Source organism: Rutidosis leptorrhynchoides, chromosome 4, assembly GCF_046630445.1.
Source record: "Rutidosis leptorrhynchoides isolate AG116_Rl617_1_P2 chromosome 4, CSIRO_AGI_Rlap_v1, whole genome shotgun sequence".
In the NCBI taxonomy this organism is placed as follows: Eukaryota; Viridiplantae; Streptophyta; class Magnoliopsida; order Asterales; family Asteraceae; genus Rutidosis; species Rutidosis leptorrhynchoides.
The window spans coordinates 101,051,420-101,123,508 of NC_092336.1; the positions used below are offsets into that span (position 1 = coordinate 101,051,420).

Here is a 72,089-nt window from a genome sequence, read left to right on the forward strand (position 1 = left end):
ATCCCGTAACAATCTAAAAACCTCATTTCTTACCCCAATTACCGACTCCGTCACTTGTGGGAACGTTTTTTTTAATAGTTATAGCCCGATGTTCTTGTTCTCACTTTGGTGAGAAGCGAACATTACTAATCTGTAAGCATAACATGCTTCTTTATGTTGCATGTTAGCCGCTTTTTCTAAATCACGAAGTCCAATATTCGGATATATTGAGTCAAAATAATTTCTTAACCCATTGCGTAAAATAGCATTTGGGTTCCCCGCAATATATGCGTCAAAGTAAACACATCATAACTTATGGATTTCCCAATGTGATATCCCCCATCTTTTGAACGAAAGCCTTTTATAAACCAAGGCATTCTTGGAACGTTCTTCGAATGTCTTACAAACTGATCTCGTCTTAAATAGTTGTGCCGAAGAATTCTGACCGACTCTAGACAAGATTTCATCAATCATGTCTCCGGGTAGGTCTCTTAAAATATTGGGTTGTCTATCCATTTTGTGTTTTTATACTGTAAAATAGACAAGAGTTAGATTCATAAAAAAAATACTTATTAATACAAGCAATTTTTACATATATCATAAAGCATAAGCACACTATATTACATATATTACACCACACGAATACAACTATCTTATTCCGACTCGCTTGTTTCTTCTTCTTCGGTTTTGGTTCGTTTTGCCAAGTTTCTAGGGATATATGATGTTCCCCTAATACGAGCCGTTGTTTTCCACATTGGTTTAGAAAAACCTGGTGGTTTAGAGGTTCCCGGGTCATTGTTACAACTTAAGGACTTCGGGGGTTGACGATACATATAAAGTTCATCGGGGTTGGAATTAGATTTCTCTATTTTTATGCCATTTCCCTTATTATTTTCTTTTGCCTTTTTAAATTCAGTTGGGGTAATTTCTATAACATCATCGGAATTCTCGTCGGAATCCGATTCATCGGAGAATTGGTAATCCTCCCAATATTTTGCTTCCTTGGCGGAAACACCATTGACCATAATTAACCTTGGTCGGTTGGTTGAGGATTTTCTTTTACTTAACCGTTTTATTATTTCCCCCACCGGTTCTATTTCTTCATCCGGTTTCGATTCTTCTTTCGGTTCCGATTCTTCTTCCGGTTCCGACTCTTCTTCCGGTTCCTCTTCGGGAACTTGTGAATCAGTCCATGAATCATTCCAATTTACATTTGACTCTTCATTATTATTAGGTGAGTCAATGGAACTTGTTCTAGAGGTAGACATCTATCACATAATATCAAACGCGTTAAGAGATTAATATATCACATAATATTCACATGTTAAAAATATATAGTTTCCAACAAAATTTGTTAAGCAATCATTTTTCAAGTAAACACGGTCGAAGTCCAGACTCACTAATGCATCCTAACAAACTCGATAAGACACACTAATGCAAATTTTCTGGTTCTCTAAGACCAACGCTCGGATACCAACTGAAATGTCCCGTTCTTATTGATTAAAAACGTTCCATATTAATTGATTTCGTTGCGAGGTTTTGACCTCTATATGAGACGTTTTTCAAAGACTGCATTCATTTTAAAATAAACCATAACCTTTATTTCATCAATAAAGGTTTAAAAAGCTTTACGTAGATTATCAAATAATGATAATCTAAAATATCTTGTTTACACACGACCATTAAATAATGGTTTACAATACAAATATGTTACAACAAAATAAGTTTCTTGAATGCAGTTTTTACACAATATCATACAAGTATGGACTCCAAATCTCGTCCTTATTTAAGTATGCGACAGCGGAAGCTCTTAATAATCACCTGAGAATAAACATGCTTAAAACGTCAACAAAAATGTTGGTGAGTTATAGGTTTAACCTATATATATCAAATCATAATAATAGACCACAAGATTTCATATTTCAATACACATCCCATACATAGAGATAAAAATCATTCATATGGTGAACACCTAGTAACCGACATTAACAAGATGCATATATAAGAATATCCCCATCATTCCGGGACACCCTTCGGATATGATATAAATTTCGAAGTACTAAAGCATCCGGTACTTTGGATGGGGTTTGTTAGGCCCAATAGATCTATCTTTAGGATTCGCGTCAATTAGGTTGTCTGTTCCCTAATTCTTAGATTACCAGACTTAATAAAAAGGGGCATATTCGATTTCGAAAATTCAACCATAGAATGTAGTTTCACGTACTTGTGTCTATTTTGTAAATCATTTATAAAACCTGCATGTATTCTCATCCCAAAAATATTAGATTTTAAAAGTGGGACTATAACTCACATTCACAGATTTTTACTTCATCGGGAAGTAAGACTTGGCCACTGGTTGATTCACGAACCTATAACAATATATACATATATATCAAAGTATGTTCAAAATATATTTACAACACTTTTAATATATTTTGATGTTTTAAGCTTATTAAGTCAGCTGTCCTCGTTAGTAACCTACAACTAGTTGTCCACAGTTAGATGTACAGAAATAAATCGATAAATATTATCTTGAATCAATCCACGACCCAGTGTATATGTATCTCAGTATTGATCACAACTCAAACTATATATATTTTGGAATCAACCTCAACCCTGTATAGCTAACTCCAACATTCACATATAGAGTGTCTATGGTTGTTCCGAAATATATATAGATGTGTCGACATGATAGGTCGAAACATTGTATATGTGTCTATGGTATCTCAAGATTACATAATATACAATACAAGTTGATTAAGTTATGGTTGGAATAGATTTGTTACCAATTTTCACGTAGCTAAAATGAGAAAAATTATCCAATCTTGTTTTACCTATAACTTCTTCATTTTAAATCCGTTTTGAGTGAATCAAATTGCTATGGTTTCATATTGAACTCTATTTTTTGAATCTAAACAGAAAAAGTATAGGTTTATAGTCGGAAAAATAAGTTACAAGTCGTTTTTGTAAAGGTAGTCATTTCAGTCGAAAGAACGACGTCTAGATGACCATTTTAGAAAACATACTTCCACTTTGAGTTTAACCATAATTTTTGGATATAGTCTCATGTTCATAATAAAAATCATTTTCTCAGAATAACAACTTTTAAATCAAATTTTATCATAGTTTTTAATTAACTAACCCAAAACAGCCCGCGGTGTTACTACGACGGCGTAAATCCGGTTTTACGGTGTTTTTCGTGTTTCCAGGTTTTAAATCATTAAGTTAGCATATCATATAGATATAGAACATGTGTTTAGTTGATTTTAAAAGTCAAGTTAGAAGGATTAACTTTTGTTTGCGAACAAGTTTAGAATTAACTAAACTATGTTCTGGTGATTACAAGTTTAAACCTTCGAATAAGATAGCTTTATATGTATGAATTGAATGATGTTATGAACATCATTACTACCTTAAGTTCCTTGGATAAACCTACTGGAAAAGAGAAAAATGGATCTAGCTTCAACGGATCCTTGGATGGCTCGAAGTTCTTGAAGCAGAATCATGACACGAAAACAAGTTCAAGTAAGATCATCACTTGAAATAAGATTGTTATAGTTATAGAAATTGAACCAAAGTTTGAATATGATTATTACCTTGTATTAGAATGATAGCCTACTGTAAGAAACAAAGATTTCTTGAGGTTGGATGATCACCTTACAAGATTGGAAGTGAGCTAGCAGACTTGAAAGTATTTTTGATTTTATGTAACTAGAACTTGTAGAATATATGAAGAACACTTAGAACCTGAAGATAGAACTTGAGAGAGATCAATTAGATGAAGAAAATTGAAGAATGAAAGTGTTTGTAGGTGTTTTTGGTCGTTGGTGTATGGATTAGATATAAAGGATATGTAATTTTGTTTTCATGTAAATAAGTCATGAATGATTACTCATATTTTTGTAATTTTATGAGATATTTCATGCTAGTTGCCAAATGATGGTTCCCACATGTGTTAGGTGACTCAAATGGGCTGCTAAGAGCTGATCATTGGAGTGTATATACCAATAGTACATACATCTAAAAGCTGTGTATTGTACGAGTACGAATACGGGTGCATACGAGTAGAATTGTTGATGAAACTGAACGAGGATGTAATTGTAAGCATTTTTGTTAAGTAGAAGTATTTTGATAAGTGTATTGAAGTCTTTCAAAAGTGTATAAATACATATTAAAACACTACATGTATATACATTTTAACTGAGTCGTTAAGTCATCGTTAGTCGTTACATGTAAGTGTTGTTTTGAAACCTTTAGGTTAACGATCTTGTTAAATGTTGTTAACCCAATGTTTATAATATCAAATGAGATTTTAAATTATTATATTATCATGATATTATCATGTATGAATATCTCTTAATATGATATATATACATTAAATGTCTTTACAACGATAATCGTTACATATATGTCTCGTTTAAAAATCATTAAGTTAGTAGTCTTGTTTTTACATATGTAGTTCATTGTTAATATACTTAATGATATGTTTACTTATCATAGTATCATGTTAACTATATATATATCCATATATATGTCATCATATAGTTTTTACAAGTTTTAACGTTCGTGAATCACCGGTCAACTTGGGTGGTCAATTGTCTATATGAAACATATTTCAATTAATCAAGTCTTAACAAGTTTGATTGCTTAACATGTTACACTTTTGCACGGGCACGTCGTTTTGTTGTTAGTGGTGGCATGGCTTTCCTTGCTCATGTTGTTGATACTCGTAATGAGCCACCACCTATTCGTGAAATTCCGGTTGTTAGTGAATTCGAAGACGTTTTTCCGGACGAATTACCGGGTGTTCCGGCGAAAAGACAAGTTGAGTTTCGTATTGAGTTGGTTCCGGGAGCTACTCCCATTGCTAAAACTCCTTATCGTTTAGCACCAACGGAAATGCAAGAGTTGTTAAATCAAACCCAAGAGTTGCTCGAGAAGGGTTTTATTCGACCGAGTGCTTCTCCATGGGGCGCTCTGGTGTTATTTATGAAGAAGAAAGATGGTAGTATGCGTATGTGCATTGATTACCGTGAGTTAAATAAAGTGACGATCAAGAATCGTTATCCATTACCTAGGATTGACGATTTATTTGATCAACTTCAAGGTGCAACGTATTTCTATAAGATCGACCTACGGTCCGGCTATCACCAAATGCGGGTCCGTGAGGAAGACATAGAGAAAACGGCTTTTCGAACGCGTTACGGGCATTATGAGTTTGTAGTTATGCCCTTTGGTCTTACGAATGCACCGGCGGCATTCATGGATCTTATGAACCGAGTGTGCCAACCTATGTTGGACAAGTCGGTAATAGTGTTCATCGACGACATACTAGTCTACTCGAAAAGTATGAACGAACATGAACGTCATTTGCGTGAAGTTTTGAAGACGTTAAGAAAGGAGAAGTTGTATGTAAAGTTCTCCAAATGTGAGTTTTGGCTAAGGGAAGTTCAATTCCTTGGTCATATTGTGAATGAAAGCGGTATCCAAGTAGATCCGGGGAAGATCGAGACGGTGAAGGATTGGAAGCAACCGACTACGCCTAAGGAAATCCAAAGTTTTCTCGGATTGGCCGGTTATTATCGTCGGTTTATCCAAGACTTTTCCAAGATTGCTTCTCCATTAACGAAGTTGACGAGAAAGAATGCTAAGTTTAATTGGGAGAACGAACAAGAAATTGCTTTTCAATTGTTAAAAGAGAAGTTGTGTCAAGCTTCGGTGTTAGTATTACCGGAAGGTGTCGAAGATATGACGGTTTGTTATGATGCTTCGCTAAATGGGCTCGGGTGTGTTCTAATGCAAAGAGGTAAAGTCATTGCTTATGCCTCTCGACAATTAAAGGAACACGAAACAAGATATCCGACTCATGATCTTGAGTTGGCGGCGGTAGTGCATGCGTTGAAAATTTGGCGCCATTACTTGTATGGTGTCAAGTGTACGATTTATTCGGATCATAAGAGTTTGAAACATCTCTTTAATCAACGAAATTTGAATTATCGCCAACGTAGGTGGATGGATGTGGTGGAAGACTATGATTGTGAAATACTTTATCATCCGGGTAAGGCGAATGTGGTCGCAGATGCGTTGAGTCGAAAGAGTCAACATCCGGCGATAAAAGTGGGGTCGTTACGTTTGATTATTTCCAACGATTTTCTTGAGAAGCTTGGCGAGATTCAAATAGAGGCTTACGTTCACAATAAGCATGTGGAACGAATCGTGGGCCAATCGGAGTTCATTACTATAGGCCCGCGTGGTTTGTTGTCTTTTCAAGGAAGGGTGTGGGTGCCTAAGATGGGTGATTACCGACGGGTGCTACTTGATGAAGCACATAAGTCAAAATATTCCATTCATCCGGGCGCGACAAAAATGTATCATAACTTGAAGAAAGATTATTGGTGGCCGGGCATGAAACGTGATGTTGTGAAGTATGTTGAGCAATGTGTAACGTGTTTACAAGTAAAAGCCGAACACCAAAAGCCGTATGGTAAGTTGCAACCGTTAGAAATCCCGAAATGGAAATGGGAGCACATTACCATGGATTTCATTACAAAGTTACCTAAAACGGCGAGAACCCAATTCGATTCGATTTGGGTTATAGTTGACCGATTGACAAAAAGCGCTTTGTTTCTTCCCATTAAAGAAGCGATATCGTCGGAGACCTTGGCTAAGTTGTTTATCAAGGAAGTGGTCTCGCGACATGGGGTTCCTATATCTATTATTTCGGATCGAGATACCCGTTTTACATCTCGGTTTTGGGAAAAGTTTCATGAAGATATGGGTACGCAATTGAAATTGAGCACGGCGTATCATCCTCAAACGGACGGTCAAACCGAACGTACGAATCAAACTTTGGAAGATATGTTACGGGCGTGCATTATTGATTTCGGTGGTAGTTGGGATGAGCATTTGCCTTTGGTGGAATTCTCGTACAATAATAGTTATCACACTAGTATCGGGATGCCACCTTATGAGATGCTATATGGGCGGAGGTGTCGAACTCCCATTTGTTGGGGAGAAGTGGGTCAAAGAGAAATCGGGAGTACCGATTTGGTTTTAGAGACGAATAACAAGATTGATATTATTCAGGAACATTTGAGAAAGGCTCAAGATAGACAAAAGTCGTATGCCGACAAACGTAGATGAACGATCGAATTTCAAGAAGGCGATATGGTGATGCTTAAGGTTTCGCCATGGAAGGGTATTATTCGATTTCGAAAATGGGGAAAGTTAGCTCCTCGGTTTATTGGTCCCTTTAAAGTTTTAGCTCGTGTTGGTGAAGTCGTGTATCTTTTGGAATTACCCGAAGAACTTGCGGGGATCCATAATACCTTTCATGTTTCCCATCTCCGTAAGTGTCTTGCGGATGATTCATCTTGGGTGTCGTTAGACGAGATTGAGCTAAATAACAAGTTGGAGTATGTTGAGGAGCCAGTTGCTATACTCGATGAAAAGGTTAAGAAATTGAGAAATAAAGAGGTGAGGACTTTTAAAGTCCAATGGCGTCGAAGTATAGGTTCCGAGTTTACTTGGGAGCCCGAAGAGTTCGTGTTGGTATATCTTCCCTCTTGTCATGCGGCTTGGATTGCGAGGACGCAATCTGAATAAGTGGGGGAGAGTTGTAAGACCCTAATCAGTTTGTACAGCAGTGTAAATATGTTACATAGAGTGTGGGTGATGTTGTGCAGTTAAACAGAAGTCACTGAGTGAGCTGGGCCTAGTGCGCGCCGCGCACACTAAAGGGAGCGCGCCGCGCACCCTTACTGTAGTCGGGTTCCAGCTTTTTAAATCAGATATTTTGATGGGCATTTTTGTAAATTCACTTATGGACGGGTTAAAGACAGATAGGTCAGTTTGTGGAGCACCATTACTCCATTATCAACAACCTTATCACTTTAACTTTAATTCTAGAGAGAGATTGTGATTTTTGAGAGAGAAAGCTTAAATCCAAGAGGAAGGAGCTTGTTTTGGGTTAAAGTTCAAGCATTAAAGTCGTTCATCTTATCTCTAGCTTCGTTGTGGTAGTTGTGGTATGTTCTAATTTTATTTTCCTTACTTTAATTTAGTGTAAGGGTTAGGGTTTGAGTAAATGATGAACACAAAACCCATTATTGGTGATTTTGGGTGTTCTTGGGTAAAATTGAGTCTTGAATACTAATTGGTGACTAGTCTAGGGTTTCAAAGTATTAAATGATGTTTATGAACCCTAATTGGTGAGTTAATTGCTAACACACCTAGTTATTTAGTAAATGGGTGTTGGTTAGTTAGTGGATGACCCGAAATGGGTGTGTTGTCTTAAAATGGTTATTTGGGTAATAAATTGACCTAGTTTGGAAAGATGGGTATGAATTACCCTAATTATGTATTAGTTGGTGTTGTTGAAACTTAATCACTAGCTTTTAAGTGATTAGTGGTGGTCTTGACTTTAATTGGGCGGTTTTGGTATAAATGGGATATTTAATACATTAAGTCATTAAATGCTCATGTGTAAGTGTTAGTATTGAGTCCACTTAGCTTGTGTGTTGATCAAGTACTTATATTATATTAGATACTTTGCTTTGAAGCTTGTGGAGGTTGAAATCGTCATCTAATTGTTAAGGTGAGTGGAATAATTATATGCGTATGTATATAATGTATCTGTTTGTTGTAGCATGAAATGTGTAGTGTCGAGGTGCTAAGGCACCATGTTTCACGTGAAGAGTGTAGCATCGAGGTGTTAAGATGCCACTCGGGTGTAGCATCGAGGTGTTAAGATGCCACCTAGGAGTGTAGTGTCGAGGTGTTAAGACACCACTCCGTAAAATAATGAGTGTTGCATCGAGGTGTTAAGATGCCACTCGGGGTGATGTGCCGAGGTGTTAAGGTGCCACCCTAGGGGTTAGTGGTGCGAGGTGTTAAGTGCCCTAACGGATGTTGTGAACACCGATGGCGTTTTCGCGAGCGCCGTTCCCTTGTACTATTGGTTAACCATGGTTACTTGTGTTGTAAGTATATTATATCATTTCGAGTTATATTATTATGCGGTTGTTGCTAGCTTGTGGTATTGGAGATTATAGCTTGTTAATGTGACGATAAGCTAATTGTGTTGCTAGCATGTTTGCGGTTTGTGTAAGTGTATGCAAGTAGGTATAATTATATATGTATTCGTATAATTATTGCATTCACTAAGCTTTGTTTACCCTCTCATTGTTTACCATTTTATAGGTTCAGTTTTGGACAAGGGTAAGGGCATCGTAGTGGACTAGAGATCCCGCTTGATGCTAGGGGACGCTTTTGGCTTTAGTAGCTCTTGGAGTTTGACCGGTAGTTGGGTAGTTTAATCCTAAACGCCATGCTCATTGTGTAGTTTGGAACTTAAACTTTTTGGTGGTCGAAACTCTAAACTTGTATTAAACTTGTATTTTGGGTCGTGTGGGCCCCGCTTGTAAAACATCATTTTTATGTTTGATTCGTGTTAGTTTTACATATATAAGTTTGTTGTGAAAAGCGTTCGGTCTAAAAATGTCAGGAAGTGGTCCATCTTTTTGTGTGTTAAAAACAGTTCGGACAGAAGCTGGAGTGCTCTGTGCGCGCCGCGCACTACAGGGGATGCGCGCCGCGCACTCCCCTGTCCAGCAGTTTTTAATTTTTTTTTTTGGGACTGTTTATGGCCGGTTATCGGGTTGGGTTGTTACATGCACATGAGCAATTGGATGTTCAACAACAATCCCTGTAGATATATAATGATCATTAAATGTTTGAGATGTTAACTCACCGGCATTATCAAGTCTCATCCTTTTAATGGTGTAATCAGAATAATGTGTTCTCAATTTAATAATTTGTGCAAGAAACTTTGCAAATGCCATATTACGGCTTGATAACACACAAATATCAGACCATCCGCTAGATGCGTCTATTAGAACCATGAAATATCAAAATGGTCCACATGATGGATGAATTGGTCCATATATATGTGATTTTTCATTAATCACCATATGTGCTTTTCATTAATCACCATATGTACTTTTCATCATATATCCTTTACACCATATGCGCTTTTAATCATATGCGCTGCGCTTTTCATCATATGCGCTTTTTATCATATGCGCTTTTAATCATATGCGCTGCGCTTTTCATTATATGCGATTTTCATCATGTGCGCTTTTAATCATATGCGCTGCGCTTTTCATTGTATGCGCTTTTCATCATGTGCCCTTTTAATCATATGCGCTGCGCTTTTCATCATATGCACTTTTTATCATATGTGTTTTTCATTATCATCATATGTGATTTTCATTAATCATCATATGTGCTTTCCATCATATGTGCATTTCATCATATGTGCTTTTCATTAATCATGTAATGTAAATCAGGACTAAGTCTTGGTAGTTTTTTTTTTTTTTTTTTTTTTCAATAACATGATTCCTTGTCGGTGATGCTTAGATATTTTTCATTTTCTGTAATCATATCCATTATGATATATATAAGAGAAACTTAATAAATTTCTCTTTGATTTTGGGAGAAAAACAAGACATAATTTATCAGAAAATTCGTACCATTTGGTAACATGAATTTTGCCTTTCTCATTCCTTTTATCAAGTTTGCAGGACCTGATATAGTATTTATAGTTCCTTTATTTGATTTCAAATCAATGAAATATTTATTAGATTTGAGTATAGTTTGTGTGGTACCACTATTTGCAATATACAGGTCTCCATCGGAAAAAAAAAAATTTAACAAATGATACAAGGAAACCCATAATGTTCAAAAACTAATTAAGGGGCATTGTTACCTGCATAGCCACATGAAACTTTATAGGGTCAAATGACCTAATTCAAATATTACCAATTTTTCAATTTATCTTTAAACTTTGAGTGTAAATATTTATAAAAACACAATTGACCCATTCTTTTCTTTAAAAGATTTACGTAGTATTTATATTTATATTTTTATGAAAATGAGAGACAAATTACTTCAAAAAATTGAAGTCCATTAACCTGTCCATTAACCTGTAATTTAATTTGTTAAATATTATTATTAAGACTAGTTTGTTTTGAAAAATATGTTATCCACAAAGTCAAAAAGTAGATAACAAATTATTACATATCACTATTTCACTTTATTAATACTCCAAAACTAGTTCACATACATATAGAGACAAAGTTTAGTGCATCTGCACTTTCACCACTCAACAATTATTTATGTTAAATAAGTTAGGTTGATGTCTGGTTGCTATATTAAAATCAAGAAAGCAAATCACAACGGATTATTATCATCACATCTATTTCGCTAGTCCCTCTCGGTTTATCATCAAAATAGAAAACCATTAGCAACTGCATCTTAAACTTGTTGTTTCTAATCATATGTAGAAGTCAAATTTTTCTTTGGTCCCTCAAATAAAAATGTTCCCCACTCAGTGGCGGAACTTGAAATTTATGACTAGGAGGGCGAATACTAATTTTTTTTTTTTTTTGAGTAGTTCTTAGCATAAATAAGCATCGTCATAGTCATATAAATTCGATAATATTATATATTAAAAAAATGATGATAAAAAAAATCTATAAACAAAAGACTATAAGAGGCAAAATATATGCAGGCAACGATACAAATTGATTTACATGAAGGTTCATATGCCTATATACAATATTTTTAGGGTTATTCATTTATTTATATTGGGTTTCCTTTCACTTAATAGCAACTAGGCGAGTGTTCTTCCACTTGACAATAGTAGGCGGCAATACTTGTTTTACTTTTTGGAAACCACTTTTTTTTGCTTTTGTGTTTTGAAGTAGAGAAAGAATTAAAGAAAGGGAAATTTATAAAGTGGTAGAAAGAAAGGACGGTTTAGACCTCACTAATATAAAAAAAAATGTCAGCCAAAAAATTGTATTACCTTCCCACTTGCATAACCTCTTATAATGCTTTTGTATTATATTCCTATATAACCATGTTTTCAAACTCTAACCAGTGTATATATTACTACTCATTTCATCGACTTCCTTATTTATTATCATCATCACCAGACGTCCCACCATGTGAAGAAATAAAAAGTGTAAGATGTTTAAAGCTACAAAGAATACCCAGCGAGAGGTACAAGCAACAGAGCATGGCATACAAGCAACAGAGCATGGCATACAAGTCTACAAAGCATGAGCATAGTGTCGGCAGACCAAGTTGAAGTGCCAAATTAACTTTCTGATGAGTATGATTTTTTTTATATGTTACAAAGTTTGTCAATGCTACAAGTTAATAAAAGTTAGATTACATAAATATAATTCAGGCGGTATAACCGATCATATATAACTTAAATAACATAAATATAAATGTTAGTGAAGTTAATAAAAGTTAGATTACATAAATATAATTCAGGCGGTATAACCGACCATATATAACTTAAATAACATAAATATAAATGTTAGTGAAGTTAATAAAAGTTAGATTACATAAATATAATTCAGGCGGTATAACCGACCATATATAACTTAAATAACATAAATATAAATGTTAGTGAAGTTAATAAAAGTTAGTAAACATAAATGATAGTTAGGCAACAGTGTCGACCATATATAATTTAGGTGGCAGAGCCAACCATATAATAAGAACAATATAAATGCACTAAGAACTTAATAAAAATTAGTAGTTAAAAATGTTAGTAGTCCAAAATTTGATATATTCGAGTCTGAAAATTATTAATAATTTCATACCTTGATTAGTGACTCGTGATCGTTTGAGATATCCTTTGATTACACTAAGCTCTTCGTGCTGATAACGTGTTATAATTCAGTAGGCTTATAACTACCTTTAGTGGCCTGTTTTCACAAATAATAATTTGTAGAAGAGAGAATATGAGAAGTATATTTATTATCAAATATGTGTGTATTAAGATGTATATGTGTGTTTTTGTAACTTACATTATGCACATATATATAGTACAAATTTTACTATCCATATTTGACTAATTACCATCCATATTTGACTACTAAATTTACAATAATTGTATTATTTTGTAATAATAATCATTATTATTCTATTAATAACAATATTTATATTTACTAAAAATAATATTATGATAATAATTCTTATTAATAATAATAATGAAATTTTATATTAACAATGATATTTCTATTAAAAATAGTAATTTTTGTAAAAATGATAGTTTTAATAACAAAAATTATGAAAACGATATTTTTATCTAAATCAATAACTTTCAATATTTTAATTTCATCATGTTATTCATACTCATTATTTCCTAATCGATTCGTTTAATAGTTTTTAATCGTCTGTTATATCGCGTTCATATTAATGATAATAATAGTAATCAAAAATTTAGATGTTACTAATATTAGTTTTTAATTATAATAGTACTAATGATAATAAATATTATGATAATATTAATGATAATACTAATTATAACTTTAACGATGATAACGATAGTAATAATAATAAAAATAACAATTTTTAATAATAAGACTTTTTGTAGATAATGATGATAATAATAATAATAATAATAATAATAATAATAATAATAATAATAATAATAATAATAATAATAATAATAATAATAATTAAATAAAAACTAGAACGATGATATTAACGACGATAATAATAATCATTTTTAATAATAATACAAAAATTCAATTGACTATAACTTCTAATCCGTTCATCGAAACCATTCGATATCTAAATGAAAAGTTCTTAATTTTTCGCTAGCTTTCCAACGACATGCATATCTTATACCTTATTTCGACTGCATATGTAACTAGCTCAGGATTCAACATAATCTATCTAATGGCAATATCAAAAATACAAGCATGCATAATCCTATATACTCGAGCACTAGTCAGGGATACACTTTTAATATGTAAAAATTAATTTACAAGTACTCACGTATCAATATTGAGATTCAATATTGTAGGAAAGGTACGTAGACACAACGGAGATGATAAACACTAAATTGACCTCCCGAGCATACCCATGAACCATACCTATCACCTCCATAGCTATAACCCATAATTTCCTTAGCCCTATCCTACTCATAAAACCCATGTTGCAATAGCTCGCGCGTACCCCTTGTCGTAATATTTTATGTATAATACTAATAATAATAATAATACTAATACTCCTAATAATATAATTAATAATAATAATAATAATAACAATAACAATAATAATAATAATAATAATATAAATTAAATATTACGGAGTACCTATGTTGAGATAGAGAGTTAAGAATGAATAACAAACAGCTCGAACTCGATTTATACACGATTGTTGCCCACCTACCCCCCTCCATGCGATCGCATGAGGGTGTAGAGAGTATATCATGCGTTCGCATGATTGAACTATGCATGTCACATTTGAACTTCCATAATTTTGCCGACACTTCACTTAAGTAATATTATATATAAATATATTATTTAATATTTATAATTAATTATATATTATATTATATTTACGGTCATGGTAAAAATATAATTTTTACAAAAATGACTCGTACGTTGTCACTCGACTCATGTACCACTTTCGGTTTTTCGAGCGCACTTTCGTACGTTTAGAAAACTAGCCTTTTACATTACGCGACGTGTACCTTTAATAATAATTTGATTTATTCATCAATAAATTACCTTATAAAAATGTATCTTATAAAATTTGAGCGTTGTGGTCATTTGCTTTTATAAATTAGTGACTCGTTGTTTACCAAGCTATATTATTCTAAATTGGGACGTTTTATGACTAAGTTAAAATATATATATATATTTTATTTAAAATTGTAAATTTGTACCTAATAAATATTTTTGAAATATTTTAACTAATGATATAATATTTGGCTTTTCAAAACCAAATAGATTTCAAAGTTCGTTTTAACTCGTTTTTAAATAATAGTAGTTATTTTAACAAATAATGTTTTTAATTTGAAAACTAAAGAGTTGCTTTATCGAGGGACACGAGTTAATCAAGTAAAGTATAGTTTTGAAATTTAAACGGAAATGATTTCTAACTTTTGACTAACTCTTGTAAATGACACTTTTATAAATCACTTTTACCAACAATTCCGGATACCGTTAAAAAGGAAAGGTTTTCTAAATCAAAGTGGATCTCTCAATAGGGACTCGTAATCATAATTCAATGTATCTGATAAATCAATCATTTGATATTATCTTCTAATTCCATAACTAATCATATTGAAACAAATACGTTCATATAAAGTATTATACGTTTAATATTTTGTTAACATTCTCAAACTGTTATATATACATATACCTATACATATTCATATCTAATTAAATAATAGTTCGTGAATCGTCGTAATTTGGTCGAGGTTAAATGAATGTATGAACACCGTTTAAAATTCTTGAGATTCAACTTACAAACTTTGCTTATCGTGTTGGGAATATATAAAGATTAAAGTTTAAATTTGGTCAGAAATTTCTGAGTTGTCACAGTACCTACCCGTTAAAGAAATTTTGTCTCGAAATTTGATTGGGATGGTCATGGCTGACAATAAGTATGTTTTCATAATGCATATAATCTGAAGATTAGGGTTTTATCATCAATGAGTAATATGGATAAAACCATTTGATTTTGTGAAGAGTACGAGTGAAGCTATTACCAAAAGAGTGAAATGAGTAGGTATAGATTCGTCATATCTTTTGACGTAGATTGGATTGATTTCCAAGTTCAAGAGATTTGGAGAAAATCTTCGTAATAGGATTTGATTAAGGAAATTAGGATCCGCTTTAAATGCGATCATCCATTTTGATTGCTCTGTCGGATATTTTACTATAAATCCACTCCCTTCGTTTCCTTACAACTCACACCTTCTCTTCTTTCTCCCTTAACTCATACTTTAAAGTATTTGTCAATATGCTCCATCCAATTCTGATTCTTGATACACTCCTTATCTTCATATCTGTCATTCTTCTTTTTCATCTGCCGCAGGAAGAATCTAGTTACTTCTACTATACACTTGGTTTTATAGTGTTTTTAGTTCTCCCGTGTCTTTATATTGCCATACGCATCGATATATATGGTTTATAATTTCTGGTTTGTCGTTGAGCTTTATATCTTCCCTTATATTTCAAAGTTTATGCTTCTGTCTTCTATAATCATTGTCATCCACAGTTAATGCTCTCTTTTATTTGCTGCGATTTATACCCCAATTTTTATTTCGGAGTTTTGTCCTTTCGTTTCTTCTTCTTACAATTAAGCACCGCTTGTAATGGTCCAGAATTCGCAGATATAAATTTCGGAATGAACATTGTTAATGTTCTATGAAGGAAATGGTAATGGCAAGATCTTGATTTGTTAAATTACCAGAATACCCTGGAAAAGACTGGAAAAGACCGAATCATCAAGAAATATTTTCTTGATATTTTAGAGATTAAATAGAAGACAAAATTACACGGGGGGTCCCTGTGGTATGTTCAAAATTACAACCGGGGTCCAAAAATTTTTTTTTGACTTGGGAGGTCACTGTGGTATGCATTTGTTTCATGGGGAGTCCATTTGCCTAACACTGCTATCTTTTTCTATTAACTATCAACATGTGCATAGCATGAGAGGGTATAAACGTCATTGTTCTTTCCCTTGTATCCTTTCACCGTATGATAAAGTTGGAAGATATATGCAACCAATGAAGCTCGCTAACAAGACAACTCAACACAGAAAAAGAACATGAAATTGTGTTCAGATCTATTTGGAGAAGTAAATCTCTATTCTCATCTAGCATATAATCAGAGCAACGTAATCCCAAGAGAATATCCAAAAAAAGAAATTTCAAAAGCTTTTAACTTTTTAGAATCTGAATAAAATACCAGATTTACATACTATGAGTTTGCTAATCGACAAAAGATTAATAAATTAAGGGTTAATTACCCATTTACAGTACCTTCTTTTTTCAATTTGTAGCATCCTTGTGTGTATATCTAATAATAGCCTAGAGGTAAAGATGTCAACTTTCTTCGTTCTAAAATTGCAAGATTACAAAACAAAGGAGAAGAGCGATAAGCATGAGGATTTATGCATCCTCAGACAACTCCAAACACATGTATTCAGCATCAAAAGCTTACTTAAATTGTTCAAAAATTGATGAAGTGGAAAGGAGAAAAATGATAAGCATGAAGATCTGATTTAAGATCCACAGCGTTTCAGTTTATGATTGGTAAACAAAAAATTCTTGAAATCGTATAACAAATACACGTTCAACATTAATTACATCTGAAACTCACATAATCAATCCAATTAAAATATTGACCAAGATGAACGTAACGTTGACCATCAGATATGCGATTATGTGAAGTTCTTCGATATGTTTTTAAGACTCAGGTTGCACAAACGAATTACCAGGAACTCGAATCCATGATCAATTTGATTTGAAAGGCTCTAGCTTAATCCGGTGACCTCAACCGAATGGTATTTTGGTACTGTAGCTCCAATCCCAGATCTGAGATGATTATGAATTTTCTGATTGAATTTAATGATCGAATATTGTTGGAATGATGTTAAGGATCACAAATTTGTATTGAAATGTGTTAAGGAACATCATATGATTATACAAAATTTATAGTTCAGATAGGAGAAATGGAAAGTTTGGTCATAGGAAAAGAAAAGAGAAAAGAAGATAAAAAGGAATGAAGGATAAAGGGGTAGAAGGAGGTATAAAGACCAAAGTACCCTCAGATGCTATGCACATGGTAAAAGTTAACAGAAAAAGATAGCAGTGTTAGGCAAATGGACTCCCCATGAAACAAATGCATACCACAGTGATCCCCCAAGTAAAAAAAAACTTTTTGGACCCCGATTGTAATTTTGAACATACCACAGGGACCCCTCGTGTAATTTTGTCTAAATAGAATATAAGAGTCGTGTAACATGGCACATGATGACGTTATGATTTGTGAATCATCACGCTCCATTTAGAAACTCAGCATGAATTACTGTAATATAATCACGTTGATCAAGTGTCATTATATTATACTAACTCATGCTTCAGTTCCCAACATTATTTCAAAAATATTCCTATTTTAAACTTGAAAGTTTCAGAATTTAGAAACTAAAATAGTTTCTTTTATGATGTAATATAGATAGCGCGATGAGATTAAAGATTTTAGATAAGAATAGTTATGGAAATATCTTCAGAAATATGGAGGATATTTATAATGAAAGATACGATGATATCTTGGAATTTCTAATATCAGAGGATGATGAAGGGTATTATTTGCAGGGGTTTAGAGTCAGGAGCAAGGTATTCGTTAATGACTTCAGCAGATACTGAATCATTTAGATTCTTTGAAGGCAGGTTCAGTCTTTGTGATTTGTCCACAGCCTCCTTCATGGTTTGCTCAATCCGTTTTTCAGTACCAAATCTTCTCTTTTTCTGAGGATTGCCAACACACTACTCTTTATCATCAAACTTTTTACTGTTAAGGTAGTTTATAGCTTTTTCTGCTTCATCAACATTTCGAGAACTAGTTCGCAGTTCAGGGTGTTTTTCAGAAACTTCACATTCAAAGTATGTAAGTCCAGAAGATAGACGTTATATGTACACATATAACTGTTGGCGTAGATATGCTGCGAGATTTTAAAATACTGATTGCTGATTCCCAGTAATTGGCATGAAAATTCTTGTTACAAGATGCGAATGAATAAATGATGGGGTTTCCATTGAATAGGTACAGTGATTTTTCAGAGAGGCTTAAAGATCAATGAAGTTGTTGGTAAGTTTACTGCTAATGTGGTAAAACATAAACGGTTCTCCGGTAATGATGGTGAAAGGGCAACGTGTATATCGAGGTTATAATAAGATTGTTTCAACTGAAAAGTCAAGGTTGACTTGCTGGAGCTGTGACAAAACTGACTACTTTGGAAAGAAATTGAAAAGTCATTTTTGCTAATAAATGCCAAAGGGTTTGACGCGGATACGTGTTAAACTATGACTTTGGTTTCGAGAGCTTTTTAGGTATATAACTGTGGGTAATACATGGTTGGATCATTATCTCAATTGTTCATTATTTGAAGTGTCTTCAGAAATTTTGGAGGGTTTGAACACAGATTGTAATAGTTAATATACATATGATGTTCTAACACAGTTTTGAAGTCAAAGTATAGCTTTGAAAGATATGGGAATCTAAGAGTGATGATACTGCTTATATTTCGAATTGAATTCTGCTATTTCAAGATCAGCATATGTAATTGAATTTGAATGAGTATGGTTGTTTTGATTTTTATAAAAGAATGTTTATTATTGAGAAAATAGTGAGTATAGTTAATGATTGCTGAATCAGATTCGAAGAATGTAACATATTAATTGTGAACTTATATATCTCTCGGGTATTACCTACCCGTTAAAAAAAATTCACAATTAATATTTTGTACAAAAGAATTTTATTACAGTCTTTATGAAAATATATATATGTATATTTTCTTCAGATGTAACGTAGATTTAATGAGCTAATATTAAATTAAACTCATCTGATTTATGGTTGAAACTAGAATTGAGTAATCCCTAAAACTTTAGAAATTACATAAGTATTTCTTCAATGATATTGAAATTATGAATCAATACTTTGTTATTTGTTAAAGCATGATGTTGGTTTTTGTGAAATTCTTGTGAACTTCGCAAGGTACGAATGGTTTTATTTAAAAAGTTTCGAGTACATCGATGATGAAAGTGTAAAATCAAATATATATTTGAATAATACACTTAATTTATTATGAATTAGAATTTATTGAATTGAGACAGAGATTGTAGTTAACGATGGTTAAGTTGCGGACAAAGGACGTACATTATTGTATATTTGTAATATGAATTAACCGAGTAGTTAAGATCCATACATAATAGCTTAGTACGGATAGATTTATTTTGATCTCAAAATTTATATATATATATATATATATATATATATATATATATATATATATATATATATATATATATATATATAAAATATACATATAATTTCTTCAGAGGAAATGAGTTAATACTTCATAACTCGTTGATACAATATACGCATTATTGGTGATGTCCACAGTGATTCTTGAACTGGCGGAGCTTGTGATGTTATAGGCGCTGCTGATTCTGATGATGCCGACGGCACTGACTATGCTGGTGATGCTAACGGTATTGTTGATGATGTTGGTAAAACAAGTCTAGCTTGTAAATCATGCACCATTCTTGTCAAGATTTCTATTCTTCCTCCTATCATTTTGGTTCATTCATCTGATTTATGGTTAGGGCTAGAATAGATAATCTCTAAGACTTTAGAGATTACATAATTGCCGCAGAACATTTCTCCAATGAAGTTATGAATCAATACTTCATCGTTTGTGGTTGTTGGTATTCCTTGGTATCTACAGGGCATATGAAGTCGATGCTCGTGGAACAGATTGTGAAGTTGAGGTTTGCGATGCGGTTGTTGTTAGTGGTGGTAATGGTACTGTTGGTGTTATTGATGGTGGTACTGGTTATGCTGCTGGTGCTGCTGTTGGTGTTTGTAACCTTTGCACCATATTCTCCAAAGCCACTACCCGAACGCGAAGCTCGTTGACTTCTTCTATTACACTAGGATGATTGTCGGTTCGGACGAACGGATAAATAAAATCTAGAATTTGATATAGTATATAATCGTGACGAGATACTCTGGAAATGAGAGAGAAAATGGTGTTTCGGATTGGTTTACCGGTAAGTGCTTCAGGTTCTTCACCAAGAGGACAATGTAGTGAATGGAAGGGATCACCTTCTTCTTGTCTCCAATGATTGAGAAGGCTACGAACTCATCCCCAATTCATCCAGAATAGATAATGGCTAATTGGTTGATCCATTCCGGTCACACTGCTTTCGGAGCTAGAGTGGGATTCCATATCGGAATTCGAGGGACTTGAACTAATGACGAATTCCATTTCGTATGATTGAATAAAGGATTTTTGATATGAAATGATTTTCCGGCAGTCGTGTGACAACCCAGAAATTTCCAACCAAATTTAAACTTTAATCTTTATATGTTTCCGACACGATAAACAATATTTGTTAAGTTAAATTTCAAGAATTTTAAACTATGTTCATACATTCATTCAACCTCGACCAAGTTCCAACGATTCACGAACCATTAAACGAATATGATTATATATGTATATGTGTATATATATTATAACTTGAAACGTAAACAAAATATTAGATTAAATACTTTATATGATTGTATATGTTTCAAAATGTTTATCAATGGAATTAGAAGATAAGATCAAATGATTGAATTATCAGATATATTAAATTATGATTACAAGTCTCTATTGAAATGCCCACGTTGATTTGAGAAATCTTTCCATTTTAACAATATTCGAAAAATGGTAAAGTGATTTATAAATAAGAACAAATTGTCAATCATTGGGAACTAGATAAAGGATAGTGGAAGATTGAATCTCATAAAGATTCGATTGATCTATTTAGTTTTAAACGTACAAAAACGTTTTCAGTTTAAAAAGAACTTTATTATTAAAACGTATATAACTTTTATAAATATCTACAACCACTTTTGACAACTCATTACTTAACTAGTATGATAAAGATAACTATATTTATATTTTATTTTATTAAATATATATAACAATTTAAATTAATATTATATATATTTATACGCGTATTATACGTACATAGTTTTATACTTTTACTATACTTAAACTTTACCTTTACTTTATTTTTACTTTACTTTAACTTTAATAATTTACTTTAATAATTCATACTTTAATAATTAACTTTAATAATTCATACTTTAATAATTCACTTTAATAATTCATACTTTAATAATTCACTTTAATAATTCATACTTTAATAATTCACTTTAATAATTTATACTTTAATAATTCACTTTAATAATTCAAAAATCTATTATAAATAGAATTCAATAGGTTTCATTATTTCATAGAAACTTGAAAATATTTTTCTCTAAACTCTCTCAATCGATTTACATATATATATTTACTCCGTATTATTTCAAGATATTATTAGTATACAGAAAATATTACGACGGAGTGCTGTCCGAGTGATTTCGAAATTGTTTTTCGAGTGGGATAGGATTAAGGAAATTAGGGGTTATAGCTATGGAGCTGATTGAGTATGGTTCATGGGTATGCTCATGAGATCAATATAGTGTTTATCATTTCTGTTGCGTCTACGTACCTTTCCTGCAATATTGAATCTCAATATTGATACGTGAGTACTCATAATTTAACTTTTACATACTAATAGTGTATCCCTGACTAGTGCTCGAGTATTTAGGATTATGCATGCTTGTACTTTTGATATTGCCCTTAGACAGGTTAAGTTGAATCTTGAATTAGTTACGCTTGCGGTTGAGATAAGGTATAAGATATGCATGTCCTTGGAAAGCTAGCGAAACATTAAGAACTTTTCCTTTAGATATCGAATAGTTTCGATGAACGGATTAGAAGTTATAATCAATTGAATTTTCGATATTTTTATTAAAAATGATTATTATTATCGTCGTTTTTATCATCGTTCTAGTTTTATCTTATTATTATCATTATTATTATCTTTATCAATAAAAGTGATTTATCATTAAAAATTGTTATTTTTTTTATTATTACTATCGTTATTATCGTTAAAGTTATAATTAGTATTATTATTATTATTATCCAATTATTATTATTATTATTATTATTATAATTATTATTATTAGTATTAGTATTATTATTATTATTATTATCATTATTAATATATATATCATTATTTAAAAATGGTTATTGTTATTGTTATTATTATTATTACTATATTATCATTAAGATAATTATTAGTATTATCGTTAATAATGTTATAGTAACTATCATTATTAATATTAGTGTAATTAAAACAAATATTTGTAACACCTAATTATTTTGATTACTATTATTATCATTATTATGAACACGATATAAAAGACGATTAAAAGCTATTAAACGAAACGATTAGGAAATAATGAGTAAGAGTATCATGATAAAATTAAAATATTATAAGATATTGATTTAGATAAAATTATCGTTCTTATTATTTTTATCATTACTATTATTATTAAAAGTATCGTTAGTATTAAAACTATCATTTTAACAAAAATTATCATTTTAATAGAAATGTCATTGCTACTATAAAATATCATTATTATTATTATTTTAAATAGAATTATTATTTTAAAGATAATATTAAAAATTATCGTAAATATTAAAGTTATCATAATTAGAATTATCGTTTTATCATAATGTCATCTTAGTAATTATAAATATTGATATTTTAATAATAATTATTATTATTACAAAATAATACAACTTTTACTTACTATCATTATAGATATTATTTTATCAAATAAATATGTGATACAAACATATTTTACTACGTGTAATAACTTACTTTAATAATACCTATCATATTATCTTTATGATATTAAATGAACCCTATAAATTTTATTACTTAATATATATAAAAGTATATTTTATTATATAAATTTAATATAAAATTTTATTTATTAATAAATAAATTATATTATTTACTCTAATAAATCTTTTAAAAATATTTAAAAATATAAAACGACGATATTTAAACTATATATTAATCATGTATAGATTTTTGGAAATTACTTTGAGTCAAATTTACTTTTGTTGACTTTTGCATATTAGTCTCGAGCATTAGGATTGTGGTACATTATGACTTGACCTAATTTGTTAGACAAATATTGACCAACACATAAATATATAATTAATTTAGGTTCGTGAATCCGAGGCCAACCTTGCACTTGTTCAATGACGTTATATGTATTTTTACTACGAAATACAGTATGGTGAGTTTCATTTGTCTTTTTACCCTTTATATTTTTGGGACTGAGAATACATGCGCTTTTATAAATGTTTGACTAAATAGACACAAGTAATTGAAACTACATTCTATGGTTGAATTATCGAAATCGAATATGCCCCTTTTTATTAAAGTCTGGTAATCTAAGAATTAGGGAACAGACACCCTAATTGACGCGAATCCTAAAGATAGATCTATTGGGCCTAACAAACCCCATCCAAAGTACCGGATGCTTTAGTACTTCGAAATTTATATCATGTCCGAAGGAGGATCCCGGAATGATAGGGGATATTCTTATATGTATCTAGTTAATCTCGGTTACCAGGTGTTCACCATATGAATGATTATTTTTGTCTCTATGCATGGGACGTATATTTATGAGAACTGGAAATGAAATTCTTGTGGTCTATTAAAATGATGGAAATAAATAATTATGATAAACTAATGAACTCACCAACCTTTTGGTTGACACTTTAAAGCATGTTTATTCTCAGGTGTTAAAGAAATCTTCCGCTGTGCATTTGCTCATTTTAAAGATATTACTTGGAGTCTTTCATAGTATATTTCGAAGAACGTTGCATTCGAGTCATTGAGTTCATCAAAGATTATTATTAAATCAATTTATAGTTGGATAGTGGATATTATGAAATGGTATGCATGCCTGTCAATTTTCGATGTAAAGAAAGTTTGTCTTTTAAAAATGAATGCAATGTTTGTAAAATGTATCATATAGAGGTCAAATACCTCGCAATGTAATCAACTATTGTGAATCGTTTATAATGTATATGAACGGGTCCTTTCAGTTGGTATCAGAGCGGTGGTCTTAGCGAACCAGGTCTACATTAGTGTGTCTAACTGATAAGTCGATAGGATGCATTAGTGAGTCTGGACTTCGACCGTGTCTGCATGTCAAAAGTTTTGCTTATCATTTTGTGTCAAAAATTAACTACTTATCATCCTCAGAAAATTACCTGCTTATCATTTTTAGTCTAAGACACGTCTTACTGCGTTGATTGCATGAATAGTGTATAGACAAAAATTCATATCTTAGCATATCTGCTAAATCATATCTTATCGTATCTGTTACTTTAAACTTTGCCTGACATATCCCGCAAAGTCCTCCGTAATCTACGAAATCTTTTGATCTATATCTATATATATATATATATATTCTATGTAATTAGAATACCATCCGTTAGCCAAAATAATTTCATATCGGAAAAAAAAAATCCTTTATCCAATCGTACGAAATGGAATTCGTCATCAGTTCAAGTCACTCAGATTCCGAAATGGAATCCCATTCAAGCTCCGAAAGTAGTGTGACCGGAATAGATCAACCAATCAGTCATCACCTATTCTGGATGAATTGGGGATGGGTTCGTAGCCTCCTTAATCATTGGAGACAAGAAGAAGGTGATCTCTTCCATTCACCACATTGCCCTCTTGACGAAGAACCTGAAGCACTTACCGGCGAACCTGTCCGAAACACCATGTTCTCGCTCATTTCCAGAGTATCTCATCACGATTATATATTACATCTAATTTTAGATTTTATTTATCCGCTCGTCCGAACCGACAATAACCCTGGTGTAATAGAAGAAGTCAACGAGCTTCGCGCTCGGGTAGTGGCTTTGGAGAATATGGTGCAGAGATTACAAACACCAGCAGCAGCATCAGCAGCATAACCAGTACCACCATCATCAACGCCAACAGTACCATTACCACCTCCAACCACAACCGCGTCGTAAACCTCAACTTCACAATCTGTCCCACGATCATCAACGTCATACGCACCATAGATACCAAGGAGTACCAACAACAATAACTGACGAAGTATTAATTCATAACTTCATTGGAGAAACATTCCGCGGTTATTATGTAATCTCTAAAGTCTTAGAGATTATCTAATCTAGCCCTAACCATAAATCAGTTAAGCGAACCAAAATGATAGAAGGAAGAGTAGAAACCCTGACAAAAATGGTGTGTGATTAACAAGCTAAACTTGCTTTACCAACAGCATCAACAGTACCGTCAGCGTTACCAGCATCGTCAGTACAGTCAACATCCGAATCAACCACACCGATAACATCATAAACTCCGTCAGTTCAAGAATCACTGTGGACATCATTACGAATCAATAACGTGTATATTGTATCAACGAGTTATGAAGAATTAACTCATTCCCTCTGAAGAAATTATATGTATATTATATATATATATTTTGAAATAAATCTTTCCGTGCTAAGCTATTGTGTGTGAATCTTAATTACTCGGTTAATTCATATTACAAATATGCAATAATGTACGTCATTCGGCCGCAACTTAACCAGCGTTAACTACAATCTCTGTCGCAATTCAACAAATTCCAATTCATAATAAATCAAGTATATATTTGATTTTACACTTTCATCATCGATGTACCCGAAACTTTTCAGATAACATCATTCGTACTTTGCGAAATTCACAAGAATTCCACGAACCGAACATCATACATCAACAAATAACGAAGTATTGATTCATAATTTCAATGTCATTAAAGAAATACTGCGTAAAAGTTATGTACTTTTTAAAGCCTTTAGGGATTATTCAATTCTAGTTTCAATCGTAAATCAAATGAGTTTAATTTAACATTAACTCATTAAATCTATGTTACATCTGAAGAAAATATACATATATATATTTTCATAAATACTATAATAAAATTCTTGTGTACAAAATATTAATTGTGAAATTTTTTTTTAACGGGTAGGTAATACCCGAGAGATATATAAATTCACAATTAATATGTTACATTCTTCGAATTTGATTCAGCGAATCTTCCATTATACTCCTTACTTTCACAACAATATACATTCTTTTATATAAATCAAAACAACCATATTCATTCAAAATTTAATTACATATTCTGATTTTAAAATCTCAAAATTCAACTTGAGATATGACCAAAATCATCACTCTTAGATCCTTACATCTTTCACAAGCTATATTTTGACTTCAAAACGGTGTTAGAACATCAAATGTATGTTAACGATTACAATTTTTGTTCAAACCCTTCGAAAATTTCTGAAGACACTTCGAATGATGAGCAATCGAGATGATGATCCAACCACATGTTACCCACAGTTATGTACCCGAAAAACTCTTGAAACCAAAGTAAAAGTTTAAACAACGTATTCGCGTCAGATTCTTTGGCATTTATTAGCAAAAATAACTTTGCGACTCCTATTCAAAGTAGCCAGTTTTGTCACAGCTCCAGCAAGTCAACTTCGACTTTTCAGTCAGACTAACCTTATTATAACCTTGAAATATACACCATCGTTACCAGGGAACCTTTTACATTCCACCACATTATTAGCAGATGTACCAACAACTTCATTACCCTTTGACTTTAGCCTCTCCAAAAAGTCATTATAATTATTCATTGAAACCCCATCATTTACTCATTCGCATCTTGTAATGAGAATTGCCATACGAATCATTGGGAATTAGCAATCAGTATTTTGAAATCTCGCAGCATGTCTACGCCAACAGTTATATATGTATACATAACGTCTATCTTCTGGACTTAATTTGAATGTGAAGTTTCTGAAAAACACTCCGAACTACGAATTGGTTCTCCGAAAATGGAAAAAATGCTGATGAAGTAGCAAAAACTATAAACGACTTTAAACGGTAAAAGCTGGATGATAATGATGAAGTGTGCTGGCAAAGCACAGAAAAAGAGAAGTTTTGGAACTGGAAAACGGATTGAGCAAAGTAGGAAGGAGGCTGTGGACAAATTACAAAGACTGGACCTGACTTCAATGGATCCAAATGATTCAGTACCTGCTGAAGTCATTAACGAATACCTTTCTCCTGACTCTAAACCCCTGCGGACAATATTCTTCATCATCATCTAATATTAGAAATTCTAAAATATCATCATATCTTTCATTATAAATATCCTCCATATTTCTGAAGATATTTTCTTAATTTTTCTTATTTGAAATCATTTACCTCTTCGGGCTATCTGTATTACATCATAAAAGAAACTATTTTAGTTTCTAAATTCTGAAACATTCAAGTTTAAAATAGGAATATTTTGAAGTAGTGTTGGGAACTGAAGCATGAATTAGTATAATATAATGACACTTGATCAATGTGATTATATTACAGTAAGTCATGCTGAGTTTCTAAATGGAACGTGATGATTCATAGATCATAACATCATCATGTGCCATGTTATACGACTCTTGTATTCTATTTAACCTCTAAAATATCAAGAAAATATTTCTTGATGATTCGGCCTTTTCCAAGGTATTCTAGTAATTTGACAAGTCAAGATCGTGCCATCACAATTTCCTTCCTAGAACATTAACAATGTTCATTCTGAAATTCATATCTGTGAATTCTGGACCATTACAAGCAGTGCTTAATCGCAAGAAGAAGAAACGAAAGGACAAAACTCCGAAATAGAAATTGGGGTATAAATTGCAGCAAATAAAAGAGAGAATTAATTGTGAATGATAATAATTATAGAAGACAGAAGCAGAGACTTTGAAATATAAGGGAACATATAAAGCCCAACGACAAACCAGAAATTATAAACCATATATATCGATGCATATAGCAATATAAAGACACGGGAGAACTAGAAACACTATAAACCCAAGAGTATAGTAGAAGTAAATAGATTCTTCCGGCGGTAGATGAAAAAGAAGAATGACCGATATGAAAGTTAGAAGTATATCGAGAATCAAAACTGGATGGAGCATATTGATGAATACTTTAAAATATGAGTTGAGGGGGAAAGAATAGAAGGTGATGAAACATGACTAGGAACTTAGAAATCAACAGATTTAACTCACACAATGGCGGAATAAGTGAATCAAACCCTCTAGTGAATAGGTTAAGTTTTTTTTTTTTATTAATTTAGTCAAACCACAACTAAATCAAGTGTGATTAGATCAACACCTAGAGCTATTATTCACCACCTGGGTGATTTGGACTGAGAGAGAATCGGAGGAGCTCACTAGATCTGAGTGTGTGTAACAAATGAGAGGCTTAACCTAAAATGAAGAACATAAGACTTTATATACCCCTGCTGTTGACTCACCCATACGATTCATTCATCACACGTACGAGTTGGCTTCATCAGCCGTACGGGTGATCACTCACTAGTGTCTTCTCATTTAGGTTGTAATTGTGACTTAGCTCAGCATCAACCGTGCGTATGAGCCTGTCAGCTGTACTAGTGAGGCTTCACTCGTACGTCTGACTAAGTCTAACATAGTCAAACATCTAAATTTCGTTCCTGCAGTTCCTGTAACCACATACAAACACGGATAGGATAATAACGAGCAATCATGGTGGCCTGTAAACTGTTGTACCTGCAATGGACGTGGGTAGATGTCTAGGGACTTGCATAAAATGCATCAACAGAAGGTGTGAGTTGTAAGGAAACGAAGGAGGTAAATTTATAAGAAAATCTCCGACAGAACAATTAAAATGGACGATCGCATTTAAAGCGGATCCTAATTCCCTTGATTACCGGAGAGTCAAATCTTATTAAGAAGATTTTCTTCAAATCCCTTGAAATCTGGGAATCAATCATATCTACATCAAATGATAAGATGAATCTACACTTACTCATTTCACTCTTCTATGTTAGCTTCATTCGTACTCTTCATATAAATGGATTGTTTATCCAAATTATTCGCTGATGATAAAACTCTAATTTTCAGCCCGTATGCATCATGAAAACATACTTATTATCATTCACGACCTTTCCACTCAAATTTCGGGACGAAATTTCTTTAACGGGTAGGTACTGTGACAACCCGGAAATTTCAACCAAATTTAAACTTTAATCTTTATATGTTTCCGACACGATAAACAATATTTGTTAAGTTAAATTTCAAGAATTTTAAACTATGTTCATACATTCATTCAACCTCGACCAAGTTCCAACGATTCACGAACCATTAAACGAATATGATTATATATGTATATGTGTATATATATTATAACTTGAAACATAAACAAAATATTAGATTAAATACTTTATATGATTGTATCTATTTCAAAATGTTTATCAATGGAATTAGAAGATAAGATCAAATGATTGAATTATCAGATATATTAAATTATGATTACAAGTCTCTGTTGAAATGCCCACGTTGATTTGAGAAATCTTTCCATTTTAACAATATTCGAAAAATGGTAAAGTGATTTATAAATAAGAACAAATTGTCAATCATTGAGAACTAGACAGAGGATAGTAGAAGATTGAATCTCATAAAGATTCGATTGATCTATTTAGTTTCAAACGTACAAAAACGTTTTCAGTTTAAAAAGAACTTTATTATTAAAACGTATATAACTTTTATAAATATCTACAACCACTTTTGACAACTCATTACTTAACTAGTATGATAAAGATAACGATATTTATATTTTATTTTATTAAATATATATAACGATTTAAATTAATATTATATATATTTATACGCGTATTATACGTACATAGTTTTATACTTTTACTATACTTAAACTTTACCTTTACTTTATTTTTACTTTACTTTAACTTTAATAATTTACTTTAATAATTCATACTTTAATAATTAACTTTAATAATTCATACTTTAATAATTCACTTTAATAATTCATACTTTAATAATTCACTTTAATAATTCATACTTTAATAATTCACTTTAATAATTCATACTTTAATAATTCACTTTAATAATTCAAAAATCTATTATAAATAGAATTCAATAGGTTTCATTATTTCATAGAAACTTGAAAATATTTTTCTCTAAACTCTCTCAATCGATTTACATATATATATTTACTCCGTATTATTTCAAGATATTATTAGTATACAGAAAATATTACGACGGAGTGCTGTCCGAGTGATTTCGAAATTGTTTTTCGAGTGGGATAGGATTAAGGAAATTATGGGTTATAGCTATGGAGCTGATTGAGTATGGTTCATGGGTATGCTCATGAGATCAATATAGTGTTTATCATTTCCCGTTGCGTCTACGTACCTTTCCTGCAATATTGAATCTCAATATTGATACGTGAGTACTCATAATTTAACTTTTACATACTAATAGTGTATCCCTGACTAGTGCTCGAGTATTTAGGATTATGCATGCTTTTACTTTTGATATTGCCCTTAGACAGGTTAGGTTGAATCTTGAATTAGTTACGCTTGCGGTTGAGATAAGGTATAAGATATGCATGTCCTTGGAAAGCTAGCGAAACATTAAGAACTTTTCCTTTAGATATCGAATAGTTTCGATGAACGGATTAGAAGTTACAATCAATTGAATTTTCGATATTTTTATTAAAAATGATTATTATTATCATCGTTTTTATCGTCGTTCTAGAAACTCTCTCAATCGATTTACATATATATATTTACTCCGTATTATTTCAAGATATTATTAGTATACATAAAATATTACGACGAAGTGCTGTCCGAGTGATTTCGAAATTGTTTTTCGAGTGGGATAGGATTAAGGAAATTATGGGTTATAGCTATGGAGGTGATTGAGTATGGTTCATGGGTATGCTCATGAGATCAATATAGTGTTTATCATTTCCGTTGCGTCTACGTACCTTTCCTGCAATATTGAATCTCGATATTGATACGTGAGTACTCATAATTTAACTTTTACATACTAATAGTGTATCCCTGACTAGTGCTCGAGTATTTAGGATTATGCATGCTTGTACTTTTGATATTGCCCTTAGACAAGTTAGGTTGAATCTTGAATTAGTTACGCTTGCGGTTGAGATAAGGTATAAGATATGCATGTCCTTGGAAAGCTAGCGAAAAATTAAGAACTTTTCCTTTAGATATCGAATAGTTTCGATGAACGAATTAGAAGTTATAATCAATTGAATTTTCGATATTTTTATTAAAAATGATTATTATTATCGTCGTTTTTATCGTCGTTCTAGTTTTATCTTATTATTATCTTTATCAATAAAAGTGATTTATCATTAAAAATTGTTATTTTTTTTTATTATTACTATCGTTATTATCGTTAAAGTTATAATTAGTATTATTATTTTTATCCAATTATTATTATTATTATTATTATTAGTATTATTATTATTATTATCATTATTAATATATATATCATTATTTAAAAATGGTTATTGTTATTGTTATTATTATTATTACTATATTATCATTAAGATAATTATTAGTATTATCGTTAATAATGTTATAGTAACTATCATTATTAATATTAGTGTAATTAAAACAAATATTTGTAACACCTAATTATTTTGATTACTATTATTATCATTATTATGAACACGATATAAAAGACGATTAAAAGCTATTAAACGAAACGATTAGGAAATAATGAGTAAGAGTATCATGATGAAATTAAAATATTATAAGATATTGATTTAGATAAAATTATCGTTCTTATTATTTTTATCATTACTATTATTATTAAAAGTATCGTTAGTATTAAAACTATCATTTTAACAAAAATTATCATTTTAATAGAAATGTCATTGTTACTATAAAATATCATTATTATTATTATTTTAAATAGAATTATTATTTTAAAGATAATATTAAAAATTATCGTAAATATTAAAGTTATCGTAATTAGAATTATCGTTTTATCATAATGTCATCTTAGTAATTATAAATATTGATATTTTTATAATAATAATTATTATTACAAAATAATACAACTTTTACTTACTATCATTATAGATATTATTTTATCAAATAAATATGTGATACAAACATATTTTACTACGTGTAATAACTTACTTTAATAATACCTATCATATTATCTTTATGATATTAAATGAACCCTATAAATTTTATTACTTAATATATATAAAAGTATATTTTATTATATAAATTTAATATAAAATTTTATTTATTAATAAATAAATTATATTATTTACTCTAATAAATCTTTTAAAAATATTTAAAAATATAAAACGACGATATTTAAATATATATTAATTATGTATAGATTTTTGGAAATTATTTTGAGTCAAATTTACTTTTGTTGACTTTTGCATATTAGTCTCGAGCATTAGGATTGTGGTACACTATGACTTGACCTAATTTGTTAGACAAATATTGACCAACACATAAATATATAATTAATTTAGGTTCGTGAATCCGAGGCCAACCTTGCACTTGTTCAATGACGTTATATGTATTTTTACTACGAAATACAGTATGGTGAGTTTCATTTGTCTTTTTACCCTTTATATTTTTGGGACTGAGAATACATGCGCTTTTATAAATGTTTGACGAAATAGACACAAGTAATTGAAACTACATTCTATGGTTGAATTATCGAAATCGAATATGCCCCTTTTTATTAAAGTCTGGTAATCTAAGAATTAGGGAACAGACACCCTAATTGACGCGAATCCTAAAGATAGATCTATTGGGAGTAACAAACCCCATCCAAAGTACCGGATGCTTTAGTACTTCGAAATTTATATCTTGTCCGAAGGAGGATCCCGGAATGATAGGGGATATTCTTATATGTATCTAGTTAATGTCGGTTACCAGGTGTTCACCATATGAATGATTATTTTTGTCTCTATGCATGGGACGTATATTTATGAGAACTGGAAATGAAATTCTTGTGGTCTATTAAAATGATGGAAATAAATAATTATGATAAACTAATGAACTCACCAACCTTTTGGTTGACACTTTAAAGCATGTTTATTCTCAGGTGTTAAAGAAATCTTCCGCTGTGCATTTGCTCATTTTAAAGATATTACTTGGAGTCTTTCATAGTATATATCGAAGAACGTTGCATTCGAGTCATTGAGTTCATCAAAGATTATTATTAAATCAATTTATAGTTGGATAGTGGATATTATGAAATGGTATGCATGCCTGTCAATTTTTGATGTAAAGAAAGTTTGTCTTTTAAAAATGAATGCAATGTTTGTAAAATGTATCATATAGAGGTCAAATACCTCGCAATGTAATCAACTATTGTGAATCGTTTATAATGTATATGAACGGGTCCTTTCAAGTCGGGTGGTATTCTAATCACATAGAATATCTATATATATAGCGCAAAAGATTTCGTAGATTACGGAGGAATTTACGGGATATGTCAGGCAAAGTTTACAGTAACAGATACGATAAGATATGATTTAGCAGATACGCTAAGATATGAATTTTGTCTATAAACAATTCATGCAATCAATGCAGTAAGACGTGTCTAGACTAAGAATGATGAGCAGGTAATTTCATAAGGATGATAAATAGATGATTTTCGACACAAATGATAAGCAAAACTTTTGATATGCAGACACGGTCGAAGTCCAGACTCACTAATGCATCCTAACGACTTATCAGTTAGACACACTAATGCAGACCTGGTTCGCTAAGACAACCGCTCTGATACCACATGTAAATACCCGTCCTAATCCATAAGAACAAATACAATAACATATGATTACATCGCGAGGTATTTGACCTCTATATGATACATTTTACAAACATTGCATTCGTTTTTAAAAGAAAAATTTCTTTACATCGACAATTGACAAGCATGCCTACCATTTCATAATATCCATTATCCAATGATAAATTGACTTAATAATAATCTTTGATGAACCCAATGACTCGAATGCAATGTTCTTCGAAATATGCCAAGAATGACTTCAAGTAATATCCATAAAATGAGCTAATTGCACAGCGGAAGATTTCTTTAATACCTGAGAATAAACATGCTTTAAAGTGTCAACCGAAAGGTTGGTGAGTTCATTAGTTTATCATAATCCATCAATTCCATAATTTTAATAGACCACAAGATTTCCTTTATTCAATAATCATACACTCGCAAGTGTTTAAAAATCACTCATATGGATTGAACATCTGGTAACCGATATTAACATCATGCATATAGAATATTCTCAAAATAGAAATCCATCTGTATAATATAAACTCGAAGTACTAAAGCATACCACTTTCCAGTATGGGGGGAGTTAGTGCCCGTAGATCTACCTTTAGGATTCGCGTCAATTAGGGTGTCTGTTCCCTAATTCTTAGGTTACCAAGCTAAAAGGGGTGATATTCGATTCGATAATCCAACCATAGAATGTAGTTTCGATTACTTGTGTCTATTTCGTAAAACATTTATAAAAGCAGCGCATGTATTCTCAGTCCCTAAAATATATATTGCAAAAGCATTTAAAAAGGGAGCAAATGAAACTCACAATACTGTATTTCGTAGTAAAAATACATATGACATCATTGAACAAATGCAAGGTTGGCCTCGGATTCACGAACCTAAATTAAGTATATAAATTTATATGTTGGTCAATATTTGTCTTAACAAATTAGGTCAAGTCATAGTGTACCACAATCCTAATGCTCGAGACTAATATGCAAAAGTCAACAAAAGTCAATTTGACTCAAAATGATTTCCAAAATTTATACATGATTATTATATAGTTTAAATATCGTCGTTTTATATTTTTAAAAGATCTATTAGAGTAACTAATATAATTCATTTATTAATAAATAATATTTTATATAAAAATATACTTTTATATATCTTAAGTAATAAAATTTATAAAGTTCATTTAACATCATAAAAATAATATGATAGGTTTTATTAATGTAATTATATTACGTAGTAAAATATTTTTGTATCGTATATTTATTTGATAAAATAATATCGATAATAACAATAGTACGTAAAAAGAAATTGTATTATTTTGTAATAATAATCATTATTATTCTATTAATAACAATATTTATATTTACTAAAAATAATATTATGATAATAATTCTTAATAATAATAATAATGAAATTTTATATTAACAATGATATTCCTATTAAAAATAGTAATTTTTGTAAAAATGATAGTTTTAATAACAAAAATTATGAAAACGATATTTTTATCTAAATCAATACCTTTCAATATTTTAATTTCATCATGTTATTCATACTCATTATTTTCTAATCGATTTGTTTAATAGTCTTTAATCGTCTGTTATATCGCGTTCATATTAATTATAATAATAGTAATCAAAAATTTAGATGTTACTTATATTAGTTTTTAATTATAATAGTACTAATGATAATAAATATTATGATAATATTAATGATAATACTAATTATAACTTTAACGATGATAACGATACTAATAATAATAAAAATAACAATTTTTATTAATAAGAATTTTTGTAGATAATGATGATGATGATAATAATAATAATAATAATAATAATAATAATAATAATAATAATAATAATAATAATAAAATAAAAACTAGAACGATGATATTAACGACGATAATAATAATCATTTTTAATAATAATACAAAAATTCAATTGACTATAACTTCTAATCCGTTCATCGAAACCATTCGATATCTAAATGAAAAGTTCTTAATTTTTCGCTAGCTTTCCAACGACATGCATATCTTATACCTTATTTCGACTGCATATGTAACTAGCTCAGGATTCAACATAATCTATCTAATGGCAATATCAAAAATACAAGCATGCATAATCCTATATACTCGAGCACTAGTCAGGGATACACTTTTAATATGTAAAAATTAATTTACAAGTACTCACGTATCAATATTGAGATTCAATATTGCAGGAAAGGTACGTAGACGTAACGGAGATGATAAACACTAAATTGACCTCCCGAGCATACCCATGAACCATACCTATCACCTCCATAGCTATAACCCATAATTTCCTTAGCCCTATCCTACTCATAAAACCCATGTTGCAATAGCTCGCGCGTACCCCTTGTCGTAATATTTTATGTACAATACTAATAATAATAATACTAATACTCCTAATAATATAATTAATAATAATAATAATAATAATAATAACAACAACAACAACAATAATAATAATAATAATAAAAATAATAATAATAATAATATAAATTAAATATTACGGAGTACCTATGTTGAGATAGAGAGTTAAGAATGAATAACAAACAGCTCGAACTCGATTTATACACGATTGTTGCCCACCTATCCCCCTCCATACGATCGCATGAAGGTGTAGAGAGTATATCATGCGTTCGCATGATTGAACTATGCATGTCACATTCGAACTTCCATAATTTTGCCGACACTTCACTTAAGTAATATTATATATAAATATATTATTTAATATTTATAATTAATTATATATTATATTATATTTACGGTCATGGTAAAAATATAATTTTTACAAAAATGATTCGTACGTTGTTATTCGACTCATGTACCACTTTCGGTTTTTCGAGCGCACTTTCGTACGTTTAGAAAACTAGCCTTTTACGTTACGCGACGTGTACCTTTAATAATAATTTGATTTATTCATCAATAAATTACCTTATAAAAATGTATCTTATAAAATTTGAGCGTTGTGGTCATTTGCTTTTATAAATTAGTGACTCGTTGTTTACCAAGCTATATTATTCTAAATTGGGACGTTTTATGACTAAGTTAAAATATATATATATATATTTTTTATTTAAAATTGTAAATTTGTACCTAATAAATATTTTGGAAATATTTTAACTAATGATATAATATTTAGCTTTTCAAAACCAAATAGATTTCAAAGTTCGTTTTAACTCATTTTTAAATAATAGTAGTTATTTTACCAAATAATGTTTTTAATATGAAAACTAAAGAGTTGCTTTATCGAGGGACACGAGTTAATCAAGTAAAGTATATTTTTGAAATTTAAACGGAAATGATTTCTAACTTTTGACTAACTCTTGTAAATAACACTTTTGTAAATCACTTTTACCGACAATTCCGAATACCGTTAAAAAGGAAAGGTTTTCTAAATCAAAGTGGACCTCTCAATAGGGACTCATAATCATAATTCAATGTATCTGATAAATCAATCATTTGATATTATCTTCTAATTCCATCGCTAATCATATTGAAATAAATACGTTCATATAAAGTATTATACGTTTAATATTTTGTTAACATTCTCAAACTGTTATATATACATATATCTATACATATTCATATCCAATTAAATAATAGTTCGTGAATCGTCGTAATTTGGTCGAGGTTAAATGAATGTATGAATACCGTTTAAAATTCTTGAGATTCAACTTACAAACTTTGTTTATCGTGTCGGGAATATATAAAGATTAAAGTTTAAATTTGGTCGGAAATTTCCGGGTTGTCACACCCCACGGACACGAACATAGTTCGCTCCATGTGGTTGTTTAAGCACAAGTTTAATGGAGACGGTACATTGAGCAGGTATAAGGCTCGACTTGTCGCTAATGGTCGAAGCCAGCAGATTGGTATTGATTGTGATGAGACTTTCAGCCCGATTGTAAAATCGGCCACTATTAGGACTGTACTCAGTCTTGCTGCATCTCGACACTGGCCCATTCATCAGCTTGATGTCAAGAATGCATTTCTTCACGGTACTCTCTCTGTGACCATCTACGTGCATCAGCCCCCTGGTTTCCGCGACCCTAGTCGTCCCGATCATGTCTGCCTTTTGCAGAAATCTTTATACGGATTGAAACAAGCTCCTCGAGCTTGGTTTCAGCGATTTGCCGGGTATGCTCAGCGTGTTGGATTCCAGCACGGTAGATGTGACACCTCTTTGTTCATCTACAAGCACGGCGCGGACACAGCCTATTTGTTACTATATGTGGACGACATCATCTTGACTGCCTCGTCTACAGTATTTCTTCATCGGATTATCACCTCTTTACATCAGGTGTTTTCCATGAATGATCTTGGCCCGTTAAATTATTTTCTTGGCATTTCTGTTACTCGTACTCCTGCTGGTATGTTTCTCTCTCAGAAGAAGTACACATATGAAATCATTGAACGTGCAGACATGGTTGGTTGTAATTCTAGTCGCACACCGATCGATATTGGCACCAAACTGACCATTGCTGGTCCCCCAGTTAAGGATCCCACTTTATATCGCAACCTTGCTGGTGCTCTCCAGTATCTCACTTTTACCAGGCCCGACATCTCTTATGCTGTCCAACAGATCTGCTTGTTTATGCATGATCCTCGAGAGCCTCATATGGCTGCTCTCCGAAGGATCATTCGCTATATCCAGGGCACTCTGGATCTTGGTCTACAGTTGTTTTCATCTAGCACTTGCTCATTGGTTGCTTATTCTGATGCTGATTGGGCTGGTTGTCCCTCTACTCGCCGCTCTACATCTGGATACTGTGTATTTTTGGGTAATAATCTTCTATCTTGGTCCTCTAAACGGCAACAGACTCCGTCACGCTCCAGTGCCGAAGCTGAATACCGTGGTGTCACCAACGCCGTTGTAGAGACATGCTGGATTCGTAATCTTCTACGCGAGCTCCATTGTCCGCTTTCATCTGCTACTCTTGTCTATTGTGACAACGTTAGTGCTGTTTACATGTCTGGCAACCCGGTGTAACATCAGCGTACCAAACACATTGAGATTGACATCCATTTTGTCTCTGAACTTGTCCTAAAGGGTCATGTTCGGGTCCTTCATGTTCCTTCTCGGTACCAGTTTGCAGACATCTTTACCAAAGGCCTGCCTACTGCACTTTTTGATGAGTTTCGATCCAGTTTAAGCGTTCGCCCAGCTCCCGCTACAACTGCGGGGGGATGTTAGATGGATATTGTTTATGCATTTATATATTGGATTATTTAGCTCGTGTTCTATAAGGGCCCGATAGCTTATCTAGTCCACTAGAGTTTAGTTTTTGCTCAATCCTATTTATATGTATGTAACCCACAATTATAATCATTCAGAAATAATACTACGCACTTTTCTACACACTAACACTCTGTACTTAAATTTGACATACGAAGTATAAGTAACACCTTATAATACAATCTGTTTGTTAGTACATGATTTACTGAATAGTTATATTTATGAAGTACAAAAATTATACGTAGTAATAAATATGAAGTAGATCATTGACTATATATCTACTCAAGAGGTAACAAAGTGCTAAGTAACAAAAAAGTAAACAAAAGAATTACGGAGTAAATAGATGACAAACATGGCAGTCGGGTGGACTTGTAAATTATTTGTTCCGAAATGTCAATTTTTAAAATGGGGTATGAGGTTTCTACAAGGGTATATAGGAAAAAGGTTGATAAAATGTTTGAAAGTGAAAAATGCGTTTTGCAACAGTATGGTCTAACTTCTTGAAAACCACGTTTACAACCCTTTACATCACAGTTAATTGCTTATTGATTTTTATTTACCAAACACTATTATCTATTTTTTTACAACTTATAAACGTGATAATTAAAAAATCACTTTCTAATCGCAATCCCAAACACCCCTTTACCAAAACACTATTATCTAATTTTTTACAACTTATAAACGTGATAATTAAAAATTCACTTTCTAATCGCAATCCCAAACACCCATTTTTATATGTTTATTGTAATTATAAGTTACGGAGTATAAAAATGTGAAATGTTTACCACAACAATATGCGGCTTTCCATCGACCTCGTATGCTCAATAACCGTACTAGCTAGAAAAGGACGGTGATACTTGAAACAATATTTGTGACATATTTGACACATTGCGTTAAAAAAATCTAATGTATAAGTAGGTAACACACAATTTTAGTTTTTAATATATTTTAATAAAGAGGTGGCACGTATTTTAGATTATTGTACATTATAAAAATTTTAAAACGCATTTAGTGGTGTATAGTTAAAATAAAATAGTTTACAAAACATCACACATTTAAAAATAATGATGTTACCAAACTTAGTTCTTTTTGACTCGTGTAAAATACGTATGTTCTTTTTCCTTTGGATGCCCATTCGCTTGTACGAAGCGAATAAGAGGACTTGATGAAGGAAAATTTGTTACTCGACTTATATTTATGAAAAGTCTAGTTCTCATTGCATTTATATTATTTTAGAACCCCAAAAATATTGAAGGTGTTATGATTTGATTTTATTTATATATTTAATATTTAATATTTATATATTTATGAATATGAATATATCCAACCCCACATCCTACTTTTGAATAGACGATTTCAGAAAAATGACACCTTACCACCCACTGAAATAAAAATAAGAATAGACGGATATCATATGTATTCAGTGACCAAATCATGATTTACGAAAAAATGTAATATTTCTCGAAAAATATTAATATAAAATTAGAGATGTTATAATTTTTGATTAAGGAATGTGGCCATTAATTTATAATTTATAATACACTATAATAGACATATTTGAAAAGTTAGAAGTGGCAAAGCATCCACATGTATCTTCTGTCTCCGTGTCTGTATGTATTGCCATAAAAAAACGGATATTGTATGTATGTATGTATGTCGAGTAGTAAATATAAATATAGTATATTATATAGGATGAGATTTCATAGAAAACCACTATAGGGAGAGAAATCATGAAACCCCATAGATTGAGCAGACTGAAGAAATTGTTTTACAAAAAAAAAATCATGTGACATGGACTTACTTCAGTTTGCAGTTCAGTCTGCTGCCACGTAGGCACAGACTGACACGTGACACAAATTGAAGTTACTCTGCCTACGTGACAGCAGACTGAACTCGGTATGTGTCACGTGGAATTTTTTTGTCAAAAACCAAAATTAATTTTTTTTCTTCAGTCTGTTCATAAATTGGAGTTCAGCACGTGGGATTCTATGAGTTGTCTTTTTATATTAGGTGTCTATAGATCCTTTCAATATGTGTTTTATACGTATTACATTTCATCAATAATATTGGCTTCCAGTTAAAGAAATAAGTACTTAATATTAAAACTAATTTTATTTATTCTATTATTTAATTTTTTTTTTTTTCAAAGGCATCACTTATAATAATATACTAAAATTCTCACAGTACATACAAAGATATGAGCTATTATGTGAGCAACATATCCGAGACAATACATTTATACATTTACAATTACAATTAACACAAAGAATTGTCACTAAATAAAAATAAGAGTGTGTGAGAGAGTGTGAGGAGAGCAAGTTATGGCTACAGGCGGAGCGCGGCGACGGAGCAGGGAAGGAACAACGGTTTTATCTACGGTCACCAGCATTTGAGATCGTCCAAAGAGCGTATCATTTCTTTCCTCTTCTTCAATTATTCGGCCACCTGGCCGGTGCCGGAGATGTGGAGGACTTTTAAGCGTCATGGTGACGTACAAGACGTTTACATAGCAAGAAGAACACTTTCATATGGCCAAAGTTTTGGATTTGTTCGTTACGTAGGTGTGAATGATTCTCATTTCCTTGCATCTACACTTTCCAATATTCGTATCCAAGATTCAACACTTCGTGTATACAAAGCAAGAGATAAAAATCATCCTGCTATAAACCAAAATATGCATAACCCTAAACCTTCTATCGTCACTCATAACCTTATACCTCCTACTGCTCACCACCCAAAACCACCCAGCTACCACCACGCCCCACCCCCACATCTATATAACCAAGATTGTAGTGACCCGAACTTTTCCATGTTTATATATATTAAATGAAATTGATATTTACATGATTAAGTGTTTTCAACATGTTAAGCAATCAAACTTGTTAAGACTTGATTAATTGAAATAGGTTTCATATAGAAAATTGACCACCCAAGTTGACCGGTGATTCACGAACGTTAAAACTTGTAAAACTATATGATGACATATATATGATTATATATATAGTTAACATGATATTATGATAAGTAAGTATCTCATTAGGTATTTTAACAATGAGTTATATACATAAAATTGTGTTTATTGAATTAAGAAACTTGAAACGATATATATAACGATTATCTTTATAACAACGTCTTACTAATTACATATGAATCATATTAAGATATTGTTACACTATGTTTAATCATGATAAATGATAAGTAAACATGTCATTATGTATATTAACAATGAACTACATATGTAAAACAAGACTACTAACTTAAGAATTTCGAAACGAGACATATATGTAACGATTATCGTTGTAACAACATTTAACTGTATATATATCATACTAAGATATATTAATATATCATAATATCATGATAATGTAATAATTTAACATCTCTTTAGATATAATAAACAATGGTTAACAACATTTAACAAGATCGTTAACCTAAAGGTTTCAAAACAACATTTACATGTAACGACTAACGATGACTTAACGACTCAGTTAAAATGTATATACATGTAGTGTTTTAATATGTATTCATACACTTTTGAAAGACTTCAAGACACTTATCAAAATACTTATACTTAACAAAAATGCTTACAATTACATCCTCGTTCAGTTTCATCAACAATTCTACTCGTATGCACCCGTATTCGTACTCGTACAATACACAGCTTTTAGATGTATGTACTATTAGTATATACACTCCAATGATCAGCTCTTAGTAGCCCATGTGAGTCACCTAACACATGTGGGAACCATCATTTGGCGACTAGCATGAAATATCTCATAAAATTACAAAAATATTAGTAATCATTCATGACTTATTTACATGTAAACAAAATTACATATCCTTTATATCTAATCCATATACCAACGACCAAAAACACCTACAAACACTTTCATTCTTCAATTTTCTTCATCTAATTGATCTCTCTCAAGTTCTATCTTCAAGTTCTAAGTGTTCTTCATAAATTCTACAAGTTCTAGTTTCATAAAATCAAGAATACTTCCAAGTTTACTAGCTCACTTCCAATCTTGTAAAGTGATCATCCAACCTCAAGAAATCCTTGTTGTTTACAGTAAGATATCATTCTAAATCAAGGTAATACTCATATGCAAACTTTGATTCAATTCCTATAACTATAACTATCTTAATTCGAGTGATAATCTTACTTGAACTTGTTTTTGTGTCATGATTCTACTTCAAGAACTTTCAAGCTATCCAAGATCCTTTGAAGCTAGATCATTTCTTGTCACTTCTAGTAGGTTTACCTACGAAACTTGAGGTATTAATGATGTTCATAACATCATTCGATTCATACATATAAAACTATCTTATTCAAAGATTTGAACATGTAATCACTAGAACACAGTTTAGTTAATTCTAAGCTTGTTCGCAAACAAAAGTTAATCCTTCTAACTTGAATTTTAAAATCAACTAAACAAATGTTCTATATCTATATGATATGCTAACTTAATGATTTAAAACCGGAAAACACGAAAAACACCGTAAAACCGGATATACGCCGTCGTAGTAACACCGCGGGCTGTTTTGGGTTAGTTAATTAATAACTATGATAAACTTTGATTTAAAAGTTGTTCTTCTGGGAAAATAATTTTTCTTATGAATATGAAACTATATCCAAAAATCATGGTTAAACTCAAAGTGGAAGCATGTTTTCCAAAATGGTCATCTAGACGTCGTTCTTTCGACTGAAATGACTACCTTTACAAAAACGACTTGAAACCTATATTTCCGACTATAAACTTATACTTTTTCTGTTTAGATTCATAAACTTAAGTTCAATATGAAACCATAGCAGCTTGAAACACTCAAAACGGATTTAAAACGAAGAAGTTATGGGTAAAACAAATCTATATTAATCATATCCTAACTAACTCATATTGTATTATACATGTATTCTAATATATTATGTAATCTTGGGATACCATAGACACGTATGCAAATGTTTTGACATATCATATCGACCCATGTATATATATTATTTGGAACAACCATAGACACTCTATATGCAGTAATGTTGGAGTTAGCTATACAGGGTTGAGGTTGATTCCAAAAATATATATACTTTGAGTTGTGATCTAGCGTGAGACGTGTATACACTGGGTCGTGGATTGATTCAAGATAATATATATCGATTTATTTATGTACATCTAACTGTGGACAACTAGTTGTAGGTTACTAACGAGGACAGCTGACTTAATAAATTTAAAACAGTAAAACGTATTAAAAATGTTGTAAATATATTTTGAACATACTTTGATATATATGTACATATTTGTTATAGGTTCGTGAATCGACCAGTGGCCAAGTCTTACTTCCCGACGAAGTAAAAATCTGTGAAAGTGAGTTATAGTCCCACTTTTAAAATCTAATATTTTGGGATGAGAATACATGCAGTTTTATAAATGTTTTACGAAATAGACACAAGTAAATGAAACTACATTATATGGGTGAATGATCGAAGCCGAATATGCCCATTTTGCTTGGTAACCTAAGAATTAGTAAACTGATCTACTAATTGATGCGAATCTTAAAGATAGATCTATTGGGCCTAACGAACCCCATCCAAAGTACAGGATGCTTTAGTACTTCGAATTCGTTTATATCATGTCCGAAGGATTTCCCGGAATGATAGGGGATATTCTTATATGCATCTTGTTAATGTCGGTTACCAGGTGTTCACCATATGAATGAATTTTATCTCTATGTATGGGATGTATATTGAAATATGAAATCTTGTGGTCTATTATTATGATTTGATAATATATAGGTTAAACCTATAACTCACCAACATTTTTGTTGATGTTTTAAGCATGTTTATTCTCAGATGATTATTAAGAGCTTCCGCTGTTGCATACTAAAATAAGGACAAGATTTGGAGTCAATGCTTGTATGATATTATGTAAAAACTGCATTCAAGAAACTTATTTTGATGTAATATATTCTTATTGTAAACCATTATGTGAAATGTCCCGTTCTTATTGATTAAAAACGTTCCATATTAATTGATTTCGTTGCGAGGTTTTGACCTCTATATGAGACGTTTTTCAAAGACTGCATTCATTTTTAAAACAACCATAACCTTTATTTCATAGATAAAGGTTTTAAAAAGTTTTACGTAGATTATCAAATAATGATAATCTAAAATATCCTGTTTACACACGACCATTACATAATGGTTTACAATACAAATATGTTACAACAAAATAAGTTTCTTGAATGCAGTTTTTACACAATATCATACAAGCATGGACTCCAAATCTCGTCCTTATTTAACTATGCGACAGCGGAAGCTCCTAATAATCACCTGAGAATAAACATGCTTAAAACGTCAACAAAAATGTTGGTGAGTTATAGGTTTAACCTATATATATCAAATCATAATAATAGACCACAAGATTTCATATTTCAATACACATCCCATACATAGAGATAAAAATCATTCATATGGTGAACACCTGGTAACCGACATTAACAAGATGCATATATAAGAATATCCCCATCATTCCGGGACACCCTTCGGATATGATATAAATTTCGAAGTACTAAAGCATCCGGTACTTTGGATGGGGCTTGTTGGGCCCGATAGATCTATCTTTAGGATTCGCGTCAATTAGGGTGTCTGTTCCCTAATTCTTAGATTACCAGACTTAATAAAAAGGGGCATATTCGATTTCGATAATTCAACCATAGAATGTAGTTTCACGTACTTGTGTCTATTTTGTAAATCATTTATAAAACCTGCATGTATTCTCATCCCAAAAATATTAGATTTTAAAAGTGGGACTATAACTCACTTTCACAGATTTTTACTTCGTCGGGAAGTAAGACTTGGCCACTGGTTGATTCACGAACCTATAACAATATATACATATATATCAAAGTATGTTCAAAATATATTTACAACACTTTTAATATATTTTGATGTTTTAAGTTTATTAAGTCAGCTGTCCTCGTTAGTAACCTACAACTAGTTGTCCACAGTTAGATGTACAGAAATAAATCGATAAATATTATCTTGAATCAATCCATGACCCAGTGTATATGTATCTCAGTATTGATCACAACTCAAACTATATATATTTTGGAATCAACCTCAACCCTGTATAGCTAACTCCAACATTCACATATAGAGTGTCTATGGTTGTTCCGAAATATATATAGATGTGTCGACATGATAGGTCGAAACATTGTATACGTGTCTATGGTATCTCAAGATTACATAATATACAATACAAGTTGATTAAGTTATGGTTGGAATAGATTTGTTACCAATTTTCACGTAGCTAAAATGAGAAAAATTATCCAATCTTGTTTTACCCATAACTTCTTCATTTTAAATCCGTTTTGAGTGAATCAAATTGCTATGGTTTCATATTGAACTCTATTTTATAAATCTAAACAGAAAAGTATAGATTTATAGTCGGAAAAATAAGTTACAAGTCGTTTTTGTAAAGGTAGTCATTTCAGTCGAAAGAACGACGTCTAGATGACCATTTTAGAAAACATACTTCCACTTTGAGTTTAACCATAATTTTTGGATATAGTTTCATGTTCATAATAAAAATCATTTTCTCTGAATAACAACTTTTAAATCAAAGTTTATCATAGTTTTTAATTAACTAACCCAAAACAGCCCGCGGTGTTACTACGACGGCGTAAATCCGGTTTTACGGTGTTTTTCGTGTTTCCAGGTTTTAAATCATTAAGTTAGCATATAATATAGATATAGAACATGTGTTTAGTTGATTTTAAAAGTCAAGTTAGAAGGATTAACTTTTGTTTGCGAACAAGTTTAGAATTAACTAAACTATGTTCTAGTGATTACAAGTTTAAACCTTCGAATAAGATAGCTTTATATGTATGAATCGAATGATGTTATGAACATCATTACTACCTTAAGTTCCTTGGATAAACCTACTGGAAAAGAGAAAAATGGATCTAGCTTCAATGGATCCTTGGATGGCTCGAAGTTCTTGAAGCAGAATCATGACACGAAAACAAGTTCAAGTAAGATCATCACTTGAAATAAGATTGTTATAGTTATAGAAATTGAACCAAAGTTTGAATATGATTATTACCTTGTATTAGAATGATAACCTACTGTAAGAAACAAAGATTTCTTGAGGTTGGATGATCACCTTACAAGATTGGAAGTGAGCTAGCAAACTTGAAAGTATTCTTGATTTTATGAAACTAGAACTTTTGGAATTTATGAAGAACACTTAGAACTTGAAGATAGAACTTGAGAGAGATCAATTAGATGAATAAAATTGAAGAATGAAAGTGTTTGTAGGTGTTTTTGGTCATTAGTGTATGGATTAGATATAAAGGATATGTAATTTTGTTTTCATGTAAATAAGTCATGAATGATTACTCATATTTTTGTAATTTTATGAGATATTTCATGCTAGTTGCCAAATGATGGTTCCCACATGTGTTAGGTGACTCACATGGGCTGCTAAGAGCTGATCATTGGAGTGTATATACCAATAGTACATACATCTAAAAGCTGTGTATTGTACGAGTACGAATACGGGTGCATACGAGTAGAATTGTTGATGAAACTGAACGAGGATGTAATTGTAAGCATTTTTGTTAAGTAGAAGTATTTTGATAAGTGTATTGAAGTCTTTCAAAAGTGTATAAATACATATTAAAACACTACATGTATATACATTTTAACTGAGTCGTTAAGTCATCGTTAGTCGTTACATGTAAGTGTTGTTTTGAAACCTTTAGGTTAACGATCTTGTTAAATGTTGTTAACCCAATGTTTATAATATCAAATGAGATTTTAAATTATTATATTATCATGATATTATCATGTATGAATATCTCTTAATATGATATATATACATTAAATGTCTTTACAACGATAATCGTTACATATATGTCTCGTTTAAAAATCATTAAGTTAGTAGTCTTGTTTTTACATATGTAGTTCATTGTTAATATACTTTATGATATGTTTTCTTATCATAGTATCATGTTAACTATATATATATATATCCATATATATGTCATCATATAGTTTTTACAAATTTTAACGTTCGTGAATCACCGATCAACTTGGGTGGTCAATTGTCTATATGAAACATATTTCAATTAATCAAGTCTTAAAAAGTTTGATTGCTTAACATGTTGGAAACATTTAATCATGTAAATATCAATCTCAATTAATATATATAAACATGGAAAAGTTCGGGTCACTACAGTACCTACCCGTTAAATAAATTTCGTCCCGAAATTTTAAGCTGTTGAAGGTGTTGACGAATCTTCTGGAAATAGATGCGGGTATTTCTTCTTCATCTGATCTTCACGCTCCCAGGTGAACTCGGGTCCTCTACGAGCATTCCATCGAACCTTAACAATTAGTATCTTGTTTTGCTTAAGTCTTTTAACCTCACGATCCATTATTTCGACGGGTTCTTCGATGAATTGAAGTTTTTCGTTGATTTGGATTTCATCTAACGGAATAGTGAGATCTTCTTTAGCAAAACATTTCTTCAAATTCGAGACGTGGAAAGTGTTATGTACAGCCGCGAGTTGTTGAGGTAACTCAAGTCGGTAAGCTACTGGTCCGACACGATCAATAATCTTGAATGGTCCAATATACCTTGGATTTAATTTCCCTCGTTTACCAAATCGAACAACGCCTTTCCAAGGTGCAACTTTAAGCATGACCATCTCTCCAATTTCAAATTCTATATCTTTTCTTTTAATGTCAGCGTAGCTCTTTTGTCGACTTTGGGCAGTTTTCAACCGTTGTTGAATTTGGATGATCTTCTCGGTAGTTTCTTGTATAATCTCCGGACCCGTAATCTGTCTATCCCCCACTTCACTCCAACAAATTGGAGACCTGCACTTTCTACCATAAAGTGCTTCAAATGGCGCCATCTCAATGCTTGAATGGTAGCTGTTGTTGTAGGAAAATTCTGCTAACGGTAGATGTCGATCCCAACTGTTTCCGAAATCAATAACACATGCTCGTAGCATGTCTTCAAGCGTTTGTATCGTCCTTTCGCTCTGCCCATCAGTTTGTGGATGATAGGCAGTACTCATGTCTAGACGAGTTCCTAAGGCTTTCTGTAATGTCTGCCAGAATCTTGAAATAAATCTGCCATCCCTATCAGAGATAATAGAGATTGGTATTCCATGTCTGGAGACGACTTCCTTCAAATACAGTCGTGCTAACTTCTCCATCTTGTCATCTTCTCTTATTGGCAGGAAGTGTGCTGATTTGGTGAGACGATCAACTATTACCCAAATAGTATCAAAACCACTTGCAGTCCTTGGCAATTTAGTGATGAAATCCATGGTAATGTTTTCCCATTTCCATTCCGGGATTTCGGGTTGTTGAAGTAGACCTGATGGTTTCTGATGCTCAGCTTTGACCTTAGAACACATCAAACATTCTCCTACATATTTAGCAACATCGGCTTTCATACCCGGCCACCAAAAATGTTTCTTGAGATCCTTGTACATCTTCCCCGTTCCAGGATGTATTGAGTATCTAGTTTTATGAGCTTCTCTAAGTACCATTTCTCTCATATCTCCAAATTTTGGTACCCAAATCCTTTCAGCCCTATACCGGGTTCCATCTTCCCGAATATTAAGATGCTTCTCTGATCCTTTGGGTATTTCATCCTTTAAATTTCCCTCTTTCAAAACTCCTTGTTGCGCCTCCTTTATTTGAGTAGTAATGTTATTATGAATCATTATATTCATAGATTTTACTCGAATGGGTTCTCTGTCCTTCCTGCTCAAGGCATCGGCTACCACATTTGCCTTCCCCGGGTGGTAACGAATCTCAAAGTCGTAATCATTCAATAATTCAATCCACCTACGCTGCCTCATATTCAGTTGTTTCTGATTAAATATGTGTTGAAGACTTTTGTGGTCGGTATATATAATACTTTTGACCCCATATAAGTAGTGCCTCCAAGTCTTTAATGCAAAAACAACCGCGCCTAATTCCAAATCATGCGTCGTATAATTTTGTTCGTGAATCTTCAATTGTCTAGACGCATAAGCAATCACCTTCGTTCGTTGCATTAATACACAACCGAGACCTTGCTTTGATGCATCACAATAAATCACAAAATCATCATTCCCTTCAGGCAATGACAATATAGGTGCCGTAGTTAGCTTTTTCTTCAATAACTGAAACGCTTTCTCTTGTTCATCATTCCATTCAAATTTCTTCCCTTTATGCCTTAATGCAGTCAAGGGTTTTGCTATTCTGGAAAAGTCTTGGATGAACCTTCTGTAGTAACCAGCTAGTCCTAAAAACTGGCGTACGTGTTTCGGAGTTTTCGGGGTTTCCCACTTTTCAACAGTTTCTATCTTTGCCGGATCCACCTTAATACCTTCTTTGTTCACTATGTGACCGAGGAATTGAACTTCTTCCAACCAAAATGCACACTTTGAAAACTTAGCGTACAATTCTTCCTTCCTCAATACTTCTAACACCTTTCTCAAATGTTCACCGTGTTCTTGGTCATTCTTTGAGTAAATAAGTATGTCATCAATGAAAACAATGACAAACTTGTCAAGGTATGGTCCACACACTCGGTTCATAAGGTCCATGAACACAGCTGGTGCATTAGTTAAACCAAACGGCATGACCATAAACTCGTAATGACCGTAACGTGTTCTGAAAGCAGTCTTTGGAATATCATCTTCTTTCACCCGCATTTGATGATACCCGGAACGTAAGTCAATCTTTGAATAAACAGACGAGCCTTGTAGTTGATCAAATAAGTCGTCGATTCTCGGTAGTGGGTAGCGGTTCTTGATGGTAAGTTTGTTCAACTCTCGGTAGTCGATACACAACCTGAATGTACCATCTTTCTTCTTGACAAACAAAACAGGAGCTCCCCACGGTGATGTGCTTGGTCGAATGAAACCACACTCTAAAAGTTCTTGTAATTGGCTTTGCAGTTCTTTCATCTCGCTGGGTGCGAGTCTGTAAGGAGCACGAGCTATTGGTGCAGCTCCTGGTACAAGATCTATTTGAAATTCAACGGATCGATGTGGGGGTAATCCCGGTAATTCTTTCGGAAATACATCGGGAAATTCTTTTGCAATGGGAACATCATTGATGCTCTTTTCTTCAGTTTGTACTTTCTCGACGTGTGCTAGAACAGCATAGCAACCTTTTCTTATTAGTTTTTGTGCCTTCAAATTACTAATAAGATGTAGCTTCGTGTTGCCCTTTTCTCCGTACACCATTAAGGGTTTTCCTTTTTCTCGTATAATGCGAATTGCATTTTTGTAACAAACGATCTCCGCTTTCACTTCTTTCAACCAGTCCATACCGATTATCACATCAAAACTCCCTAACTCTACTGGTATCAAATCAATCTTAAATGTTTCGCTAACCAGTTTAATTTCTCGATTCCGACATATATTATCTGCTGAAATTAATTTACCATTTCCTAATTCGAGTAAAAATTTACTATCCAAAGGCGTCAATGGACAACTTAATTTAGCACAAAAATCTCTACTCATATAGCTTCTATCCGCACCCGAATCAAATAAAACGTAAGCAGATTTATTGTCAATAAGAAACGTACCCGTAACAAGCTCCGGGTCTTCCTGTGCCTCTGCCGCATTAATATTGAAAACTCTTCCACGGCCTTGTCCATTCGTGTTCTCCTGGTTCGGACAATTTCTAATAATGTGGCCCGGTTTTCCACATTTATAACAAACTACATTGGCATAACTTGCTCCGACACTACTTGCTCCGCCATTACTCGTTCCGACACCATTTGTTCCTTTCGTTCTATTAACCCCTGGTCCGTAGACCTCACACTTCGCCGCGCTATGACCATTTCTTTTACACTTGTTGCAAAATTTGGTGCAGAACCCTGAGTGATTCTTTTCACACCTTTGGCATAGCTGCTTCTGATTGTTGTTGTTGTTGCGGTTATTATTGTTGTTGGGATGATTGTTGTAGTTGCTGTTGTTGTTGTTGTTGTTGTTGTTGGGCCGTTTGTTGTAGTTGCGATTGATGTTGCGATTGTTGGGATAATTGTTGCGATTATTGTTGTAATTGCTGTTGTTGTTGTATTGGTGATTCTTATCACCGTTTTCCTCCCACTTTCTTTTGACTTGCTTCACATTGGCCTCTTCAGCAGTCTGTTCTTTAATTCTTTCTTCAATTTGGTTCACGAGTTTGTGAGCCATTCTACATGCCTGTTGTATGGAGGCGGGCTCGTGTGAACTTATATCTTCTTGGATTCTTTCCGGTAATCCTTTCACAAATGCGTCGATCTTCTCTTCCTCATCTTCGAATGCTCCCGGACACAATAGGCACAATTCTGTGAATCGTCTTTCGTACGTGGTAATATCAAATCCTTGGGTTCGTAACCCTCTAAGTTCTGTCTTGAGCTTATTGACCTCGGTTCTGGGACGGTACTTCTCGTTCATCAAGTGCTTGAATGCTGACCACAGTAGTGCGTACGCATCGTCTTGTCCCACTTGCTCTAGATAGGTATTCCACCATGTTAACGCAGAACCTGTGAAGGTATGCGTAGCGTACTTTACTTTGTCCTCTTCAGTACACTTACTTATGGCAAACACCGATTCGACCTTCTCGGTCCACCGTTTCAATCCGATCGGTCCTTCGGTTTCATCAAATTCCAAAGGTTTGCAGGCAGTGAATTCTTTGTACGTGCATCCTACACGATTTCCTGTACTGCTAGATCCAAGGTTATTGTTGGTATGTAGCGCAGCCTGTACTGCGGCTATGTTTGAAGCTAGAAAAGTACGGAATTCCTCTTCATTCATATTCACGGTGTGTCGAGTAGTCGGTGCCATTTCCTTCAAAATAGTCAAATGAACAAGTTAATCATACAGAATATTAAGAGTAGTTAATAGTATTTTGTAGCATAATATGAACTCATTTATAAAAGCTTTTTCTTCATATTAGCGTTTTATAAGTTTAAATTCGGGTAGTACCTACCCGTTAAGTTCATACTTAGTAGCTAATATACAATTCAACTACTACAATTCTATATGAAAAACTGATTATAATAATATTTCGCGTTCAAACTTTTACACAATATTTTACAAACTTACAATACCGCTTAATTTACATATAGCATGAAATATATCACATAATAAATTTGATACAAGATGGTTGTGAAGATAATTCTAGCTAGTACACAAGTCGTTCAGCAAAGGCAATAAAGACACGTAATTCATACGTCCAGAAACAAGTCATGCATTCTGGTTTTACTAGGATTACTTCCCATCCTTGGTCTTGTGGAACATAACCGTTATGGCCATTGATAAGACAGCGTGTTGTAACGTCGTCAAAAGGACGAGGGTTACGTAATGTCCAACAGTCCCGTAACAATCTAAAAACCTCATTTCTTACCCCAATTACCGACTCCGTCACTTGTGGAAACGTTTTGTTTAATAGTTGTAGCCCGATGTTCTTGTTCTCACTTTGGTGAGAAGCGAACATTACTAATCCGTAAGCATAACATGCTTCTTTATGTTGCATGTTAGCCGCTTTTTCTAAATCACGAAGTCCAATATTCGGATATATTGAGTCAAAATAATTTCTTAACCCGTTGCGTAAAATAGCATTTGGGTTCCCCGCAATATATGCGTCAAAGTAAACACATCGTAACTTATGGGTTTCCCAATGTGCTATCCCCCATCTTTCAAACGAAAGTCTCTTATAAACCAAGACATTCTTGGAACGTTCTTCGAATGTCTTACAAACTGATCTCGCCTTAAATAGTTGTGCCGAGGAATTCTGGCCGACTCTAGACAAGATTTCATCAATCATGTCTCCGGGTAGGTCTCTTAAAATATTGGGTTGTCTATCCATTTTGTGTTTTTAAACTGTAAAATAGACAAGAGTTAGATTCATAAAAAAATACTTATTAATACAAGCAATTTTTACATATATCATAAAGCATAAGAACACTATATTACATACATTACACCACACGAATACAACTATCTTATTCCGACTCGCTCGTTTCTTCTTCTTCGGTTTTGGTTTGTTTTGCCAAGTTTCTAGGGATATATGATGTTCCCCTAATACGAGCCGTCGTTGTCCACATTGGTTTAGAAAAACCTGGTGGTTTAGAGGTTCCCGGGTCATTGTTACAACTTAAGGACTTCGGGGGTTGACGATACATATAAAGTTCATCGGGGTTGGAATTAGATTTCTCTATTTTTATGCCCTTTCCCTTATTATTTTCTTTTGCTTTTTTAAATTCAGTTGGGGTAATTTCTATAACATCATCGGAATTCTCGTCGGAATCCGATTCATCGGAGAATTGGTAATCCTCCCAATATTTTGCTTCCTTGGCGGAAACACCATTGGTCATAATTAACCTTGGTCGGTTGGTTGAGGATTTTCTTTTACTTAACCGTTTTATTATTTCCCCCACCGGTTCTATTTCTTCATCCGGTTCCGATTCTTCTTCCGGTTCCGATTCTTCTTCCGGTTCCGACTCTTCTTCCGGTTCCTCTTCGGGAACTTGTGAATCAGTCCACGAATCATTCCAATTTACATTTGACTCTTCATTATTATTAGGTGAGTCAATGGGACTTGTTCTAGAGGTAGACATCTATCACATAATATCAAACACGTTAAGAGATTAATATATCACATAATATTCACATGTTAAAAATATATAGTTTCCAACAAAATTTGTTAAGCAATCATTTTTCAACTAAACACGGTCGAAGTCCAGACTCACTAATGCATCCTAACAAACTCGATAAGACACACTAATGCAAAATTCTGGTTCTCTAAGACCAACGCTCTGATACCAACTGAAATGTCCCGTTCTTATTGATTAAAAACGTTCCATATTAATTGATTTCGTTGCGAGGTTTTGACCTCTATATGAGACGTTTTTCAAAGACTGCATTCATTTTTAAAACAACCATAACCTTTATTTCATAGATAAAGGTTTTAAAAAGTTTTACGTAGATTATCAAATAATGATAATCTAAAATATCCTGTTTACACACGACCATTACATAATGGTTTACAATACAAATATGTTACAACAAAATAAGTTTCTTGAATGCAGTTTTTACACAATATCATACAAGCATGGACTCCAAATCTCGTCCTTATTTAACTATGCGACAGCGGAAGCTCCTAATAATCACCTGAGAATAAACATGCTTAAAACGTCAACAAACATGTTGGTGAGTTATAGGTTTAACCTATATATATCAAATCATAATAATAGACCACAAGATTTCATATTTCAATACACATCCCATACATAGAGATAAAAATCATTCATATGGTGAACACCTGGTAACCGACATTAACAAGATGCATATATAAGAATATCCCCATCATTCCGGGACACCCTTCGGATATGATATAAATTTCGAAGTACTAAAGCATCCGGTACTTTGGATGGGGCTTGTTGGGCCCGATAGATCTATCTTTAGGATTCGCGTCAATTAGGGTGTCTGTTCCCTAATTCTTAGATTACCAGACTTAATAAAAAGGGGCATATTCGATTTCGATAATTCAACCATAGAATGTAGTTTCACGTACTTGTGTCTATTTTGTAAATCATTTATAAAACCTGCATGTATTCTCATCCCAAAAATATTAGATTTTAAAAGTGGGACTATAACTCACTTTCACAGATTTTTACTTCGTCGGGAAGTAAGACTTGGCCACTGGTTGATTCACGAACCTATAACAATATATACATATATATCAAAGTATGTTCAAAATATATTTACAACACTTTTAATATATTTTGATGTTTTAAGTTTATTAAGTCAGCTGTCCTCGTTAGTAACCTACAACTAGTTGTCCACAGTTAGATGTACAGAAATAAATCGATAAATATTATCTTGAATCAATCCATGACCCAGTGTATACGTATCTCAGTATTGATCACAACTCAAACTATATATATTTTGGAATCAACCTCAACCCTGTATAGCTAACTCCAACATTCACATATAGAGTGTCTATGGTTGTTCCGAAATATATATAGATGTGTCGACATGATAGGTCGAAACATTGTATACGTGTCTATGGTATCTCAAGATTACATAATATACAATACAAGTTGATTAAGTTATGGTTGGAATAGATTTGTTACCAATTTTCACGTAGCTAAAATGAGAAAAATTATCCAATCTTGTTTTACCCATAACTTCTTCATTTTAAATCCGTTTTGAGTGAATCAAATTGCTATGGTTTCATATTGAACTCTATTTTATAAATCTAAACAGAAAAGTATAGATTTATAGTCGGAAAAATAAGTTACAAGTCGTTTTTGTAAAGGTAGTCATTTCAGTCGAAAGAACGACGTCTAGATGACCATTTTAGAAAACATACTTCCACTTTGAGTTTAACCATAATTTTTGGATATAGTTTCATGTTCATAATAAAAATCATTTTCTCTGAATAACAACTTTTAAATCAAAGTTTATCATAGTTTTTAATTAACTAACCCAAAACAGCCCGCGGTGTTACTACGACGGCGTAAATCCGGTTTTACGGTGTTTTTCGTGTTTCCAGGTTTTAAATCATTAAGTTAGCATATAATATAGATATAGAACATGTGTTTAGTTGATTTTAAAAGTCAAGTTAGAAGGATTAACTTTTGTTTGCGAACAAGTTTAGAATTAACTAAACTATGTTCTAGTGATTACAAGTTTAAACCTTCGAATAAGATAGCTTTATATGTATGAATCGAATGATGTTATGAACATCATTACTACCTTAAGTTCCTTGGATAAACCTACTGGAAAAGAGAAAAATGGATCTAGCTTCAATGGATCCTTGGATGGCTCGAAGTTCTTGAAGCAGAATCATGACACGAAAACAAGTTCAAGTAAGATCATCACTTGAAATAAGATTGTTATAGTTATAGAAATTGAACCAAAGTTTGAATATGATTATTACCTTGTATTAGAATGATAACCTACTGTAAGAAACAAAGATTTCTTGAGGTTGGATGATCACCTTACAAGATTGGAAGTGAGCTAGCAAACTTGAAAGTATTCTTGATTTTATGAAACTAGAACTTTTGGAATTTATGAAGAACACTTAGAACTTGAAGATAGAACTTGAGAGAGATCAATTAGATGAAGAAAATTGAAGAATGAAAGTGTTTGTAGGTGTTTTTGGTCGTTGGTGTATGGATTAGATATAAAGGATATGTAATTTTGTTTTCATGTAAATAAGTCATGAATGATTACTCATATTTTTGTAATTTTATGAGATATTTCATGCTAGTTGCCAAATGATGGTTCCCACATGTGTTAGGTGACTCACATGGGCTGCTAAGAGCTGATCATTGGAGTGTATATACCAATAGTACATACATATAAAAGCTGTGTATTGTACGAGTACGAATACGGGTGCATACGAGTAGAATTGTTGATGAAACTGAACGAGGATGTAATTGTAAGCATTTTTGTTAAGTAGAAGTATTTTGATAAGTGTATTGAAGTCTTTCAAAAGTGTATAAATACATATTAAAACACTACATGTATATATATTTTAACTGAGTCGTTAAGTCATCGTTAGTCGTTACATGTAAGTGTTGTTTTGAAACCTTTAGGTTAACGATCTTGTTAAATGTTGTTAACCCAATGTTTATAATATCAAATGAGATTTTAAATTATTATATTATCATGATATTATCATGTATGAATATCTCTTAATATGATATATATACATTAAATGTCTTTACAACGATAATCGTTACATATATGTCTCGTTTAAAAATCATTAAGTTAGTAGTCTTGTTTTTACATATGTAGTTCATTGTTAATATACTTTATGATATGTTTTCTTATCATAGTATCATGTTAACTATATATATATATATCCATATATATGTCATCATATAGTTTTTACAAATTTTAACGTTCGTGAATCACCGATCAACTTGGGTGGTCAATTGTCTATATGAAACATATTTCAATTAATCAAGTCTTAAAAAGTTTGATTGCTTAACATGTTGGAAACATTTAATCATGTAAATATCAATCTCAATTAATATATATAAACATGGAAAAGTTCGGGTCACTACATTATGTAATGGTCGTGTGTAAACAGTATAGTTTAGATTATCATTATTTGATAATCTACGTGATATTTTTTAAACCTTTATCGATAAAATAAAGGTTATGTTTGTTTTAAAAATGAATGCAGTCTTTGAAAAACGTCTCATATAGAGGTCAAAACCTCGCGACGAAATCAATTAATATGGAACGTTTATAATCAATATGAACGGGACATTTCAGTTAGTATCCGAGCGTTGGTCTTAGAGAACCAGAAAATTGCACTAGTGTGTCTTATCGAGTTTGTTAGGATGCATTAGTGAGTCTGGACTTCGACCGTGTTTTTCTTCAAAAATGATTGCTTAACATTTTTTTTTGTTGGAAACTATATATTATTAACATGTAAATATTATGTGATATATTAATCTCTTAACGTGTTTGATATTGTGTGATAGATGTCTACCTCTAGTACAAATCCCATTGATTCACCTAATAATAATAAAGAGACGAATATATTTTGGGAAGATTCACAAATTCCCGAAGAGGAACCGGAAGAGGAGGAACCGGAAGAGGAGGAACCAGAAGAAGAGGAACCAGAAGAGGATGAATCGAAAGAGGAGGAACCAGAAGAAGAAGAGGTTCCAGAGGAAGAAATATTGATACCTATAGTAAATCGATTAAACAAAAGAAAATCCTCAACCAACGGACCAAAGTTAGTAATGGTCAATGGTGTTTCTGCCAAGGAAGCAAAATATTGGAAAGATTACCAATTTTCCGATGAATCGGATCCCGATGAGGATTCTGATGATGTTATAGAAATTACCCCGACCCAATTTAATAAAGCGAAAGAAAATAATAAGGGAAAAGGTATAAAAATAGAGAAACCCGATTCCAACCCAGATGAACTTTATATGTATCGACAACATCCGTATTTCCTAAAATGTAACAATGACCCGGGAACCTCTAAACCACCAGGTTTTTCTAAACCATTATGGAAAACGACGGCTCGTATTAGAGGAACACCATATATTCCTAGAAAATTAGAAAAACGAACCAAGTCCGAAGAAGAATAAACCAGTGATTCAGATTAGAGGGTTGTAATCATGTTGTGTATTATATGTATTGTAGTGTGCTTGTACTTTTATGTTCTATGTAAAAATTGCTTGTATTGTTTGTTATTACGAATCTAATCCTTGTCTATTTTACAGTATAAAAACAAAATGGACGTTAAGGGTAGACAACCGAATATTTTAGAAGACCTACCAGAGGATATGATTGAGGAAATCTTGTCTAGAGTCGGTCAGAATTCATCAGCACATTTAGTTATGGTGAAATTAACTTGTCAAACATTTGAAAGACTTTCCAGAAATGCCTTAGTTTATAAAAGGCTTTCCTTTGATAGGTGGGGTATATCACTGATGTCAAAGCTAAGGGGTATAAAATACTATTAAATTTTAGCAGGAAATACTATTAAATACGATACAATTTTACACAAGATATTTATTTATTTATTGAATGGATATACTTAAACCTTGCTACAACACTTATAGGCAGTGTACCTAATCGTACAGTAGTGTAGTTTTTAGTAAGTCCGGTTCGTTCCACAGGGAAAATCTTTTAATCAAAGCTTAACGCTATATTAGTTTTATTTTATAAAAATACGAATATATATATAAGTAATATTATTATTATAAAGGGGGTTTTTACCGTTTAATGACCGGTTTGTCGATTTTAAAACTTTAGTTGCAGTTAAAACAAAATGTAAAATATTAAATAAATAAAAGACTTAATTTAAAGCGTAAAGTAAATAACGATAATGAAATTGCGATATATAAAAGTGCGATAAAATAAATTTGCGATAATTAAAAAGTACGATAATTAAAAGTGCAATTAAATACAATAACAATAAATAAAAGTGCTATAATTAGAAGTGAAATTAAATATAAAATAAAGAAAATTAAATATGAAATAAAAGAATTATGCTTATTTAAACTTCCGTAATCATGATGTTTGACGTGTTGATTTTAGTTTTATGCTCATGGGTTAATTGTCCTTTGTCCTGGATTATTTAATATGTCCGTCTGGTTTTTGTCTATAACAGTCCATCAGTCATAAATATAAAGTGCGAGTGTCCTCGTCAAATTATCCTTATACCCGAAGTTTAAATATTCTAACTAATTGGGGACTTAAACTGTAACAAGATTTTAATACTTTGTTTAATAATTACACCAGGATGTCGACTGAGTGTAACCCAAGGTTTTAATACTTTGTTATCAATTATGCCAAGTGTCCTTGTACATAATTTCACCCCTGTTTTAATAATTCTAGTGGCTATTAATCCATTCACGTGTCCGGTTAAATGAACGATTATTCATACATATAAATACCCCGCCCATCGTGTCCGATCGAGTGTAAATGGTTATTTATAGGGACGCCCAATTGTAAATCTTTATATTAACATTAACAAACTATCATTTAGTTAAACAAATATAAAGCCCATTAATAGCCCATAGTCTAATTTCCACAAGTGTCGTTCTTTTGTCCAAACCCCAATTATGGTACAAAGCCCAATTACCCAATTTTAATATTTTTAGCCCAACATCATGATTACTTCGGATTAAATAAGCATAATAATAACTTAGCTACGAGACATTAAATTAAAAAGGTTGAACATAACTTACAATGATTAAAAATAGCGTAGCGTTACACGGACAGAATTTCGACTTACACCCTTACAACATTCACTAACATACCCTTATTATTAGAAATTAAAATTAAAATTAAAATATAAATATATATATATATATTACGTATATATTGAGAGAGAGATTAAAGGATGGAAAAATGGTGCACCAAAGCTCGATTTTTATAGGCCTGTGATCTGGAAAAGGGGCTCATGCGATCGCATGGATTTATGCCTTCCAGGCCATGCGATCGCATGGCCAGCTGGGGAGAGCCACTTTTGGTTGTTTTCTTATGCCGACGTTTATTTAAATATAATATAATATATATATATTAATTTTAAGAATTAATTATATATTATATTATATTCATATGCATAGTTGACTTGTAATTTTTAGTCCGTTGCGTCGAGCGTTGAGAGTTGACTCTGGTCCCGGTTCCGGATTTTCGAACGTCCTTGCGTACAATTTAATATCTTGTACTTTTCGTTTTGAATCTTGTACTCTTGTAATTTTGAGACGTTTCTTATCAATAATTGGAACCTCATTGATTGTATTTTGTACTTTTGAGCTTTTTGGTCGTTTGCGTCTTCAATTCGTCGAATCTGTCTTTTGTCTTCACCTTTTATTATTTAAACGAATATCACTTTTAAATAGGACAATTGCAACTAAAAGCTTGTCTTTCTTGAGGAATAATGCTATGAAATATATGTTCGTTTTTAGCATTATAAAATATTTCCACACTTGAGCGTTGCTTGTCCTCAAGCAATATAGTCTTGAAATACTAGAATCACTTCTTTATTCTTCACACTTTGTACATCAGTGATTTCTTTACGGCGGTATAAACAATGGTAGTAACGATGTGGTTTACAGTCCCACATGACTATAAAATTTAGATCCATTAAGGAAATTGGATCTTTATGAAAATATTTGATCTTTTGAAAATTAAATCTAGTTTTTACCCTAGATAAGTTTTCCGGAATAACCCTTCACCGGTGTTTGCAAAATATTTTTGTGGGCTTGGTGGGTTTCAGATTTGAAAATTTTAGCTCAAAACTTGTGGTTTTGTGTCACCCACTTGCTAACCTTGTATTAGGAAAGCAACACATCCAGTATACTTGCTCCGTATATTACCTTTCGGTAAATTACCGCCCGGTTATAAAGGAAAGCGTTGAACAAGCAACTGTTAAGGCAATGTCCCCTGACATGCTTTTAATTATGGTCTATAACGTGTCAGACGCAATTACTATCCTTTGTAGGAGCAATAGTGAAGCTCACCCTTATGATTTTTCGGTCTGGCACAAGGTCCTGTCTTCGACCATGCTATGCAACCACCGTTCTTACGGTTGACACCCGATTTGGTTCAGATGACCTAATGAATTCCAGGTGAATTCCTAGGATTTTACGTTCAATGGTAATGAACGCATTGAAAATGGGTTTTCAGAAAACAAATCGGTTTATAATTTGATCAAAATATTTTCTCGTTCAAGCTCGAGTTTAGATATCATTGAATTCCATGAGTTTGAATTCTCAATCTTTAAGGTCAATCTCTAGGATTGAGTAATATCAGGCTTAAAAGCTGATTTTTGATCTTTTAAGGAGATTATCCTTTCTGGGGATCTGATTTATTAGTCTTATCAAGCTAATTTGCACGGTGCCCCCCATTGTACGAGATAAATCCTTCTCATGGTTAGGATAAATCTGACCACTTGGCGACCCTATTTTATGCTGAGGTCCGTGGATTTCCTGCTGATTTTAGAGATGACTTTTCTAGATTTTTCATCAACCTACAGCTGGTCTGGACGACAACTTCATGACCTAAATCAAGAAGCGCGTGTCTTTTTTGAAAGACTTTACTTCCTTTTAACGATGGAATTGATTCATCGTGTAGATCCATCTCTTCTTTTCTTTCATCGAGTAAAACAGTTAATTATCGTCCAAAACAAAAGTATTTTCAATTATTTGTACAAAAATATGTGATATGTATTTTGAATAACTCGGTGAAAATTTCCCACACTTGGCTTTTATTTTCCTTTTTATTGTCCTCTATTCCATTTTAAATGAATTTTAACATTTTGGTTTGTTTCTCAATTTATGTCCTTTCCTAGGTAACAATAATTTCGGTGTTAACACCTAGTTTTATCGTTCATAAATATGTATAAACATGATTTTGAATTCATTTAATTGGAAATTTTGAAAATTTTACTAGAATTGGGTAGTCAGTATATAAGACTAGGGCTGTTCTTTATTATCAGAGAGCACTAGATTCTAATACAACTACTGCTTTACTAGTATTTTTAATGGTAACCAAGTATTTAAATTAAAATTTTTAAAAATCCGAAAGAATTTAACCCCTTCCCACACTTAAGATCTTGCAATGCCCTCATTTGCAAGAAATCAGTAACAATTTAAATTATTGAGGGTGGTTAGCGTAGAAATGATTAAATTTTACCAAAGTTTCCAAACATATTGGCTTTTTTTTTAAAAGGTTATAATTTCTAAAACATATATTAATAAAATTTTAAAAATTTGTTTTTTTTAGCAGCGAGGGCGTTTCGAATCGATGTCCTAGTCTGTCCCTCGAATTTTTTTTTAAAATTTGTCAAATCAAAGCGCGGTTTTAAAAGTAGAGATTTTTGGATTTTTTAATGTTTTTGGCATACTTTAATTCAATAAGATTAAAAATAAAGATAATAAAAGTTCTCGACCCTCCCTCGGGTAAAGCAATTTTGGCTCAACAACCTAGTCTTCAACTTATGACGAATTTTTTAAAAATCATATTTTTAACTTAATGAGATAAAGTAAATTTTTGTTTTTAAATTCACACCAAACTTAAATTTAAAATGCATAAAATTAAAAATTCATATTTTAAAAATTAAAAATTCACACCAAACTTATATTATATTTTTGTTTTCATACAAATTTATATTAAAAATATTAATTTTTCAAATATTGACAAACTTAAATATATTGATTTTACAAAGTGCACCATATTAATTTAATATTTATATATTAATTTTAAAAACATGGTAAAAAAATAAAATTAAAAATCTTTTTTGGCTTTTATCCCACTTTAATCAATCAAATATTATCAAAAATATACGCCCCTCTTTTCGGTAAAGTAATTTCGGTTCCATGACCTAATTTAACTCATGACGAATTTTTGAAATATTTTGGGTTGATTGATTAAAGATATTTATACCTTAAGAATAAACGTTAAATTTCGCAGTGATGTAATAAATTTTTGAATGATATCAATAATTTCGGTCGCCAAACCTAATTTTATTCAATACCAATTTAATACTTTATAGCGAACAAATTAGCGTTTATTATCAAAAGGTTAAAAATAAAAAAATAAAAAAATAAAACCTGTACAGACCTACCTGTGAGATAGTATTCTTAGTTATATGATCTATCCCATTCATAAGATAGTCGGTTTAATTGATTTTCCATAGCTACATAGGCGTAACCTCGAGCATTCAGTGTTTTTTCTTCTAAACATATGAACGGTCCGTCTCTGCATAAAGTAACAAATTCGGTATTTGAATAGGTTTGATTATTTGAACATTTACCTCCATGTGACCATTTTCCGCATTTGTGACATCTTTCAAGGTGTCGTGCTCTTCTTTTCGCTGCGGATTTTGATTTTCCTTTACCAAATTGTAACTTATTGTCTTCGTTTCTGGATTCTTTTCTTACTCCGTCCAATTTTTCTCTGATTAATGATACTATTTCACTTGGAAGGACGTCATTATTACGTTCTTTGATCAAAGCGTGTAGCATTAAACCATGGTTTAGTTCACAGGAAGTCTTCATTTCGTAAAAACCTAAAAAAAAAATAAAAATTCAGAATGGGGGGAGAAGACTAGTTCTTTAGGGTCTGCTAGGGAAAGACCATTCAGGTTCCATTTTCGAGAACTACATGAAAACAGACAATCTAACTCTAACAGAAATACATATTATCCTTTAAAAGACTTGATTCTCCTCACACTTAGTTAGCTGTGGTATCGAAATTGTGATTAACTTCGTTGTCGACTTCCATCGGACTATCTATGTAATGTTTAACTCTGTGACCATTAACTTTAAATTCAATACCATCTGAATTTATTAATTCTATCGTTCCGTATGGGAAAACTCTTTTGACTATGAATGGTCCAGACCATCTTGATTTCAATTTTCCAGGAAATAGCTTGAATCGTGAATTGAAAAGAAGAACTCTGTCTCCTTCTTTAAATTCTTTTGAACTTCTGATTCTTTTATCATGCCATTTCTTCGTTCTTTCTTTATAGATTAACGAATTTTCGTATGCTTCATGTCTTAATTATTCTAATTCGTTTAGTTGACTTAATCGTAGACGTCCAGCTTCATGTAAATCAAGATTACATGTCTTCAAAGCCCAAAATACTTTGTGTTCAATTTCTACTGGAAGATGACATGCTTTTCCGTAGACGAGTTTAAAAGGTGTGGTTCCAATTGGAGTTTTGTAGGCTGTTCTAAAAGCCCAGAGTGCATCCTCCAATTTAATGGACCATTTCTTTGGATTTGATCCTACGGTTTTCTCTAGAATACGTTTTAAAGCTCGGTTGGTATTTTCAACTTGTCCACTTATTTGTGGATGATAAGCAGTGGAGATTTTATGAGTTACTCCATATCTTTTAAGAACTTTCTCAAGTTGATTATTACAGAAATGAGTTCCCCGATCACTTATTAAAGCTTTCGGTGTTCCAAACCTTGCAAAAAGACGTTTTAAAAAGTTGACTACAACTCGTGCATCGTTAGTTGGGAGAGCTTGTGCTTCCGTCCATTTAGATACATAATCAATGGCTACGAGAACATAGAGATTATTATGAGATTTTGGAAATGGACCCATAAAGTCAATACCCCAAATGTCAAATACTTCACATACTTGGATGACATTTTGTGGCATTTCATCACGTTGACTTATTTTTCCGGCCCTTTGACAAGCATCACAGGATTTGCAAAGAAGGTGTGCGTCTTTGTAAATTGTAGGCCAATAGAATCCAGCATCATAAACTTTTCTTGCTGTTAGTTGAGGCCCATAATGCCCTCCTGTTGGTCCTGTGTGACAATGGTTTAAAATTTTACTAGCTTCATCTTCGAATACACATCGGCATATTATTCCATCGGGACAACTTTTAAACAGATGTGGATCTTCCCAAAAATAGTGTTTTATATCACTGAAGAATTTCTTTCGTTTTTGGTACGATAATCCTTTTTCAAGGAATCCACATACTAAGTAGTTTGCATAGTCTGCAAACCATGGTATTTCATTATAATCTATCTTCAATAGATATTCATCAGGAAAGTTGTCTTGTATGGCCGATTCATTTAGAACTTCTAATTCAGGATTTTCAAGACGAGAAAGATGATCAGTGGCGAGATTTTCTGCTCCTCTTTTATCTCGGATTTCAATATCGAATTCTTTTAAGAGTAAGATCCAACGGATTAATCTTGGATTGACATCTTGTTTCAAAAATAGGTATCTAATAGCAGAATGGTCGGTATAGACCACCGTTTTTGCTAGAACGAGATATGAACGAAATTTGTCAAAAGCAAAGACAATAGCAAGGAGTTCTTTTTCAGTAGTTGTGTAATTCGTTTGTGCTCCTTGTAACGTCTTACTAGCATAATATATAGGTTGAAATCGTTTTTCAATCCTTTGTCCTAAAACGGCTCCCATTGCAAAATCATTTGCATCGCACATTAGTTCAAACGGTAGATTCCAATTTGGTGTTATCATGATCGGCGCATTAGTGAGTTTCTCTTTAAGAATATTAAAAGATTTGATACATTCATCTGAAAAGATGAATGGAGCATCCTTTTCTAGGAGTTTATTCATAGGAGTGGCAATTTTAGAAAAATCTTTTATGAAACGTCGGTAAAAATCGGCATGCCCTAGAAAACTCCTAACTCCTCTAACATTGGTGGGATGTGGAAGTTTAGCAATTACATCTACTTTAGCTCTATCCACTTCAATTCCTTCTTTTGAAATTTTATGTCCAAGAACGATGCCTTCTTTAACCATGAAATGGCATTTCTCCCAATTAAGTACTAGATTTGATTGTTCGCATCTAATAAGCATTCGTTCCAGATTAACTAGACATGATTCAAATGTATCACCGAAGACTGAAAAGTCATCCATGAAAACTTCCATGCATTCTTCTATCATGTCGTGAAAAATCGCCATCATGCACCTTTGAAAGGTTGCAGGGGCGTTGCAAAGTCCAAATGGCATGCGTTTGTAAGCAAAAGTACCATAAGGGCACGTGAATGTGGTTTTCTCTTGATCTTCGGGTGCTATTGGAATTTGAAAATATCCGGAAAAACCATCTAGAAAACAATAGTAACTATTTTCGGCTAATCTTTCCAACATTTGATCAATGAAAGGTAAGGGAAAGTGATCTTTTCTGGTGGCGTCATTTAATTTTCTATAATCAATACATACACGCCATCCTGTTACAGTCCTAGTAGGAATAAGCTCATTTTTCTCATTTGTAATGACAGTCATGCCACCCTTCTTAGGCACGCATTGAACTGGGCTTACCCATGGACTATCAGAAATTGGATAAATTAAACCTGCATCTAGCAGTTTAATAATTTCTTTTTATACTACATCTTGCATATTCGGATTTAGTCTTCGTTGGCGTTGCACATACGTTTTATGACCTTCTTCCATAAGGATTTTATGTGTGCAATACGAAGGACTTATTCCTTTAATATCATGAATCTTACATGCAATGGCTGGTTTATGAGCTTTCAACACAGAAATGAGTTGTGATTTCTCATTTTCAGTAAGAGAATACGATATTATTACATGTAATTCAGATTCACCATGTAAATAAGCGTATTCCAAATGGTTTGAAAGTGGCTTTAACTCTAATTTCGGAGGTTCTTCTATCGATGATTTATATCGATATCTGTCTTCTTCTTTTAGCATTTGAATTTCTTCTGTTGTTGGTTCATATCCATTAGCTATAAGTGTAGCTAACATTTTAGCTTCATCAATTTGTTCAGTTCCTTCTCCTAAAGAACATTCTCCTGTTCCTTGTAATTCTGGAAATTCTTCTAACAATTCTGCATGTGAATCTATAGTTTGAATATAATAACATGTATCATCTGCAGATTGCGGTTGTTGCATTGGTCTATCAACTGAAAAGGTAACACTCTCGTCCTCTATACTTAGGGTCAATTTCTTACCGAACACGTCTATCATTGCTTTAGCCGTGTTTAAGAATGGTCTTCCTAATATGAGAGGAACTTGAGAATCTTCTTCCATGTCCAGAACAACAAAATCTACTGGAAATACTAAAGTACCAACTTTAACTAGCATATTCTCCATTATCCCTCTAGGATATTTTATTGATCGATCGGCTAGTTGTATGCTTATTCTTGTTGGTTTCAATTCTCCAAAGTCTAGTTTAGTGTATAGTGAAAACGGCATTAAATTTATACTAGCACCTAAGTCTGCCAATGCTTCTATTGAACTAAGACTACCCAGAAAACATGGAATTGTGAAACTTTCTGGATCAGATAGTTTTTCTGGTATCTTATTCAACAGCACTGCTGAACAATTAGCATTCATAGTAACAGCCGAGAGTTCTTCCATTTTCTTTCTATTCGAAATTAGATCTTTCAGAAATTTAGCATATCTAGGCATTCCTGAAATCACATCAATGAAAGGAAGATTTACATTTATCTGTTTAAACATATCCAAGAAATTGGATTGCTCGACTTCAAGTTCCTCTTTTTTCATTTTACTTGGGTAAGGAAGTGGTGGTTGGTATGGTTTAACATAAGGTTTAGCCTTAACTGTGTTATCTTCATTAACCTTTTCAACTACCGGTTCTTTTTCCTTATCTTGTTCAGGTTGTGGTTCTTGTAGAGTAGGAATAGTTTCATCAGAAGTTACAGGTATTTCAGGTGGTTTAAGTGTTGTACCACTTCTTATGGTAATGGCTTTAGCTGTTTCATTCCGGGGGTTAGCATTTGTATCACTAGGTAGACTTCCCGGTTTTCTTTCACCTATTAACCTTGCTAGGTTACTTACTTCTTGTTCCAAATATTGAATAGAAGCTTGTTGATTTCTAAATGCTTGAGCATTTTGTTCATTGGTTTGTTTTTGAGATGTGAAAAACTGCGTTTGAGTTTCAACTAGCTTCGTCATCATATCTTCTAAATTCGGCTTATTATCATCGGGTTGTGGTGGTTTGTTTTGAAAACTAGGTCTTTGCTGATTGTAAGTATTATTGGATACTTGTTGATTGTTAGGACCTTGTTGGTTGTTGTATGGAATATTTCGGTTATAATTCTGATTTTGATTGTAAATAGGTCTTGACGGTTGATAATTATTCTGATAATTATTTCCAGGCCTTTGGTTTATGTATGAAATATTCTCTCTTTGTTCTATTGTTAATTCAATACTAAGACAATCTTTTGTCAAATGTGGTCCTCCACACTGCTCACAACTAATTCGTATTGAGTGGATATCTTTAGTCATCTTTTCCATTCGCCTCTCGACAGCATCTATCTTTGCAGAAATGGAATCTAAGTCATGGCTAGAATCGGCTCTAGCTGCTTTAGATGATCTAACGATATCTTTTTCTTGGTGCCACTCATGTGAGTGGGAAGCAGTGTTATCAATAATTTTGTAAGCATCAGTTTCGGTTTTCTTCATAATGGAACCACCAGCTGCAATATCTATGTCTTTCCTTGTAGTGATGTCGCATCCTTGGTAGAATATTTGTACTATTTGACAGGTATCTAAACCATGTTGCGGACATCCTCTTAATAACTTTCCAAATCTTGTCCACGCCTCATATAGAGTTTCATTTGGCTTCTGTGTGAACGTAACAATTTTTCCTTGAAGTCTTACGGCTTTAGATGCCGGAAAGAATTGTTTAAGAAAATTTTCAACTAAAACGTCCCATGTATCGATCGCCCCTTCAGGTAACGATTCCAACCAATCTTTGGCTTCTCCCTTTAAAGTCCAGGGAAATAACATGAGATATATCTGTTCATCCTCCACTTCTCGGATTTTAAATAGTGTGCAGATCCTATTAAAGGTACGAAGATGTTCATTTGGATCTTCTTTCGGCACTCCACTAAATTGGCATTGATTAGTCACCATATGTAGAATTTGTCCTTTGATTTCATAATCTGGCGCATTAATGTCTGGATGAGTAATTGCGTGACCTTGGCCAGTGCGTTTAGCTCTCATTCGGTCTTCCATACTTAAAGGTTCCAGATTTTCCATGATTGAATTTGTTGAATCGGAATCACTAGAGGATTCTGATTTAATGGTTCGTTCCTCAACAATCTCTGTTTGAATGATTGGTGGTTCCGGAGGAAAATTTAATGGTTCAGGATCTATGAATTGTCCCTGAATATTATCCGGATTCTCAATTGTGAGGTCGGGTTCAAAAAATGGATTATCGGAAATTTGAATTGGAGTACTTGGTCAACTGGATGATGATTCTAAAGGAAAATCAACGGCGATAATATTTGCTAGATGTCTTGATCTAGTTACAGGTGGTGAACGTCTTGCTCGGTGCATTCACTGAATATCCTATCCTATTAGTTTTTAAAAGGAAAGAAAAAATTATATAAGTTATCCAATTAATAGACTTTTCTGATTTTGCCCACGTTTCGAATAGCCAAAAGATGCAGCAGAGGGGCAGGATTCGTTTGGTCTCAATATAATTGAGGACTGTTTGGCTCCAATAACCCGGTCCACGTACAAATCCAACTATTACTACGAACCAGAAAATTTTGATGTCTATCAATTTAACCACTTAAAATAAATTTTCGTAATTTTAAGAAGTATAGATAAGAAGTAGAAAAAATTCTAAGTCCTAAAACCTAGAATGACGAGAAATAAGAAAGAAAAAGAGCGCGTCGAAAAAGGTCGAAAAAGAAAAGATCGAAAAATAAAAGGCGTCGAAAAATAAGAAAGAAAAAAAAATGACTATAAAACTTAAAAAAAAAAAACTCGACTAACCCAACCTTATTACTATCACTAACTTAAAATTATAATCGCAAATTGAGATTACTAATTGGAATGATAATTGATACATAGGTAAAAGGTGTCTAAAAATATTAAAGCTTACAGGAAAAACTATATCCCAAATGGAAATGACTTAAAAAGGTACTAAAACTTAAAAAGGCGTCACAAAATTCTAAAGCACCTAAATCTTAGTCTAAAGAAAAAGCACTTAAGGGATTTTATGGCAGAGCCTAAAAATCTAGAAATAAAAATAACTATGGCAAAAACTATGAATTAAAAATAAATACGAGCAAAAATTACAAAAATTACGCTAAAACAATTAAAAAGAGATAAAATATAAAAATATACTAAAAGTTGTAAAAAGTACAATTTTTATAAAAATATTATTTTTATATTATTTAGTTTATAAAACTATTAATTTTATATTTTATAAAACTAATTAAACTTAAAAATACAAATTAAATAAATAACTAAATTAAATATTTAACTAATCTAACCTAATTAGGGTTTAAATATAATAATAATAATTATAAACCGTAATTAATGTAGTACTCAGTCAACTGTGGCGTGTCAGACGGGCTCATGCGATCGCATGAGTCCTAAGTTATCCAGCCATGCGATCGCATGGGCTAGGGTTTCGAGCCACAGAGTGGACTGCTACAGTACCGGACTTGAGTGTTTTAAATTTTTTTTTTTTTTGCTGTGTTGAATTTTCTGTTTTATATATTTATGTAATATATTTATATAAATTAAATAAAACTTATATTTTTATAAAATAAAGATAAATAAACTTTTATAGAACTTAAATATTTAACAAACTCTTAAAAATATTTATATTTTTGTTTTCTTTTTATATTTTGGAATATATTAAAACGTATT

The 72,089-nt window shown here is 32.3% G+C and overlaps 1 protein-coding gene across 1 annotated transcript; it reads left to right on the top strand.

Moving 5' to 3' along the window:
• The first annotated feature begins 36,757 nt into the window (after positions 1–36,757).
• LOC139840854 (uncharacterized mitochondrial protein AtMg00810-like) lies at positions 36,758–39,209 on the top strand. Its single transcript, XM_071831096.1, has 2 exons — positions 36,758–36,918; positions 38,048–39,209. Exons 1-2 carry the CDS (start codon positions 36,758–36,760, stop codon positions 39,207–39,209), a joined length of 1,323 nt encoding a protein of 440 aa, XP_071687197.1.
• Positions 39,210–72,089: the final 32,880 nt, after the last annotated feature.

Coding starts and splice junctions, on each gene's coding strand:
- LOC139840854 (XM_071831096.1), top strand. CDS start 36,758: ATGAATAACAAACAGCTCGAACTCGATTTATACACGATTGTTGCCCAC. Junction 36,919..38,047: donor TTTGCCGACACTTCACTTAA/GTAATATTATAT, acceptor TACATTGAGCAG/GTATAAGGCTCGACTTGTCG.